This window comes from Capsicum annuum, chromosome 8 (assembly GCF_002878395.1).
Source record: "Capsicum annuum cultivar UCD-10X-F1 chromosome 8, UCD10Xv1.1, whole genome shotgun sequence".
In the NCBI taxonomy this organism is placed as follows: Eukaryota; Viridiplantae; Streptophyta; class Magnoliopsida; order Solanales; family Solanaceae; genus Capsicum; species Capsicum annuum.
In genome coordinates, this window is record NC_061118.1 from 163,014,297 (window position 1) to 163,065,142 (window position 50,846).

General features: G+C 35.5%; 4 protein-coding genes and 1 pseudogene across 5 annotated transcripts; 2 read left to right on the forward strand and 3 right to left on the reverse strand.

The window, feature by feature from the left end:
• Positions 1 to 3,034: 3,034 nt before the first annotated feature.
• LOC107879905 (HVA22-like protein c) lies at positions 3,035 to 6,247 on the forward strand. Its single transcript, XM_016726833.2, has 5 exons — positions 3,035 to 3,098; positions 4,059 to 4,085; positions 4,225 to 4,347; positions 4,820 to 5,060; positions 5,415 to 6,247. The coding sequence occupies exons 1-5, from the start codon at positions 3,067 to 3,069 to the stop codon at positions 5,721 to 5,723; spliced, it is 732 nt and encodes a 243-aa protein (XP_016582319.2). The 5' UTR covers positions 3,035 to 3,066; the 3' UTR covers positions 5,724 to 6,247.
• A 77-nt stretch (positions 6,248 to 6,324) lies between these two features.
• On the reverse strand, positions 6,325 to 13,157 carry LOC107840111 (methylmalonate-semialdehyde dehydrogenase [acylating], mitochondrial). The gene is made up of 19 exons (XM_016683845.2): positions 12,962 to 13,157; positions 12,753 to 12,850; positions 12,558 to 12,629; positions 12,305 to 12,466; positions 12,140 to 12,218; positions 11,899 to 12,053; positions 11,360 to 11,423; positions 10,413 to 10,492; positions 9,276 to 9,341; positions 8,644 to 8,694; positions 8,381 to 8,532; positions 8,192 to 8,282; positions 7,988 to 8,068; positions 7,429 to 7,506; positions 7,310 to 7,345; positions 7,179 to 7,222; positions 7,007 to 7,085; positions 6,583 to 6,673; positions 6,325 to 6,500 (listed from the first exon to the last, which is right to left on the reverse strand). The coding sequence occupies exons 1-19, from the start codon at positions 12,984 to 12,986 to the stop codon at positions 6,388 to 6,390; spliced, it is 1,617 nt and encodes a 538-aa protein (XP_016539331.2). The 5' UTR covers positions 12,987 to 13,157; the 3' UTR covers positions 6,325 to 6,387.
• Positions 13,158 to 14,174: 1,017 nt separating this feature from the next.
• On the reverse strand, positions 14,175 to 29,013 carry LOC107879455 (annotated as a pseudogene).
• Positions 29,014 to 36,442: 7,429 nt separating this feature from the next.
• LOC107840112 (psbP domain-containing protein 1, chloroplastic) lies at positions 36,443 to 39,846 on the forward strand. Of its 2 annotated transcripts, none has more exons than XM_016683846.2 (4): positions 36,443 to 36,673; positions 37,906 to 38,009; positions 38,401 to 38,832; positions 39,496 to 39,846. In XM_016683846.2, the coding sequence occupies exons 1-4, from the start codon at positions 36,565 to 36,567 to the stop codon at positions 39,715 to 39,717; spliced, it is 867 nt and encodes a 288-aa protein (XP_016539332.1). In that variant the 5' UTR covers positions 36,443 to 36,564; the 3' UTR covers positions 39,718 to 39,846. The 2 variants fall into 2 exon arrangements, with proteins under 2 accessions (XP_016539332.1, XP_016539333.1); XM_016683847.2 differs by lacking the exon at positions 36,443 to 36,673 and adding an exon at positions 37,069 to 37,219.
• A 646-nt stretch (positions 39,847 to 40,492) lies between these two features.
• LOC107879907 (protein FLOURY 1-like) lies at positions 40,493 to 42,053 on the reverse strand. Its single transcript, XM_016726834.2, has one exon. The coding sequence runs from the start codon at positions 41,746 to 41,748 to the stop codon at positions 40,810 to 40,812; it is 939 nt and encodes a 312-aa protein (XP_016582320.1). The 5' UTR covers positions 41,749 to 42,053; the 3' UTR covers positions 40,493 to 40,809.
• Positions 42,054 to 50,846: the final 8,793 nt, after the last annotated feature.

The following is a 50,846-nucleotide window of genomic DNA, read 5'->3' on the forward strand; positions in this document are numbered from 1 at the left end:
AATCAATTATTTCATCTAATAATTTTGATGTGCGGTGTACGATTAATGAATATACCATAATGCACAAAGATGGATTCTTCAAAGAAGTAGAGAATGTATGTTAGTTTTCCTAACATAAGGGGGAGATTATAAGCGCTATGAAATATGTCAGGAATTATCGCCAGATTCTCATCTAAAAGATAATTCAAGTCAAATGCCAAAAACATCTCATATTAAGCACAATTGCTCTTATTTTGTGTTCCTAAAGGACAGAGTCTATGCATGCGTGAAGCGTGGTAGACTAATTAGTTCCAAATGAAATAGTCCTTGAAAAATAAGGAGCAAATAGCTCTTGAAGATCCTACGACATAACACTTCATGAAACCTTATGAGAGGTTCATGTACCTGAAAATAATGAAGTGATGAGATCTCAAAATATTATGTTGCATTGTGAACCGATACGAAATGATATATCATCAATATATTTGACACAACATTGACGTAATATTATGAAAGACTGAATTCTACGTTTATTTAAGCATGCTGACGTAGAAACATTTATCAAGTGACATGAAAGGATGCATTTTGGTAAGCGTAAAACTTATTTGATTTGCAGTCCAGACACTTGAAGATGTTACTCATGAAATATTGAATATTGTCACTTGACAAAACTTATTTGAAAACTTTTAAGGATTCAAACTGCTTGAAGCATATAAAAGTTTCTGGGAAACTTATTTATAATTCTTATATTGTATAAGCTTATTGCTTGAACATCATTGAAACTCTTGGAGAGTTTTCAAAGCAATAGATTATTTGCTGAAATTTGAAATATATCGAATTGGATTACCATATCTTAGTGCAATTGATGCACTCATGTACCTTACAAATACTACAAGGCCTATAGCCTTTTCAGTCTATTTGTTAGCAAGGTATATTTCTGCTCCTACTATGAGATATCAAAATGGGATAAAACACAAGAGCTTGTTTTATTCTTAAGATTGCAGTTTCGATCTTATTAGTCATGCTGATGTTGGGTACTTATCTGACCCGCATAAAGCTCGGTCTCAAATAGGCTATGCGTTCATATGTGGTGGTACAGCCATATCTTGGAGATATACAAAGCAGTCTATCGTAGCCACTTCATCGAATCATGCTGAGATAATAGTTATTCATGAAGCAAGCCGAGAATATGTATGGTTGAGGTCCATGATACATCTCATTCGAGAAAAATGTGGTGTGAAATATGACAATCTACCCACAATTTCATACAGAGATAATTCAGCATACATAGCACATCTTAAGGGAGGATTCATAAATGGAGATAGAATGAAACACATTTTGCCAAAGCTTTTCTACATACATGAGCTACAAAAGAATGATGATATTAACGTGCAACAGATTCGTTCAATTGATAATGTGACTGATTTATTCACCAAATCTTCTCCAATTGCAACTTCCAAGAAGATGCTGCATAAGATCGAGATGCAAAGGTCAAGTATGTTCTCATTAGGGGGAGTTAATGCGCGCTGTACTCTTTTTTCCTTATGAGGTTTTGTCCCACTGGGTTTCCCTTGAAAGGTTTTTAACGAGGCAGCCGAAATGCGTATTATTAGAGATGTGTACTTTTTTTCCTTCACTAGATTTTTTTTCCTATTGGGTTTTTTCTAGTAAGGTTTTAACGAGACACATTATCTACCAATTAGACATTCAAGGGGAAGTGTTATAAATGTATTTACATTATAATGAATATCTATCAAGATCTACTTTGATATTTATTAGGATTTGAAGCATCTGTTTTTTACTCAGACTAGGAGTAAATTTTCCCTACAAAGAGGGGTTTTGTTCATTGTATTTTCAATCTTATGATCTCTCATCCCTCAAGAGAAGAAATAAGAATCACTCTCTCTATTCTCTCTACTCTTTTTCTTTATTCTTTCTTGTTTTATAATAATTTATACTTTATATCTATATCTATATCTACAATCTATAATCTATATCTATAGTCTATAATCTATATCTATAATATATTAAAAGTGTGAAGGGTTTTGTAAATGTTGTTTGGACTTTTTGTCCTTCATTAAAAGTCTTTACTTTAGATAAAATCGTCTTTTTACTATTTTTTTCCAATATTTATTAGAAGTCATCAAAATCAGTGACAATTAATACTTTTTTCATTAGTTTAATAATTCTAAATCAACTAAATTTGATTTTAAAAAGATTTAGAATATCTACAAATCTACATCTACATCTACAATATATTAAAAAGAATCAAAATAGCTAAAAAGAGTCTGCTTCCTTTATCATATATATGAGATAGTAGATCCATTAACCACAATATATATGTGCTTACAATAAAATATATGTTTTAAACTTTTTGCACTTCATTAAAAACCTTCTTAATAGATAAAATTGTCTAATTTTAAATAATTAAAAATTACACGTGCGAGGCATGTGCGGTTAAACTAGTAGTAGTAATAGCGGGAGGGGAAACTCTTTTGATAGAAGAAACGATTTGATCTCAATAAAAGAATAAAAGAAATTACTCTATCCGTTTCGTTTTAGTTGACTCCTTTCTAAAAATATTTGTTTCAATTTAATTGTCTTTTTGATGAAATCAAAAAAATTTTATTATGTTGTTCTAATAATACCCTTAATATTAAATGACTAAACAAAGTGTGTATGCTTAAATTTATATTTTTAAAGTATAATTAATAACGTTAATTTAATAAAATAAATTTCTAATAAATATTTTCTTATAAGGTGTGCCAAGTCAACTATTTTGAAATCGTGGGAGCAGTAGTTACTACTCCTCTATTCAATTCCATAGAATAGCCTTAAAAGTAAAAATAAGAGAAACCTCAGGGCTCACAGGAGAAAGAAATACTGGTATTTTTATTTTTCTAGGAGTAGATTAAATAAGAACATAGGATGGATAAATATTTTTACATTCCCAATTCCAGACCTTTGGTTTTCTGTACTAGTTTAAAAGTCGTATAAAGACCTGGCTGATCACATTAACTTCACAAGAGAGCTTAAGGAAAAAGAAAAAAAAAAAAAAAAAAACCTTTTTTTTTTTTTTTTACTCAAATGGACCTCCATAGCATGATTTTTCTTGCTTGGTAATTGATTCTTCTCTTTTTTTACACCCTCGTTTACTAGCTATTTGTATATTTTTAACTTTGTCTCTAGACTTCATCAGTCTCATTACAATAAGTTTTAACTTATTTACGGAACTTTGGATTAAAAAGGACAAATAAGTTGTCCAATTAAGTAGAGTCTCCAAGTTTTCTAAATTAGGTGGGAAGGACAAATTTTTTTTGAGTTTTTTTTTTTTAAGTTTTTTCGTTCGAATAATTTGTCGAAGTTGTTCAACAACTGCGCAAGTTGTTTAACAACTAGGCACAGTTGTCCTACAACTACACCTAGTTGTTGCGCAGTTGTTTAACAACTAGGCACAGTTGTCCTACAACTACACCTAGTTGTTGAACAACTAGGCGTAGTTGTTCGACAACTTAAAGAAGTTGTTCAACAATTGCACGAAGTTGTTCAGACAACTAACGTAGTTGTTCCACAACTATCTCAGTTGTTCAAGTGACTTAGTTTTTTTAGGAACAAGTTTGTGGGATCCACTTATTCCTTTTTTTTTAATTGGAAACTTGCACTAACGGACACGTATAAAATAACTTTTATAATATTAAATCACCTAAAAAATATTTAGAATCAATTTGTAGCCCAGAAATAAGGTAGATAATTTATTTTTTTTTGGTTTTTCATTCGGTGTCCGGTACCCGTATTGGAGCCCGACTAATCCGAATTTGCGCCGGATAGGGCCCCATTTGGGGGTAGCGCTCCCAACAGAGTTTTCTCCGTGTCCACGATCAAACTCTCGACCTCTGATTAAGGATGGAACAGCCCTATCCGTTGCGCCACAACTCATGTTGGTAAGCTAGATAATCTGCTAACGAGTTAAAAATACATTGGTAGTGCAAACTGTTTACATTTTGCTTGTTGTTTTGGCGGAATATATTCTTAGTCTGTACTTATTGTACTAATAAATTTTGTTCTACTGTTTCTTGCAGGCCTGTGATTGCTATCGCATACCCCATGTATTACTGCCAACCCTTCATTATTCCAAATTGTTTTTTTCTTTTTTCTTCTCGATATATATATATCCTACTAATTTAATTTTGCACAGACCAACAAAGAAATTAAACAGTTTTTTTTTTTTTCCTGGTGCTGTTACAGATACTTGACCGTACGTACAATTGAGACAGGCTTAATTTATGACATGAGAAAAGTTGCCACTTATTGGACAATCTTCTCATTCATTCATGTATTTGAGTATGTTTTCTACAAACTTCTTGAATGGTAAGTTGGTGTACTCTTTAGATGGTAACATAAGAAGAGCTTAGCTTCTTCTATATACCGATGATACTGTATATTTATGTCACTAAAATTGGTAACTGAAAGTACCTAGTCATATTGAGTTCATTTAGTAACTGAAATAACTATAAAATAAGACAAATAATCTTCTACACCAACTTCACTAATGGTACAAAAACCCCATTTACAATGTCAGGGGATACAAGTTAAATCCATATAACAAAGGGTAGAAGTATTTCAGATCTGTTTGGAAAGTTGATTTCGTAATTACACAACCTTGTAATGAATATGCTTTAGCTATAGTGCACTCATTTAAGTCACTGTTGTACTATTGGCGTGTATCAATTAATATTTCATGCATGCATGGCCCCCTTTTTACATTGCTTTTTACTTGGTTGGTCATAATATACTAATTCTGTTGCATAGAGTGATGTTGGTTATCTAATATATATTGCAGGGTACCTCTTTGGCCGTATTTAAGATTAGTTTTCATGTGTTGGTTGGTGATGCCACAGTTAAATGGGGCGTCTTATTTATACCAAAATCTTGTTTATCCGTATTGGCAATTCAAACTGCACCATGCTTTCACTCAGTTTTGTGCCACTTGTTCTGAGTGGTTTGAAAATCTAAACAAGGATTCATATTTTAAGCTTGAAGAGAATGGATCTGCAACTCTGGAAAATCTGATTGCAAGCAAGGTAAGTCAGCTGTTATTGTTGGAATTTAATTTAGACACTTCCAGTATCATATTTTAAATCATTTTCAGTGTATTGCTACCTTATTTTCTAACGCTCTTGTTCTCATTTTTATGAAGAGTTACCTGAAGTTATTGTTTACATTCTTTTTTTTTTTTATCGAAAAAAAATTTGTAAGGGCCACGATCTAATTTTCAATATGGTTTACATACAGCCTGAATGCAACGAGGGTGGCCAGATTAGGCAACTTAATTTTTTTTTCACATTTTCTAATATTATTCTATCCATATATCGTTCACGAATCAAGAAATAGTAATCTGCAAGTCTGGTGATTAACATGCTCCCATGATATTGCAGGTTGAGAACAAAACAAGTTCAGCTCTACAAGTTATTAGTAAACCAGCCATTCCGAAACTCCCAGATACTTCTTCTTCTTCTCTACCGTTACTCCACAATAGATGGACATGTGAAATATGTGAAGTGAGAGTCTCCTCTGAGCTGACACTACAATCCCATATTCGCGGAAAAAGGCACAGGGCGGAGGCTAAGCTATGGTGCGATTTCTGTAATTTGAGAGTCTCCGGTGAGATTGACATGATTGCACATCTCAAGGGGAAGAGGCACTTGGCAAAGCTTCAGGCTTTTGCTAGTGCTGGAGCTCTTTAGATTATTTTGTTTTTTTTTATCAAGTTACGAGGCATATCTATAATTTAGTATGGAGTAAAATTTTAGGCCATCAGTCTAATTAAACCTGCTGTAGGAGCAGGTTATTTCTGTATTTTACCATAGCAAAGTAAGTTTGCTATGAGAGTAGCCTATTGTAGTAGGTCAACTTCAGCTGATGGCATAAAGGTTTTACCTATTGTCATATGCCTTCTTAACTTGGTGGTAGAACAATATTCAGAGTCAGTTTATTGAACTTCATTTTACTTAATTCAGCCGTCTGTGGTTGACATTCTGTTTTCATTAGTCTTTGACCTGTCAGCTTAATGAACTGAAACGCTGTAGAGTAGCTACAGCTTTGCTGAAAGACGTTGAAATGGGTCGAATGCTACTAACTAGTTTTAGTGCTGGTCATCCCATTGAATGAGCGAAGGTGTTCAAGTTCAAACTCCAAAAGCTGCATTCGATTATTTACATGCCCCTAAAGCTTGTCCAGAAAATGAAAGTTTCTTGAGAATCTTTCTTGCGTTTATTATACCGATCCAATAAAACCGTGGGGGAAACAAAATTTGGTAACAGAAAGGAGCAAGATCGTAGCAGGCAATTTGTGAAAATGTTCTTTTATTGCACTGTTATGAGGGTACTCTGCAGGCATCAAATACATATTTTATGACTTCTGAGAAGTTGGCATTGCTAGAGAGACACCAGAGCCACCTGGCAAATCCTTCCATTGCTGTGTTACTGTCTTGATCTGCGTGTAGAATTGAACTCCAGCCTTGCCTACATTGTATCCCAAACAATAAAATGAGAACCCAGCACCATTCGTCCACTAAAGACTAGAACGAATATCAGTGTTCCTTACCATAGAAATTGAGGTCTCCAGCAAAGGATGCCTTGGATCCGGTAAAGGAGAAGAATGGCAACGGAACTGGAATCGGAACATTGATGCCAACCTTGTAGAGGAAGCAGAAACAAGAAGCAACAATTTTATCAGGAACAGGAACTCCAAACTATCAAGACAAATGTATTGTTTTATTGCTATTGGGAAATAGCTGAAATGGGATGTGATTTGTTTTTGTGATATTACTAACAGGTGACAGCAAATCACATACTTCTACAAGAGGCCATAAAACCATTTCAGATCTTACAATAAAAACTTCGACACGCATTTTCAGAAGACCACATACTAATGAATATTATCCATGAAGTCATTATTTTAAGTGAGGATTTAGCACCAAAGTTTTTTACTCCAAATGTTACCAAGTTCACGCAGCAAGACCTCATACCTGGCCTGCCTCGATCTCTGTTTGGAACTTCCTCGCTGCTACACCAGATGTAGTAAAAATTGCAGCACCATTACCATACCTGCAAAAGCAGGATGACATCGGCATAGGACATTAACACAATTGAGTTTGAGGGCGGTGAGGGAAAGAAAAAAGAACAGGGTACAGGGATTACTTATTCTGGTTAACAATGTTAATGGCCTCGTCCAAGCTGTTGGCCTGCAAGCATCAAAATGAAAATTCTAGTTTAGTATATCACTTGATAGGTATAGGTGAGGCTACATGGTGGAATGATTAACAACCAACCTGCATGCAAATAAGAACTGGGCCAAAGATCTCCTCCTGTAACAAAGCACATACTATATGTAGTTAATACACCATAATCTGAAATTCAAGAGGGAGATTGGAGAATGTAGGATGACTACCTTGTAACATTCCATATCAGGAGTAACACCACACAAGATTGTGGGACCAACAAAATTGCCTTTTTCATATCCCGGGACCTAGTAGGCATCAGGGTGAAACAAGTTAAGACTTACCAGCTCATTTTATAATGAAGAACAGTCAATGCAAGAGACGTGCTTTTATATAAGTAGCTATTTGATGTAAGAAATAATGCAATTAGTCCCTTGTTGATCATCTTTTGAGACATACTTATGATTCAATTACATCTTATGCAGGTAAATTCAAACTAGGGCGCTGAAACAAGATACATCTTATGCAGGTAAATTCAAACTAGGGCGCTGAAACAAGATCAATTTTGTCGAACGAAATATATCGTACTGAAATAGGATTGATTTTGCCAAACATTACTCTGTTAGGTTGGAAAGAAGCTCCCCTACTTCTCAAACATTTGTTTGAGTTCTTTTATCATTATCATCTCACTCTTTGCTAGCATCTATATAGAAAACATTTCACTGAAAAGATGTAAAAAGGACAATCTCATTGGAAATTTGGGTGCTACCAGAAACAGAAATTCAATACCACAATATCTCTTCCATCAAGCAATAATTTGGCTCCACTGTCAACACCGCTTTGAACCAATCGACATACTCGTTCTTTAGCCTGTGGTCTCAAAGAAAAGATAAAAATCAGAAAAATGTTGGCCCAGAATCTTATACATGGAAATTTGAAAGGAGCAGGAGTCATTGAGTTGCTTGTTTGTGAAATGTTGACCCATATACCCACCTGCTTGCTAATTACTGGACCAAGGTCTGCATAAGGTTCTGTTCCAGCACTGACCTTCAGGGCTTTTGCACGTTCCAACAGTTTTTCTTCCCTGCAAGATTAATGTACTGTCATCCATCAAAGATCTCAATAGTAAACTAAAAGATACAAATAAAGTGGCGTAGTAATGGGAAAGTTGAAATGTGTTACCAAGGTTTTGAGTCCCCAACAAAGACAACTGTGCTCAACGCCATGCATCTTTGTCCGGCTGCACCAAAACCAGCCGCCACTAAAGCATTTATCGTGGAGTCTATGTTTGCATCAGGCATGATGACACCATGGTTTTTGGCTCCCATATTGGACTGAAGGCATTTTCAGTTGGTTAGTCATGTTTTTAACCTTAATAATAACATTAAACATGTTTGCCACGTAGGCTAATACAGGTGAGAGGAGAGTTGGTAAATTGCACTAACCTGAACACGTTTTCCTTTAGCTGATGCTCTAGAATATATATGCATGCCAGCCTGAGGGGTAATAATAAAGCAATGAATGTTCAATGAACACATGGTAAACAAGATGATTCAAAATAGATTATAAATCAATTGACAACCGATTTTACTTGAAAAAGAAACCACACAGACTAGACTGTCTTAAAATGCCAAGATGGTTCTGCAATTAAAACTCTAAATTGCTAACAAATTCACTAGAAAGGTCCGGCAACATTCGCGACAACAAAAACACATTTCTCGGTAGAGACTAAACTAAAACCTCCAAAGCCAGATAGCATAAGTAGCTGCAGATCATTACTAGGAAAAGGTATTACAGAGACAAGATACGGTCAATCCAAAAAAAAAAAAAGCAAAACAGAAAAACAAAAAGAAGAAAAGGAAAGACCGACAAATAATTATAACAAACCAGTTATTGATCCATCACTAGACAACATCACCAACCCAAGTTACAGAAGTCGAAAGATAAAAACTTGCAAATTACATATATTTTTGGTTTTGAGAACATTTTACTACTTAATGTCCTTCATCTATAACTATGCATAGAGTATGCAACTGTTGTTTCTTTAAGTATGAAAGAAAATTAATGTAGTACTCACTGGATTTGAGCCGACAAATGATATGGCTCTGATATCATCATCATCACATATAGCATTAACAATATCCTGCAAGACAGAGGTATCATTGACATTCATCGATACACCATTTAGACCCAAATATATCTCAATTACTAATGCCAAAAAGGCTATATGGAGCAAAGTGTTGGTCAGTCAAGAACTCCCACATTCAAAAAATGAAGGTAGCGGAAATAAGAATGTTGCGTTGGATGTGTGGACTTACCAGAGGGGATAGAGTCAAGAATGAGACCGTCCGGGAGAAGGTGGGAGTGGCTTCGTTGGAGGATAAGGTTGAGATGGTTTGGGCATGTGATGAGGAGGGGCACGGATGCCCCAGTTCGTAGGTGTGAGAGGTTAGCGTTAGATGGCTTCAGGAGAAGGAGAGGTAGGCCGAAGAAGTACTGGAGGGAAGTGATTAGACATGATATGGAGCAGCTTCTGCTTACTTACTGAGGACATGACCCTAGATAGGAAGGTGTGGAGGTCGCGGATAAGGGTAGAAGGCTAGGCTGTGTGCGTGGATTTAGTAAGTAGTTAGAAGAGCTCAGGTTGAGTCGGGCTAGTAACCCTAGGATTGGGTCCAGAGATAGGAGCCCGATCAGGCGGGCTTGGGTCTCTTTTTCCTATTGCGCTTATTTATGTTATTTCTTATTGCTCTGAGTTCTATTTTTATTGTGTCTTATTCCTTTTCATGTTATCCATCCTGCTTCTTATTTAATTACGCTTTGGTCTACTTTTCTCTATCTTGAGCCAGGGGTCTATCGAAAACAGCCTCTCTACTTCTCTGGAGGTAGCGGTATGGACTGCGTACATTCTACCCTCCCCGGACCCCACTTGGTGGGAATACACTGGGTTTGTTGTTGTTGTTGTAATAATGCCAATAAGCTATGTTTTTAGAGAGTATGGATGGGGACAAGGCCCAGAAAAATGCCTTCCTGGGAAGCATCATTTTATTGCTTTATGTAATGAGATAAAATGGAAGTTCATTACATAACTCACACAATCCTTTGGTGTTGCTTAAAATATAGGATAAGAAGGCCAGATAGAATCCATACATTTATTGGACTAGAACAAAAGGGCAGAAAAACATATCACTACCAATTATAGGAAAAGACATACGTGGGTTCCATGAACAATATTTAGAACACCATCAGGTAAACCAGCCTCCATTGCCAACTCTGCCAACATCATGGAAGCCCCTGAAGACAAATGATGAAACAAATTAAGTCAAATTTAGAAGGCAGCATAATTGATGTTCCTTCTATCCTAATTTATGTGGCACACTTTCCTTTTTAGTCTATCCCAAAAGAAATGTCACCTTTCTATATTTAGAAACAATTTTACTTTTTAATTCTCATTTTACCCTAAATGAGACGATTTGTAGCACATAAATGTCTAACGCTTGTATTAGACCACAACTTTCAGAAGTATTCATTACTTTCTCAAACTCTGTACCCTGTCAAACGGTGCAACATAAATTGGGACTGACGGAGTTTAGACAGGTCTACGAGAAAAAGGAGATAACTCCAGTCAATTGGAGGGGGTAAGGTCTATACAAACTATATTTTTCAAAGTTACACTTTGCTTCAGATATAACTGCTACATGTAACCTCTGCCCCTAAATGTTGCCAGTGTTATCAAAGGAGCGCTTAAAGCGCGCTTAAGCCCTGAAGCGAGGCTCAAAACGTGTGGAGCGCTTCGCCTTGCTTTATGTGCGCTTCACTATCGTCATCAAGTTTCTAAGGCATACTTTTCCTTGCCAATGAGTCTCTTTTGAAGAGGCAACTCTAAGCAATTGATATTTCACTTCATCGTAATTTTTTTTCAATTTCTCTATTCATATATTTTTCATTCATGCTTAACTTATTAGTCTTGGACAAAACATAAATATTTGTATTTTTTTTTCTTGCCTTTGCGCCTTTTTTCATTGAAGCACACACTTTAATTTGCGCTCTGCGCTTTAAGCCCCAACAGACCTTGGAGGTTTTTTGTGCTTTTTGCTTTCGATAACACTGAATGTTGCAACATATTATGCTACAACAATTGATGAATACGAAAACAGTTACCTGGGTCCTTCTCTGAAGGCTTAAGAATGAAGGTGTTACCACAAGTAACTGCCACAGGAAACATCTGCACCAAATTCAGACATAAATTCATAAAGATGCTCATTTTTATCTGAAAGTTAAGTTTAACCCCCTTTCCCACATCCCTACCCCCCAAAAAAAACATGAAGATTGCCAGCAGAAAGGGAGAAGATAACATAAAAAAGTAGTTGATACGAAACAGCCCATAAATTTGGTCATCTGATGACTAACAATAGCTTCATACTAATCACACTACAAAAGCTTTCTTGATAACATAGTTGATACGAAACAGCCCATAAAGCTGGTCATCTGATGACTAACAATAGCTTCATACTAATCACATTACAAAGGTTTTCTTGATAACATAGTGTTGTTATGTGAAAATGAGTATGATTCCTCAAGGAAGGTAGAAGTCAAGACAACCAAGTTCAAAGAGAGACGAAACTGTAAAGAGATTTGAGAAATGCACTTAAAACGTGTGGAAATCACGAAATGAGAAAAGAAAATAGGAACATGCTTACCCATAAGGGAATCATTGCAGGGAAATTGAATGGACAAATCCCGGCACAAACACCCAGAGGTTCCCTTATGCTGTAGGTATCAATTCCATTTGATACATTAGCCACATACTCGCCCATCTGCAAAGTTGCCATTCCACAAGCATGCTCCACCACCTCTTCACAAAACAGAAAAACAGAAATTCAAGTTCATAGTCATCAAACAGAAAATATTTCCCTATGCCTACGTGAGTGAAGAACCAACCAAGACCGCGGAACACATCTCCTTGTGCATCTTTCACTGTTTTTCCTTGTTCAGTAGTCACGTTCAAGGCAAGCTTATCCTAGAATACAAACAGGATTAAGAAGTGAGCAGATATCACAAGCAAATAACTGCAGAAAGATGCACCAGAATTCGACAAAAACAAACCATGTTCTTTCTAATAAGCTCTTGGAATTTCAGCATGACGCGTTGTCTAGTGGTTATGGGTGTATTCCTCCATGACGGGAACGCTTCCTTAGCTGCTGTAACCGCAGATTTGAACTCCTCATTTGTTGTTAAAGGTATCTGAGAAACCACCTCTTGGTTTGCCTATGATCAAAACTCAAGCAAGTATAAACACTATGCACCCAAAGAAATTGCATTTCATGTAAAGATTGCAACTTTAACACCATTAACTTACTGGGTTTATAACATCAATGAATTCTGATGATTTTGAATCTACAAAACTGCCACCAACTAAATTTGGAACTCTCTGATTAAAAACAAATCAAGAAAGTTATTACCCCAAACTAAAACACTGTTTCGTCAATTGATAAAATCAAGACTAATTAATGGAAAAAAAAAAAGTTGAATAAAGTAAAACATGGGTACTGACTAGGGAAGTGCGATGCTTCCCTGAGGATTCAGCAGTAACAGAGAAGTGATGATTAGCCATAGCAAAAACCCCAGGAGTCAAACACCTCACTTTTCTCACTGCAACAAAAAGCACCCAAAACAATATTTATGGATTATTATCAATTTGTAAAACAAGATTGACATGAAAAATAATGAAAAGGGTATGCTATAAATTGGGGAAACGATCACCTCTATGAACTGAAAACTGCATCATTGTTCCAAGTATTTTGTTCAAGAATATGGTATACAAAATTCTATTATAATTTCTAAGTCTTTATTGATTCCAAAAGAGAAAGTGTTTTAGAGATTATCCAATTGATGATGAAGTATCGTCGTCAGTAATTCTATTTTCTCTCACTACATTAAACTATTATTAATGGAGTTTTTGGTAATAAATAATTTTGCTATTTTGGTAAGCTATCGAATTTGGATGATCAGCCACGTCACTTGTCATACTGTTGTCGGGTATATTTCGTTTTATATAGTAAAAAACTTGTTTTAAATGGAAAAAAGGTAAAATTACTCTAGTCTCAAATTCATCTAGATCACATTCACATTTTTACGTGTAAAAATTGAAAAATTGAGAGAAAAATAAAGGTGATGGATATATATATATATATATACATACCTCCTTTGAGATGATAATAAGAAGCAGAAGAACGAGAACCATGAATTGCAATTGAAGAAGTGAATGACAAAGCCATTTCTCAAAAATAAAATTTTAATTTGGAGATTTTACAAATAAAAGGGAGAATTTTTAGAAAATGATGGTGTAATTAAAGCCAAATATTATTTAAGACGTAACAAAAACAAAATATAGTTAAATGTGAAAGTTATAAAAATGTAGTAGTAATAATTTAGAGAGATTTAGGTGAATAAAATATTAATAGCATCAAAAAATATTGTCTAAATAAGTTTTACCACCCTTCTCTATCAACAATCACCAGCCACCACCACCACTCACCACTTTTGTACCATTATATTCACCATTACTATTGTCAACCACCACCAACCTCTATCATCACAACCACCACTGTTGCCAACTATTATTGTCCATTCCTACCGTACTATCACCTCCACCATCACTATCAACCACTACCGCCACAGCTGCCACCAATCCTACTGCTGACCGCCTCCGCCATTTAAGTTTCAGACTAATTATTAAAAAGATCTTCAAGCCAATTAAAGAGACATTATTTAAGTGTAGACTATAGTACTAATATGATAAATATCTTGTAAATGAGTTGGGTTATTTTGAGTCCAAATGTCTTGTAATGACAAACCTTTTAACACTGTATTGATGCTACATATTATGCTACTGTTTGCAGTCACTTCTAATCAACTTAATCTTCACATATGATCCTCATAACTTCTTGGACTAGAGAGAAGCCAGAAAAGTTCATCAAACAAGAAGGAACCAACAAAAAATTAGCCTTGCTGATCAATTTAAGGAAAACATATTGGAGAACCCTAAAATTATTCCTTCAGCAAACAAAACTATTAACTACTAATATTTACATTTTTCTAGTTCCAAATATAAATAACTGCTAGTCAAAAGTTCAATGTTCAATGAGATCCATTGATATTGGTATTATTGGGGATATATCATTACCACTTGGGATATCTCTTGAATGTTCTCCCAAAGATTCACCAATACAAGCCGGGAAATCCTTCGGGTCTAAAGCCAGATGGACTCCATCTCCATTTGAGAAATCCCTTGATTGTAACCCCAGAGAAGCTCCATCACCACTCTGATATTCAATAGATTGTAATCCCTGATATACTCCATCAGCACTTCTATAATCACCATCGCCACTCCGATAACTTAAAGCTTGCAGTCCCTGAGATAGTCCACCATTACTTTGGGGGTAGTTCGACGTCAGTGTTGGCAATCCTCCTTCACTACTGGGGAATTCCTTCCATTGCTGAGTCACCGTCTTTACTTGGGTGTAAAAGTGTACACCAGGTTTGCCTGCGTAGCCCACAACTCAAAATTTAGACAATTAAGATACAAGACAAACTCATAGATAATAGGAACAAAGGCATATGTTCCGAGCATGTTTACCATTAGCATTGAGATCCCCAGCAAAACACAACTCTGAGCCTGTGAGAGAGAAGAGGGGCAAAGGAGCAGGAACAGCAGTGTTTATGCAAACCTTAGTCCATTAATATGCGAAAAATTGTTAAAAGATTTTCCGACAAGTTTCCCAGTTTCTCCATTTATCATTATGATTTTTTTTTATATCGGCGATTTCTGGCTAATTTGTGGGCACCTTGACTATCCACTAAATACATGCAAGCTCCCACCAACAAATGTACCAGTCAACTCTGGCCTCTCATGGCTTTCACACTTCGGTGACCGCCATACCATAATCTTAGATGCCTCAGTTTCTCCATTTATATGACAAATAGTACAAATTAGTTGCACAAGCTAGAAATTATTTCAGGGTGTGTTTAAAATGATTGAAGTAACTATGTTTTAGACATCTACATCAAATTACCAAATATTCTAAATTTTATCTGTTCTACCACTGTTTCTATGACGTTCTCTAACTCGGTAACAAGATTCCTGATCTAATTGCCCGGTGAACCTCTTTTTTTCAATTTGTTTCTGTTGTATTATTTTTAAAAGAAAAAATATAGGGCAGCAAAAAGGGGTTAAAATAGCTCTCAATGTATTGAAATGACTTTCAATATTTTTCTTAAACATAGAAGGGCTTCAAATACCCAACTTACAATTAAAAATCAGCATAATTTTTGACAAAGGCAACATTTTGTGTATCAATCTTCAGCATCAAAGCTGGAATCCAAAATTTACATGACAGCCTAGATCCATGTGCAGGACCTGAGATATCTCAACAAACTAAAACAAACTAACAGAAATTTAAATTTCAAATTCATCCTAAATCTAGATAATTTATTAGACTACAAGGAACTGCAGTAACTAAATGCAAATCTCAACAATTTCTTAAAGTGTTATCAGATGACTACTTGATTTCTAAACAATTAGCTGTTCATGAAATTAATAATCTCATACAAAATCTCACTTTAATTGTTAGTCTTAGCTTTCTGTACCCGATCTCACATCATTGGGCCAATGACGTGCATATAAATTTAAAATTTCTCGTGCACATTGGCTTAAAATTAACCGCAGCCTACCTTATCTAAAGAATTTGCTGACTGCGTTGAAAGTTATCAAGGCAAATATGACTGTAACAAGGCATAGGGATGCTTTACTCATTCAAAGTTAATAGGCATTTCTCGCATTTTTATTTGTTAAATAAACTACCTTTTAAAATAACCAAGTAATTTCTCAAATGCCTCTGTACTTGTGTACAGTTTCCTTCTCATTAGATTAAATAGCAAAGGTAGTTTAAGCTGTGCTTTCCTTTTTCAAGAAAAAAAAAGGACCAACTGAAACCACCTTTGCTATTTAAAATAAAGCAAAATATTAGTTTTGTACAAAAATATAGTTTTGTATTATTCACCTTTTGAACATTTAGTGTTTATTTTAATCGGTTCTAAATTGAAAGCTTTAATTAGATTGTGGCACCTTAATTTATACAGTAATAATTTTATTAAAATAACTGAAAGATTCTGTATACCGAGAGTTCCCAGAAAGGTAGAGAAACAGATCCTCTACTATGAGGAAGAAAGATCCATCCATCTTTCTCCTCATTTGTCTTAAATCCGAAGCAAAGATTACAATCAAGTCATTAGTGTTTTCATAATCCCGAATTTTCCTCATTCATTCTCTTTCATAAAGACACAAAAACTCAATAAAATCTATCAAAATTATTCCACCTAGTTGTACTGCTATTGCCAGTATCTCAACTCCTAGGAAGTATTCCTTCGAACCATTTTGATTAATCAGGAAGTGTGAATTACAAGAAAAAAGTATAAAAGGGATGTCTACCTGCCTTGTTTCAATCTCAATCTGGAATTTCCTCGCAAGTGCCCCGGATCCCGTGAAGATACATGTCCCGTAGCAATATTATCTTCATAAAAGCTGTGCAAAAGGTAAGATCAAGATAAAATGAAAAATATCGCACAGATTTTACAAGGGGAAATACTTATTTTGGTTCACAAAGTTAATGGCCTCATCTATGCTATTAGCCTGCACTTAAAACGACCAAGAGGTGAGAGTTCCAGTGATATTTCACAAAACAATGCACCAAAAGAACACGGCTCCGGGACCTTAGAAACATAAGAAAAAACTGCATACAAAGAAGAACAGGACCTAGTATTTCCTCCTGCACACATAAGGAACAATAGCATTCAAGAATAAAGTTTTTCCATGCATGAATGAAAATACTCAAAAAAAACAACAAAAATAGATCAAAACTAGATACTGCCTAGGAACATTCAATGTCTTTGTTGATATCAGATAATATTGTGGGACCAATGAAGTTGCCCAACTCGTACTTGGCAACCTAGTTGTCATGATCCACAAATGTTTAAGAGAGAGGAAAGCAGCTTTGGCACCTTTAATTTGCAAAAATGAACTCCATATTAGACCACATTTCTTCTCCTCTGTCTAGGAGTTTCTCAAAAAAAAAAAGCAATCGTTGCCATGGAGACTGACATCCAAAAAATAATCTAATGTGGAAAGTCTGCAACACTACCTATTTTATCTTTTCTTGCAGAAAGATGGCCAAGGAATCAAACTAACATGTCTGGTCAATCAGGAAAAAACGCAAACAAGACTCTTATAGATTTTGCCAATTTTAAGAAGTTAATTTGGAGACATGAAACGTGACCTCAATTAAAGAAATAAGATTATGAAATTTGATAGCTATTCTTTTTTTTTTTTTTTTTTTGAATATTTGATACCTTCTATTCTTCTTTAGGCCTTACAAGTAGAGACAAGAAACATGACTCTGTTTGACTTCCTATTGCAATCAGTTCTATTTGTTATGCCTTCAGAAGAACTATTGCAACTAAGAGCATATACATTATAACTCACAAGGTAGCCCTATCAGGACAATCCAGTATACTATACATCTATTACAATACCAGCCGTCACACATTCGTCAAGTTCAATGGATTCATTCGACAAGTCTTTCAAGTTCAATATTTTTCAATCAGCTCAGGTCTCTTTTCACCCGCATTCCTTTTTTTTTTTTATGGAAGGGTGGGAAGTTATCTCCATCAAACAACTTCCAAACCTTCTAAAACGAAAAACACAAAATAGAAAGAAGTGAAATTACCGCAATCTGTCTCCCATCAAGAACTAGTTTGGCTCCACTGTCAATGACTGCTTGGGTTAGCTTGGATATCTGTTCCTTGATCTATGGATGCCACACCAAATAATCAGATAAATGAATCCAGGGAGGAGTAAAAGTAGCTATAGCATTCATCAAAGAACTGAAGTTACTTGACACAAAGCAATAGCTACTTGGTAAGTTTGCAGTACAAACTCAAGATATTAAGATATTTCAGTACCAGCTGCAAATTTCCTACTGGAGTAGAAATTAGGGTCTCGTATGCACCTGTTTGCTGATTACTGGTCCGAGGTCTGCCCCAGGTTCTGTTCCTGCATTTACTTTTGAGTACCTTTGCACGTTCTACTAGTTTATCTTCCCTGTCAGAAATAATTAAGACACTCGCATATAAATACAGCTAACACGAACTAATCAAATAACTGAGAAGCCACAGCAAAATGAAATCAGTCTTGCATAGCATCAGCCTCTGAGGTATGATTGGAGCAGTCAAAACTATAAGAACAACTTGAACTTGAAAAGGATATACAAGTCCATCACTAAAATGTACAAAAATGCACTATCCATCACCTTGTCTTGAACCTTAACTAAAAAATTTACTGAACTTAGTTTTTTATTTGCATTTATAGTCAGAAAAGGAAAGTGGTACGCCCTATAATCCAACTCCTCAAACTATAAGCAATGAACTTCCAGTAGCACAACTACAGAGTAACTTTTTCCACTAAGGCTTAGGTAGATGAGAAGAAATCACTAAGCATTTTATTGTCTACATTGGGATTTGAACCATACAGTCAGTCACCTTCATGTAATTATCAGGGAAGAATATAATATACAGTCACCTTCAGTAAACTGGAAAATTCTTGCCTCAGCAACAAATAAGAGACAAACTGGAATTTAAGAAAAAAAGCAGGTGGGTTGATCAGATGTAATACTGGAGAATTAAGATGAGTACCATGAATCTGAGCCTCCGACAAAGACCACATTGTTAATTGTTGCACACCATTGCCCTGCTGCACCAAAACCAGCAGCAAATAGAGAATTCAAAGTAGCTTCAACATTTGCATCAGGCATGACAACTGCATAATTCTTGGCTCCCATATTGGCCTGTGGAGAAAAGTTAAAACAGTGAGTTTGCAACAATTAGACAATGTTGCATGGACTCAATTACCAGTATGTTTGAATATGGGTATGTGCAAGTATCATGTATGCACAGTTTTTAACTTTTTTTTACATTTTCTGAATATCCAATACATTTTAAAGATCGACACACAAAAAGCAGCTACTTCGAGAAATAAACTCTCCTCTTTCAAAACTTTGTAAGCCAAATCAAGAGTTCTCAGCAGTACTCCCTGTGCTCACAGATACTTCTAGAGAAAACCTGGAGTGATCTGATCGTGCTGAACAACGTAAGTTAGTATAAGGTGAAGAGACAAGACATACAGCACTTCCATTACTACATTGGACGGACATGAAACCGGTGAGATCCTTCAGAGAAGTCGCTACCTGCCAGGCCCTATTCTTAGAAGGGATACAGGCCTAGTGTGTGGACTTGTTCAGGCAGATGGTGACTACGTGTGGATATTATTTTGACTTTTGTGCATAACAGATACGTCTAGTATGAAATTGGAATTGAGAAACAAACTCAATGTTCTGATCATGTTGTTGTCGAAGATGGAAGCTTCTGTTACAAATTCTGAATTTGTTGGGGACGGAGATAGAAGTTTGATTCCATAACCTAACACCACCAGAAAGTTAAAGGGGATGATGAAAGAGATGGAAGGAGAAAAGAAGTCGTGGAAGACTGATCTTTCCATAATTTTTTGATTTTGTGGAGGGAAAAACACAGCAGAACTCTTGAACGAATAGAGTGTCCATTATTGAGGTCAAGGGTTTTCTTTTATTTCCTTTATACTTTTGGTGTAAGATGAAACTTGTGTAGTGAGTTGGTTAGACTTTTGGGGAGGCTTGACGCATATGCTAACATCCCACAAACAGAGGAAGCTTGCGCATTGGAAACACTTACTGCAAAGATCACTCCATCTGTAGTGGAAAAAAAAATCTTCTGGGTCATCAAATTAAAGAAAAAAATCAGCATAACTCCCCACACCCACGATACACCTATTCACATGGTACATCAAGACAAATGAAGGATCCATGGAGCAATAATAACAAGCAAGAGTATCTAAATTTACCTTAGCACATTTACTTTTGTTTGCAAATGGTCTGCCACGCATATACAGTTGAGCCTTGAATTGCGACAATAAAGAATATGTTAGGGACATGATAAAAAAGATGCAAATCATTAAATAAGTGAAATGCAATCAAGAGGGGAAGGGTATGAAGGCTGTAGAGTTTCACAATAAATAAAAGCATATAGCTGGAATCATACCACTTACCACTATAAGTAAAATACTGTCTCTCAAGCAACAGGGAGGATTGGAAAACCAAACACATCACTTGATTTTCGCTAGTTGCTCACCATACCTTCTTACCATACTTGGTGTTGCAGTCCCTTTTTATTTTATTTTTTCCGTTCTTTCATTATTACAGGATACTGACTATTTAACAGTGCAAATCACCCTTGAAATAAGATCCTGCAAGTTGTCATTTTCTTTTGTTTTGCTTCCAGTTGGGGATGGGAGGAGTATCACAGTATGCAGGAACGAATCTGTAGCCTAATGGTTGGTTACCTTTAATGACTCAATTTCTTCTAGAGAATTTATTAGTTACTCCCTTCCAAACTTTCTCAGCTTGTCCTCTTTTTGTTTTAGATAAGTTAATTAAGTTGGTAAGTTATTTCTGCTTCACTCTATCAAAAGATAGTCATTATACTAAAGGCAGAATTAGAGTGACCAAAAGGGTCAGAAATCCAAAGAATGAAACACTGCATCTATACATCTAGAGGAATGCTTTAACCCTGAAGAGTATACAAAAAGAAAATGCAACAAGTTTCAGAACATTAAAGGTGAGTGGTTACACAAGGGCAAACTTACAGCATCGAACCAACAAAAGACACAACTTCAATATCGTCATCATCAGAGATGGCATCGACAATGTTCTGCATCAACAAAGTATCATGTTAGTCAAAAACATGGTGACAAGAATAAATTCCATAATGAGAGAAGGTGGGGAACATTTTTATATGAGGACAATCGCAGCTTCAAATTATAGAGAACTGGTTGATCAGCAAATCAAACAATTCAACGCATGCAAGTAAAGATCGAGAACCAGTCCAAATAACAATCAGATATGTGTATTGACCTGAAATTAAGGAAGTTAATGAGCAAAATGGTGTGTGTGAATCGTCTAAAAAGAGATCTTACATAGGTGCCATGAATAATACTTAGGACACCATTAGGCAAACTGGCTTCCATTACTAACTCTGTTAGTATCATGCAAGCTCCTGAAAGAAAAGAAGGTAAATTCATAAGTATTCAATACATTAATCAGAACCTTCTCTGAGGTATATTATCCAGATATGCAGAAAGAGGAGCAATTAAACAATTCTATAGATAATACAAGCATGGATGAAATATTAGACCCTCCTTCCCAAAAAATTAAATACTTTTTTTTTGAGGATGGTAATAGTTGATCTATATATTCACAGGTGTACTACATCAAAAGCATGTACTCCCCCTTCAAAAATATTACAGACTACATATCTTGCCCCTTTCCACATCTAGCCTTTTACAAGTACTCTAAAACATCAAAAATATCTACTGCTTGGGCTAATACATTCTGTTTACACCAAAAATAATACAAGGAATTAAGGAAAGGCAATTCATTTTAAACATGTGGAGTCCACTTTGCTGAAGTAAGATGTTGTCATTAATATAAAGGGAAGGCAACTGGAAAAGGCCTAGTTACAAAAGCATAAGCCAGAAGGCTTTTGAAGCAAAAAACATGTTAGCATCCATTACGAAAAAGCTATACTAGTACCATGGTCCATGGAGCTAAGTTCTAACAAAGTCCAAAAATGACATACAGCTAAGTGCTAACAAAGTCCAAAAATGACATACTAGTACCATGGTCCATGGAGCTAAGTGCTAACAAAGTCCAAAAATGACATACTTTACACTTCTTCTATTTGAAAAGTTAGTCCTCTTTACTTAACTATTACACCATATGATCCATTTAACATGCCGCCTTTTCTCGTTTGTTTGTTCCAAGAGAAAGGGCACATTCTCATATTTTGTAAACAATTTTACTTTGAAATTTCATTTTACCCTTTAGTACATGCTTTTACAGGCTTACAGCCACAGAAATATCATAGTGTGTTTATCACAAGTTCGGTAAGTCTTTCTTTCGTTCTTAAATTTCGTGTCTAGTTAAACATCGCCATTAGCTAAAAATTCTCAGTTTTTCCATCAGTTCAAAATTTAATATTGTATTAGTAAAGGGGTAAACTACATGTGTATTCCACTCCCTCCCTCATGTGTTCAAAGCTTGACTTTTGAGTCACGATCGTCCAATTTGGAGGTATCTATGTTAACTGATAAATATTTTGAAAATAAAACTGAAGAAGTTAACAATATGAGAATTTTGCACCTAAGGGTGTGGCCTAGTGGTTCAATGCAGTTGGGATGAGCATCATGAGGTCTCGGGTTCAATTCCCAGTAGAGACAAACACTAGGTGTTTTCTTCCCATCTGTTCTAGCCTTGGTGGACAGAGTTACCTGGTACCTGTTACTGGTGGGAGGTGGCAGGTATCCCGTGGATTTAGTCAAGGTGCGCGCAAGCTGGCTCGAACACCACGGTTATAAAAAAAAAAAAAACAATATGAGAATTTTCAGCTGCTCTGGTTCACAATATTTTTCAATATATAGATTCTGGAAACATAGCTAAACTATAATATTTTTAAAGTGACATAGTGCAACATAAAATGGGGCATAAAGTAAAATAATTATCAAGAATGCAATATAAGTAATCAATGTATCTTCAAATTCCCTTAACGTTAATATGTTGCCTAGTGCAGTGAGATCAAATACATTGGATATGGGCATAGACACCATGAGCAATTTCAAATTTTGAGTTATGGTTGTATCCTATAATGGTTTTCCAAATATCATATTTCTGAATTTGATACACGTAAAGAAGAATTTATTTGTAATGTACGTGACCAGTACAGTTGGTTCTGAAAATTTCCATTAGCTTATGCCTTATGGCGTACTAGTCATTACAACATCCATATAGCTTCATTTTATGGATGAGAAGAAAACTACTGGCTCATTTTATGCAGTTAAATAACCATACTAGTCTCTTCTGAAAAGAATATAAGCGACAAGAAAATAGTTACAGGTGGTAACTTATGCAATATAACCATAATAAAGCCATAACGCAATCAATGGAGATGAACGCAGATTTCTTGTAAGTATTACAGTAAAACTAACCTCCTCCACAGCTATTCTCTCTTAAATTTTCATCTAAAACAACCAATTACCTGGAGCTTCTCAGCTGGCTTTAGAATGAATGTATTGCCACATGAAATCGCAGCTGGGAAGATCTGTAAAGAACACACCATCAAAATCATCACTTAGTTAACAATATTGTCTTACCACTTGCCAAACGGCCCAAACCTTGAGAGTTAAGAGAGAAGAAACAAATTAAGTGGTTTAAAAATTGTGCAGTTAACCTAAACATCTTTTAGACTTCTCTAAGGGCTAATTGATGGTAAACAACCACGCTTCCCAACATCTTCAATAATCAAACCCAAAGGATCATCCAAGAGACGTTAGTAGATCTCGAGGAAAAGACATTGGAGTATGTGAGGCTTACCCACAATGGTATCACGGCAGAGAAGTGGACGAGCATATTCCTGCACAAACTCCAAGAGGCTCTCCGATACTAAAAGTATTGATGCCATTTGACATGTTTGAAACAAACTCCTTGTCTGAAGCAGTACCTCACCACGAGCACACTCCAGTATCTCTGGAAAAGAAAATCCACACCACTTTAACTTGCAACAGACAGATGCGTGTAAGACACTAGCTGTCACAGATTAGCTAGGTAAAAATAATAAATAGCTTGTACACTGTTAGAATATGAATAGAAATAGCATAAAGAATTCTACTTGGAAAGAGATTGTAATGTAGGTCCTATTAGGAATAGGATTGGAATGTAATGTCTATAAATAGAGTCTCAATGTAATAATTTAGAGACAACAATTTCAATGATATTTTCTCCATTAATTCTCACGTGGTATCAGAGCCAGGTTCGTGAGGAAAATATCTTTCCGACGTCACTGCCCGGTGATAGAAGCTGTTGTCCTAACAAATATATTTTACAACGGTGTATTTCAAAACAAACCAACACCACCATCATGATCGGAATTTCTGGGCGAGTAAACACTAGTCAGACTCGCCGACAATAGGCCTCTCACGCGCCGCTGGCAGAAAAATTCCGGCGAGCACGTCAGCCCATACGTCGGCGCGTGCAATATTTTTCGGCGACTTTTCCGGCAGTTTCTTTTTTCCAGTAGCCTCGCTTCTTCATTCCGAGGCTACTCATATGATTATTTTCTGATTCCGAGCAACTCCCGGACATCAGACCTTATGTCCGACGAGTTTTCTTTTCCCAAGCCAAATTCCGACAGTATTTCTTTTTCATGATTAATCTGAATCTTATTGAGGAAGTCAGAAACTCAGATGTCACAGTTTATGAAGAATCGACGAGAGAAAGGTCGATTTGGAAAATCTCGACCTAGGTATAGTTATTGTAAAAGGTTTAGATCAAGCAATTGCTGAGAGAATTAAAATTTGGAGAAACTGGTAAGATGGAACTTGTATGTGATAATCAGATAACCCTTCATATTGCATCTAATCCAGTGTTCCATGAGAGGACCAAGCACATAGAGATTGATTGTCACTTAATCAGAAAAAAGACACTCTCGAGAGATATTGTTACAAAATTTGTAAAGTCAAGTGATCAACTTGCAGATATCTTCACCAAGTCCCTCACCAGTCCTCGTATTAATTACATTTGTAACAAGCTTGGTACATATGACTTGTATGCACCAGTTGAGGGGGAGTGTTAGAATATGAATAGGAATAGCATACAGAATTCTACTTGGAAAGGGATTGTAATGTAGTGTAGGAATAGGATTGGAATGTAGTGTCTATAAATAGGGCCTCATGTAATAATTTAGAGACAACAATTTCAATAATATTTTCTCCATTAATTCTCACATACACCACAAGGATTTCAAGGCTATCCTCTCAATTTGGGCAGCCGATGAAACTTGTACAAAATATTAGCTTACTACGCAACAAAATAAGCAATTCATGTTTGCTAAAGACTCATTGAACAACTTCCTCACAAGAAAGGTAAAAGGACGCTTTCTGATGTGTGATTTTCAAAATGTTTCTTTATGATAAGAAAAGATTTACTACTTAATCATACAGATATCACGAATTCAAATTTCAAAGGAACGGAGAAGAGCAAGTCTCACATCAACATGAAAAACAACAAGGTACTCACCCGGACCACGTTGCACTTCGTTGTAAGCATCCTTCAAAGTCTTACCCTCCTCAGTAGCTATGGCGAAAGCAAGCTTATCCAAGATGATAATTGTGATCACTTCTATAAGAAAACACCAATATGTTTACATATAAGAATGACTGAAATCCCAAGATACCAACAATATCTCTCTGGATAAGTTCTTGAAGTTTGAACATGATCCTCTGACGGGTTGTAACTGGTGTGTGCCGCCACAATGGGAAAGCTCTTTTAGCTGCAAACACAGCAGCTTTAAACTCTTCACCCGTACTCAAAGGAACTTGTGAAACCACTTGTTGTGTTGCCTATCACTAGATTTCAGTCATAAAAAGCTAGCTAAAAGTATTTCACCAAGAAAATTGTACTCCATATTTGAACAGCTGAATTTACAGGGTTTACTACATCAATTGATGTAGATGATTGTGAGTCGACAAATCTACCACCAATAAGATTAGGGTTCCTCTGCAATAAAAGTTTGGTCAAAAACATTCATTAGACTAAAAGATCGGAACTCTCATGCCTGCATTCAAGAGATAAAAGAGAATGATTATACACCAATTTTTGCTCCCAACAAAACAAAAAGAATTTAGGATAAGGAAGGATACTTACAAGTGTAAGGCAAAAGCCCTATAAACTAAAGGAAAATTATCTTTTTCCCTAATATAGAGAGTGATATTAGCTCATACTATCCTTTTATCAAAGGAGAAATCATTTGTTGCATCAGGAGCAGTATCCTGTAGTACTAAACAGCCTTCACGTTAAGGATGAACAAGCAAACTGGAAGTCCTGACTTCTATAGAGTTTAACAGAGTTAGAAAAAGAAAAAGGTCATAAGGAGGATGCAACCCAGCCATGGAGAAATTTATGCAAAAGTCGAAATCAATATGATCTTTGTCACATTCATAAATGTAAGCCGAGGAGAAAGAATCCGAAAAGAACACAGACTGCATCTTAAAGTGCTAGTAAAATGAATTTGGAAATATCAGAGACATGTGAAGATACTTTCACATATGCTTAGTGAGTTTGTCTAAATGTACTGGATATTAAGAAGGACCCAGTAACAATTGACCTTCACTACAAAATCCTTACAAAAATCTTTTAAAATCCACAGCTTCCGTCTCTGAAAACAATAACTAATATAGATCTCCAGTAATTCAACCAGAAACAATTTTTCTCAGAATTCAGCATGACAAAAAGCTGAAAATGAAAAAGCACATTCAGATATTAGAAAGATAGAGAAACAAGCAGACACAGCAAAACATATGAAGAGTTTTTGTCGCAAATCTATTGACACAATCAAGATAGAAGCAGAGAGACCAAGCTCTAGGAACAAATATTCACGTTTATGTTCCTCCTTAATCAATCCTCGAAACAACTTGTTACACATTTCTTCTGACTTCACACACAAGTGCATTTGCATTTTGGAACTGCTTAAAAGAAAGCTATTACTTTAGAACTAATGGGAGTACTTTAAGTAGGCTAAGTGACCAGAAACCAAAGATAATCATTTCCCTATCAAGGGAAATGCATTAGAAAGCATCTAACAAAAACAAGCGACTTGCACCCAAGGGTGTGGCCTAATGGTTCAATGAAGTTGGGTTGCGCACCATGAGGTCTCAAGTTCAATTCTCAATAGGACAAACACTAGTTGATTTCTTTCCATCTGTTCTAGCCTTGGTGGATAGAGCTACCTGGTACCTGTTGCTGGTGGGAGATGGCAAGTATCCGTGGAACTAGTCGAGGTGCGCGTAAGCTGGCCCAGACACCAAGGTTATCAAAAAATAAAAAAAAGTGACTAGAGATCACTTTACTCTTAACTACCGTCCCTTGGTTAATAGAAAGTTGGAAGTTACAAAATTTTCTTCTTGAGGGGATATACTTATTAGCTTAAAAGTTATAAATTTCGTCAAAACAGAACATCTCGAATAAGAAGAGGAAAAGAAAAGGAAAATAAGAGAAAGAGAAAGCAGTTACTTTGGAATATGGTTGATTAGATTCAATTCAAGTAACCTTGCCAAAGGATAGCGTCTCCTCCAAGACTCAGCAGTAATTACAGGCTGACTTTTCCCTTCTAAAGATGTACAAGGCCTCAATGTTTTGAATCTCCTCACTAAGCAACAGTAGACGATAATTCAGTATGAGAACAGACAAATCAAGTCAAAATATACTAGTAGCCACATCAGATTCAACTGAAGAAGTAGAAGTTTCTTAAAACAACCTGCTGAAATTTACATACCCATAGAGCTCGAGCAAACAGGCAATAAACACTTTTGCCATTAGTAATTTTTATGCATCAAGAGCAGTCCCATCCAATGGATACAAAATGATAGTGGTACTATCACGTAGAATTCACATCGAACCACTTAATGTGTGCAAAGAGTGACTAATGGTATCCAAGTTAGCACATCCTAATAAAGTTGATACTCAAACAAACAATCAACTCATTGATCCAGGAATTCTTGCATGCTTGTGGTACTAATGAGATACACATTCCACCTATGAACAAGAAAGTTCATTCCTCTCTTAATTTTCTTCTTTTTGATAGGTAGAGATCATATGTCTTTATGACTATGCTTATTCTAGTCGACAAGTTAATCTTTTTTAGTTTACAAGTTAAAAGATTCATAAGATGTATAACAAACTCATTTTTTCCAGGAAGAAAACAAGAAATCACATGTGAATTTTGTGTTATTGAACTAGTAAACTAAAGTCTGACATAGAATACTCATCAAGAACTAATAAGAATGAGTTTCACATCTGTAAAATAAAGATTGAGCCAATTTAACTGTAAAAAGGGAATACAGGGACGTGATGTGACAAAATTTGAACATCAATAAAATTAAGGATCTAACAGGGATCTAATACCAATAGCGTGCCATATTTATGCCTGGAACAATTTAAGATTTCAATCTGCAGACTCAGTTGGTTAAAGCTCATTCCCAACAAAAATCATCTCCCCGTCTTACGGCAGCTACAAGGTGGGTTTTCGATCATAATATCATATGGTAGGCACCCAAACGCACATGGTTAACCAAAAACTCAAGGTATTTCCTATCTACCATTCATTTTTGCATAAAAGAAGCTGACAGTGCAGTTGAAAAGTTACAAGAGATGGAGGATGGTGTAAGAAATTAGATGAAATCACAATTGTCTACACTGACAAGAAAAGAGAATTAGATAACAAGTATTTTCATGCAAATGCAGCTCCCCATCTTAATACAGCTATACGAAGGCGTGCAAAATAAAACATAAGGATTTAACAAGAAATACAGATTACCTACCTATAATCACCTCAAATCAAAAAACACTTCCGAATAATAAGAATTAACTATAGAACTAGATTATAAGAGAGAAACAAAATAAGCACTAAACGATCAGGATGCTAAAGAAGGCTCAACCATTAACATTCCCATGTCGTAGCTTAGCTTTAATGTTGTAGACATGCTTTGGTGTGGACAAAAGATCTGGATTGGTCTGCCTCAGCCTCTTCAAAATCTGACGTGGCTTTAAACCAGAATCAGTCATTTCTTTAATTAACATTACCTCATTCTCTGAGAAGTGTCGAGCAGAGGGATGCTCCGAGATGTCCTTTAAGGCTTCATGATGTGTGATCCATTTTTCACCGTAACAACCCACAAGCCATCCTCCTTCTTACCCACAAGCTCAAAGGACAATTGTTAGTCGAGATTCCATCTTCCTTTTTCGAGAATGTCCACTAGATGTTTCATCGACAGGTTTACGCCTATTCCAGTAAACACCTCCTCTGTCACAGCCAAGTACTACCACTTTGTCTTTCTTAGACTGTTTGATTGTAACAACATATCCCTGGGATATTGCAAACTCCCCTACATGTTGATGAGTTCTCCACGATCAATAAAACTCCCTGGTGGAGGTGGTAACATCTGTGGGTTTTCATTTTACTCTAAGTATTTTCCATGATTGACAAGTATCAGTAAAAGATCTGCATAGACGATAAAAAAGATACAGTAAGTAACACCATCAACCTAATAATATTGACCAAAAACATTTTTTATAAGGCAAAGAATATGGACTGAAAACTCCAACAGGTAAATGTCACAGCTACATAAATAATGAAAGCAAAGTTTATCAAATTGTTTAGCACAGTATCGCCACTCAAGCAACCTTCCAGATAAGCAGTAAAGGGGATTTCAAGAAGAAAAACACAAAATACCCATTTCCGATGATCATATCAGAAACAAATATCCAGTAGTTAATTAGAGGGGGAAACAGTAGAGCACAACCAAACTTTGAAGACAACACACATCAAGAAAATGTTGAAGCATTTTTTTCTGAGATGGAAAAAGAAAATGTTGAAGCATTTAACTGTGATGTACTCCTAGGTCTCAGAATATGGTTCAGAAATATGGTAGAAAAGAAAAAGACGTCATACAGGACAATTTACGACTGACAATATAAGGCTCTCATTTTTTCCCTTTCTTTCAGATCCATTTCTAATACTAAATAATTTCCTTACAAAGAAATATGTTTTTCCCTAAACTTAGAGGATTTGTAAATCTAACACGTATCTGTATGTAGATATACGAGTCTCTAATCAAATTAAAAAAGCTCCAAACAAATGTTGGACCCAAAATTAAGTATAAATATAACAATTAAGCCTCAACCCAACTAGTAGATATAGCAAACCTAATCTGCATCGAATTTGAGAGCTTGTGTGTCTTTTAAGACAGCCTTTTTCTATCAGATTTTAGATCTAGCTCATCTCGTTCTATAAAAGTTAATCATTACATTGTCACATCTATGGCTGCAAACCGAGCTCTATGGATGACATGGTCAAATTATCTCAGGTGACCTTCTCTCATTGATCCTCTACGTGCCATTTGACACTCAGTCAAACATGCTTATTTCTAACCTTGTCCAATAATTTATAACATTACATCCATCTTAGCTTCATCTTCTAGATATCTTAATACACTTAGAATGAGTACAACAGATAGAAAAGTGGAAGAGTGCAACCGAAAAAAGGGCAGCCCGGTGCACTAAAGCTACCGCTATGCGCGGTGTCCGAGGAAGGACCCCACCACAAGGGCGTATCGTACGCAGCCTTACCTTGCATTTCTACCAGAGGCTGTTTCCAAGGCTTGAACCCATGACCTCACATGGCACCACAAGAGTGCGACCGAAATGATCTTTTTTTTATGATAAGGTAACGATCTTCATCTACCGTTTTTCCTAGAAAAGAATGCAAGGGCCATGAGTATTTGACACTATCTTGGTGCAAATTAGTAAAATTCCTATTGATAAATCAAAAAAAAAAAAAAAAAAAAAAAACATTTTGACCATCGCCTATTTTAGAGATACAACTACATGATTTTGTATTTATCCCCAAAGTTCAGATGAAAACATGCCTTATCATTCTACACCAGCGAGTATTATTTCCGTGCAAATCCTCATAACCATAGATTCTTGTGGCAGAAATGACCCTGCACCTTTTTGAAGGAATCTTCAAATGCAAATTGCCATTTGCTTTTTCTTACAAATCAAATTAGCAACTATAAGGCAGTTGTCATAATTGGCCATATGCACCCATTGACTACAGTAATTGCGACTAGACCATAAAGCATCCCACTAGAGCTAATGGGAACTAGATTAAAGTAATTGCAACTAGATCAGTCCCTATTTGTATCAATTGCCCCTCCTTCAGGTTCACTTAAATACAATAGATAGGATCAAATAGCAGAACAAAGTGTGGGCTGCACAACACCTCTAGTTGTAACCTAAACTACTTAATCTTAACAAAAATTAATTAAGCAATGCAAATTCCTTAATCTAATCTCACACACTTAACTCCATCTTGAGAAAATCAAACCAAAACAACTAACAGGGAATGGATTCATCAAAAAATAGATGAACTAAAACGATGCAGGAATATGTACACATTCAACCTGTAGAGTTGGAGTTGGCAATATTCTATACCAAGCAATGCAAATTCCTTAATCTAATCTCACACACTTAACTCCATCTTGAGAAAATCAAACCAAAACAACTAACAGGGAATGGATTCATCAAAAAATAGATGAACTAAAACGATGCAGGAATATGTACACATTCAACCTGTAGAGTTGGAGTTGGCAATATTCTATATCATTGTTGAAGAGAAAAATTCATATCAATGTCTAGTGAACAGAGCTGTTACTGGCAAGGGCAATGAAATATGGATGCGGTTAGGGTTTCCGATCCCAGTACACAAGTGCGGTGCCGGTGGCGTATCAGTTGAGTTTGTACTTTGTGCAGTAATTTTTTGACCCCAAAACTAATAAAAAGAGCAGAAAAGGTTTTGCATATATAGTAAATTGTGAAAACGCAAGACGATAAGTTACCTTCAGTGCCCAGTGACCCAATTGACAATGGAAACTCTGAAATTTCAGCGTAAAATGACAGCAGTTTTTTGACCAATTAACTGGTTTAAAGAATATATACATACATACATACATACATGCAGAAAGAAAGAAAGAACCTTAATTCAACCAAAAGGTTTCTTCTTCAATATTGGCTCGATTCTTTTACAGAAGAGAAGGGCTACTTTCCCTCCATTTTAGTCACAGCAAGCTTTTCTTTTTCTCCCAACAAGAATCAAGACATCGCCAAAGCTTTTCTTTAACGTCTTATTTCTACAGTGGTCTTATTATATTCCTATCATCCTATGTAGTTTGATTACACGTTTGGTGTCTATTTTATTGTTAGGTGTGATAAATGTATGTTCATTTTATTTATTAAAAATAAAAATTTCTTCTTGCTTTATCTATTCTGAAAACCAACAAAAACTAATAATTTATTTTAATTAATATAACTTTTATTAATGCTCCTCTAATTCAAATAAGTGAATTTTATCTCAGTTCATACCTATTCAAAAAAAAAAAAATAGAACAAAAATTATAATTTACTTTTAAATAGTATCAAACTAAGATGTCTTGGTGTATGCTTTTTTCGGATGATGTAGTTTTGATTGATGAGTTGCGACAAGGTGTTAATGATAAGCTAGAGGTTTGGCAACAAGCCCTGAAGTCTAAAGGTTTTCGGTTGAGTAGGACTAAAACGGAGTACTTAGAGTGCAAGTTTAGTGACTCGAGGCAAGAGGAGGAGGTGGTAGTGAAGTTGGATTCACAGGCGGTTTGCAAGAGGGATAGTTTTAAGTATTTTGGGTCTACAATTCAGGGAATTGAGAGATAGATGAGGATGTCTCTCACTGTATTGGGGCAGGTTTGATGAAATGGAGGCTCGCTTCGGGAATTTTATGCGATAAGAAGGTGCCCCCAAGCTCAAAGGCAGATTTTATAGAGTTATAGTCCGACCGGCTATGTTATATTGAGCGGAGTGTTGACCGATTAAGAATTCTCATATCCAAAAGTTGAAGGTGGTGAAAATGAAAATATTGCGTTAGATGTGTGGTTTTACAAGGACTGACAGGATTAGGAATGAGAGTATTCAGGAGAATGAGAAAAGATGGTTTGGCCATGTGATGAGGAGAGGCATAAATACCTCGATTCGTAGGTGTGAGAGGTTGGCCTTGGACGATTTCAAGCGGGGTAGGGGTAAATCGAAGAAATACTGAAAGGAAGTGATTAAATGTGACATGGAACAATTACAGCAGAATGAGGACATGATCCAAGATAGGAAGGTATGGGGGGAAAACATTAGGATAGAGGGCTAAGGTGTGTGGTTGAGTCGTCGGCAGTAGGTAGCAGGGCTTTGGTGTCCTTGTTTGGCAGTGCTCAATATTTTTTGTGGATATCATACCTATGTTATTTTATCATGTTCCATGCATTTGATATTTTTTCTATATATACTGTCCCTTTTCTTGAGTTGGGGTCTATCGGAAACAGCCTCTCTACTTCTTTAAAGGTAGTGATATGGATTGCGTACACTCTATCCTCCCCAGACCCCACGATGTGAAATATACTGGGTGTTGTTGTTGTAAATAGTATCAAACTACTCTTGAATACAATAAAATAAAGTAAGTCAATTAAATCTATTTAACTCATCCCCAATGAAAAAATAATTCACTTAATTTGGACATTAAAAAATAACTAAAAAATTCACTTATTTTGAACTGGAGAAAGTATTATTTAACTACATAAAGTATTACTAACTAAATTTACAACAACAACAACAACAAACCCAGTGTATTCCCACTTTGTGGGGTCTGGGGGGGGTAAGATGTACGCAGTCCATACCTCTACCTCTGATGAAGTAGAAAGGCTGTTTCCGAAAGACCCCCGGCTCAAGTTACGAGATATCAAACAAACACATAGTACAGCACAGAAGCAGATGACATAACATAGATACTGCCGCCATAAGGAATATAAAACAGAGTAAAGCAGGAATGCAGGAATATAAAGCAGAGGAAAGCACACCGATTCGTAACAAACATAGAACACGGAACACGGAACAGAACATTGAATACGGAATCATACCAGGAATACACCCCCACCAATTACCTCCCTACATTAGCGACCCGAACAGGCCCTAATCCTCTGCCGTAATTCGCGTCTTCCAGACCTTCCTATCTAGGGTCATGTCCTCGGTAAGCTGTAACTGTTCCATGTCCCGCCTAATCACCTCACCCCAGTACTTCTTCGGTCTACCCCTACCCCGTCTAAAACCATCCAACGCTAGCCTCTCACACCTACGGACCGGGGCATCCATGCCCCTCCTCTTCACGTGTCCGAACCATCTCAATCGTGCTTCCCGCATCTTACACTCCACTGAAGTCACCCCAACCTTCTCCCGGATAGTCTCATTCCGAGCTCTATCCCTTCGGGTCAGTCCACACATCCAGCGCAACATCCGCATTTCTGCCACCTTCATTCTTTGGGTGTGGGAGTTCTTAACTGGCCAACACTCCGCTCCATACAGCAAGGCCGGACGGACTACCACCCTATAGAATTTACCTTTAAGCTTGGGCGGCACCTTCTTATCACACAGCACCCCCGATGCAAGTTTCCACTTCATCCATCCCGCCCCGATACGGTGCGAGACATCCTCGTCAATCTCACCGTTACTCTGGATCACGGACCCGAGGTACTTGAACTTATCCCTTTTCTTTACCTCCTGCGCTTCTAGCCTCACCACTACCTCATTCTCTCGCCTTACGTCATTAAACTTACATTCCACATACTCTGTCTTGGTTCTGCTCACCCTGAACCCTTTAGACTCCAGAGTTTGCCTCCACAGCTCTAATTTGTCGTTCACACCCCCTCGCGTCTCATCTATCAGGACTACATCGTCTGCAAAAAGCATACACCACGGCACCTCCCCTTGGATACGCCGCGTTAACACATCCATTACTAGCGCAAACAAAAAGGGACTAAGAGTAGATCCCTGATGCAATCCTGTCAGGACAGTGAAATGCTCTGAGTCTCCTCCCGCCGTCCTCACCTGGGTTTTCGCTCCCTCATACATATCCTTAATTACTCTGCTATATGCCTGCGGTACTCCACTCACCTCCAAGCATCTCCAAAGCACCTCCCTGGGGACTTTGTCGTACGCCTTTTCTAGGTCGATGAACACCATGTGCAAATCCTTCTTCCTTTCCCTATATTGCTCCACCAACCGCCGTACCAGGTGAATTGCCTCCGTCGTCGAGCGGCCGGGCATAAATCCGAACTGATTTTCCGAGATAGACACTATCCGTCTCAGCCTCACCTCGACCACTCTCTCCCAGATCTTCATAGAGTGACTCAGTAACTTAATCCCCCTATAGTTATTGCAACACTGAATGTCCCCCTTATTCTTATAGAGGGGGATCATGGTACTCCACCTCCACGCCTCGGGCATCTTTGCTGTCCTGAAAATTTCATTGAACAATGCAGTCAACCACCTTACACCAGCCTCTCCAACGAACTTCCAAAACTCCACCGGTATCTCATCCGGCCCCGTCGCCCTACCCCTTCGCATCCTGCGGACTGCCTGTCTAACCTCGTCTACCTTAAAACGTCTACAATAGCTAAAATCCCGACACTCCCCTGAGTGCTCCAGTTCCCCTAACACAATAGCTCTGTCCCCCTCGTCATTCAAGAGCCTATGAAAGTACGACTGCCATCTCTTCTTTATGTGGCCGTCCTCCACCAACACTCTACCGTCCTCCCCCTTAATGCACCGCACCTGATCGAGGTCACGACCCTTCCTCTCCCTAGCCTTAGCGAGTCGGAACAACTTTTTCTCCCCTCCTTTCCCCTGTAACCCTGCATACAAGCTCTCAAAAGCAGCCGTCTTAGCTGCCGTGACCGCTGACTTCGCCTCCTTCCTTGCTAGCTTGTACTCTTTCCTGTTTACCCGCTTCTCCTCTTCGTCCTTACTTTCCACCAACTTAGCATACGACTCTTTCTTGGTCTCCACTTTCTTCCCCACCTCTTCATTCCACCACCAATCCCCCCGATGATGTCCGGCCCGGCCCCTAGAAACACCCAACACCTCCCTTGCATTTTCCCTGATGCACGCTGCCGCCCTGTCCCACATATTATCCACGTCCCCCCTACACTCCCACATAAATTTTACTAATTTCCTCTAGATTAATTAGAAATTTCAGATTTAAGCATGAGAATGAAAATATTCGATTGAAAGTGCCTCCACGAAAATAAGTTCTAGGCATTGAATTTAAATACTTCATCCGTTTAAAAAAGAATGATTAAATTTGATTTAATACTAAATTTAAGAAAAGTCCTAAATTAAAATTATATTGGATATACTAAAATATCCTTTTAAATCTTATGATCTTAAACATGCAACGTGAAAAATTAAAATTAAATATCATAAAAAAGAAAAAAAAATCATTTTTTAAAAACAAATTTAAAAGAAAAATATGAGTAATATTCTTTATGATCCAGAGGTAGATTTATTTTTTTTAATGAGGATAGCTTGTGATTTTTTTATTTTTTAAAAAAAGACAGTAAAATTGGTTGCGAAATACGAGTGTGTATAAAAGGGTGTCAAAATGTGGAGTTTGGATTGGGCAGCATTGTGATTATCTTCCACAGCCTCACAGTCTCACTCTTACACCTAAAACCTGTATCTCGCAACTTCCACTTTTCTTCCACCATGACAATTCTTGAGACTTGTACCTTGTACAGTGTTGGTTTTGGCATTCCATCCCTTTCTTCTGCTCGCCCCAAGTTTTGTTCTCAGAGCCATGCCGCCATACCTGCAGGTACTAAAACTTCCTGATTTGAACTCTCATGTTTTGTTCTATTGCGTTCCCATCTCTAATTTCCATGTCCATTAACCTATTAAGGCCGGAGCTCACTCCAAATTCATAATATTAACTGTGTTTATTCATGGAAATTTGAGAGGCTACATTTGTGGTATAGGATCCTTATAGGTTGTCATTTTTACTTCTTTAATAACTACTTTGATTGCTGCACTTGAGCTCAGCGTCTTTCAGAAACAACCTCTCTACCTCCACGAGGCAGCGGTGTAAAACCTAAAGTTATACAAAACTTGCATATAGCGCTCTCCTCTTTCTTTCTTTCTTTCTTTTTTTTTTTCTGGTAAATGTCATTTTATCTAATTATGAAAAGAAATCTCTTATTGTAGTGTGATGACAACTTAGTTTTGTCTTTGATATGAGCTGATAAGCTTCTTAAAGCATTAGAAGCAGAAGAAATCAGTAACACGACAGTCTCATCGCGCGTAATTCTTTTGTGGCTGGCACTTCTGTTTAGACTTCCAAATCGATTGTGCTTCATCTCAACAGGTTCCTCTCTGCTTACTGCAATACCTGATTATGAAGACGTAAAAACTGACTCCTACGATGCCTACTAGAGTTGATTTTCTTAAATGCTGGAAAATACACGATTATTTTGATTCCGAAGTTGCTGAGTTCTTTATGAAGGCAAAGTAGCTTAAGTTTTAATACTTGTTATTTGTTAATGTAAACCAACTAGTAGCTTATAGTTTTTGCATCTGACCTTGAAATTCGAATTCAATTGACTGTGTTGGAAGTTTTGGATAACGAGCACTGCTGCTAATATTTGGTGTCTAGATTCTAGAATTCTCTGGAGAATTAGTCTGTAATCTAATTACTAAAGAACATTTTTGCGAGCTTCCAATACTAGAAAGCTGGGATTGGCATTTCTTCCTTCCCTATTTCTCTAGGCTCTGTGATTAACCGGATATTTACTTAGTTTGAGGTATTGCCCACAACCCTCAAGGTCCAAGCTTTACATCTCCTATTGATACTAATATATGTGATAGGGCTGTGTTTGCTGATTGGGATTGGCTTCTGTTAAGGATCTTTCCGTTAGAGATTTTTTTAGCCCCTAATCCACGACTTCTTGATGTCCATTATTAGTTGCAACTTTGCTTTTGGTTCTTGGATGTACGCATTAAAATCAAATATCTTTTCATAAAACTTCTTCTCATATTGTCTAACAATTCTAGGGGAACCATTGGCCAAATCTGTTCCAATGGCAAGAAAGTTCTCGGAGCAGCATTCTTTGAAGAAGGGAGATATGGAGAAAGAAGGAAATTCAGCTGTTTTCGAGGTTTCCTCCCATGTTTCCTTTTCGTTTTTGATCTTCAGCTATTGATATACAATATTATGATTAGAACTAACAGTGGATTACATTTTGCAGCTGTCAATTTAAAGTAATCACGTGTCTAGTGTAAAAGCTATCTTAATATTTCCTTTACTGATTTAAACAAAATGTAATAAGTGGACTAAAAATTGTATGTGTTTGAAGCATATTCTTACTGTTTTGCTGGTTGGTTCAGTTTTTCTACCTGCAGAGTACATGGATGATCTTGTTTACACAAATCATGAGCACTATGTGCTCCATAGTTTGTAACTATACATTTTCTGATAGACCATTGGTTATTTTCTTAAATAAATAATTATTGCACTGTTTCTCACTAGATTTTCGGATATATAATCAGAAAAAAGATTTTGCAGTACCAAGGAGAAAGGCTATGACCCTGATATTCTCCAGTTTTGTGCTCTCAAATTATGAATTACCCAAAGTTGCTTATGCTCAACCTGTTGAGTTCAGGGAATATATTGATACCTTTGACGGCTATTCGTTTCTGTATCCTCGAAACTGGATTCAAGTGCGTGGTGCTGGTGCTGACATATTTTTCAGGGATCCTCTTGTTTTAGATGAAAATCTTTCAGTGGAGATATCATCTCCTTCATCCTCTAAGTACAAAAGTGTAGAAGATTTGGGTCCACCAGAAGAAGCTGGAAAGGGAGTCCTTAGACAATATTTGACTGAATTTATGTCCACTAGACTTGGTGTCAGACGCGAATCAAGTGTTCTTTCTACTTCATCAAGGGTAGCTGATGATGGCAAGTTGTATTATGATGTTGAGGTAAACTATTTGCATTTTGCTAGTTATGAATGGTCTAGGGATCTTTTGATTTTCTTAGTAGATAATGATGTTCGTACTTTGTTAGCGTGTTCCACGATGGTGGAGGATATGAGTTGTTTTCTTATCTGGTTTTGGGTGATCCTCACCTGATGAGACAGTTTTAGGTTGGCTGTTGAGTTAGACGCAAGGTCTGTTACTTTTTCATGGTATCAAAGCCAGACTCATCCTTGCTCTTAGTTTACCCAATGTTGGATCCCATATTGTGTAGTTCATGTTCAGCCTTTGACATGGGAAGATAGGTTGAGGTGAATGAGTTGTTGTCTTTCTATATGGCCTTAGGCAAATTCTGGCTTAGGGAGGTCAACTTTTTGAACAACAACAACATACCCAGTATATTCCCACCAAGTGAGGTCTGGGGAGGGTAAGTGTACGCAGTCCATACCACCACCTCAAAAGTGAGATAGAGAGGTTGTTTCTAATAGATCCCCCCGGCTCAAAATAAAGCAATCTAAGATAAGATAAGGAATAGTAATAGAACAACATACAATATATGTCCTGTCCACGCCTGTTCATGGGAGAATAGCTCCAGCTAGAGCTTCATTGTCTTAGTTGATATGTACTGCATTTCTTCTTGATTCTTATATCAGTATTTGTCACGAGTAGGTGAATATCAAGTCTTACGCAAACAATAACGAACTAGCTGTGATGCCACAAGATCGAGTTGCTCGTCTGGAATGGGACAGGCGATACCTTTCAGTCCTCGGAGTGGAAAACAACTGTTTATATGAATTAAGAATACAAACACCTGAAAAGGTATTTGCCCAAGAGGAAAGTGACATTCGTGCAATTATGGACTCCTTCAGAGTAAACAAAACTGCAGCTTGATGGTTAACCTTTATTCAAGATTCAAATTGATAACATGGGAACATTGACGCCTATTTAACTGTTGTTTTTTCTTAAGCTTATACTATTCTTTTTTCTCCAAATTGTTATTCCATTGCTTTTTCTTGTGTATTGTCTATTGCTTTTTTGTAGCTTATGTCATCTGATGTTCACTTTTTCCTCTCTACCTTAGAGTAAATTCTGTGGGACACTTGGTATTTCGTTGTATAAAAAGGGGAGGAATATTATTAATGCTCTAATAAGTGGAAACGAATTGGTGGAACACCACTTAAGTTTGATGAAACGTCAATATCTTTTTACCAAATCTCTTGGTTGGTTGAAGAAGCATACCTTCCGTAAAAGATCAAATTGCCAGAATTACAATTTAGGAACATAAAGAGAAAAGGAAATATGCCAAACAATGAAGGGAGAATCTGTCTTCTGATGTGAAAGAATCTAAGATCATTTTTGGTGTTCCAAACGTTTCATCAGAAGGGGGCTCTTTTCCTTGCAGAAATACTCATTAATGGGGTATCTTGTGAAATATCATATATATATATATATATCCTCACCCTTTTATGGAATGTATTCACACTAAGTTTTGAATTTTGATACAAGATAATACAAAATGCTTTATAAAAATGAGTCTCAGAGCATGCAACATTGCAAGAGAATAGAAGACAACAAGCTGATAAACAGACACATTCCAAAATGAGCAATCTAGATATACTTGCCAGAAACAGTGAAATCTTGTAAACATTATTCATGTAACACTTGTGCAAAAGATGACAGTCTATTTCTTGATAAGAATTGAGTTGCTATATTAATACTACCATTATATTTACAAGTAAAAATTGAACATAATTCCACTACACAAGGAGGAGGACCTGGTTTCTGTCACTCTACCTTACTGTTCAAGGACAAAATTAGTTGCTAGAGATTCAAGTAAAACAAATGACAATGGACCATTTCTTGATGTTGGTTATAGCTGGACAAGTTGATGCACTCTCTCAATGCCAAACAGTTCCTGGTCTGCAATGAAGGGAGGCAAATCTACAGTGTTTTAGTCTTTTCCCAAGTAATAAAAAACTCTTACTACTCTGGTGACATATCCATGTCAAGAGAGCTAAACAGTGTATAGTGAAAAGCATCATCAAGATTAGTGTTGAGAGAAGTATAATTCTCCTCAACAGCTACTACTTCTTGTGAGTGGTCCCCTTCATTGTCCTTTTTCCCAAAAGGCTTCAACTTTTTAGTACTAGATGATTTCATCATTTGGTCTTCCAAGATAGTCCTCCTCCTCTCTGATTCATGCTGAAGTACAAGCCATTGTAATGATTGAATCACTTCTTGGTCATGTAATTGCTTCTCCTCAGCCAACCTTTTATATTGATTTGCTTCCATTTCAACTAAACTCTTGTCATTCTGTAACCTCAATATCATCCCCATTGTTTCCTCAGCTGCTGTAGCTGCTGCCATTCTCTCCTTTTCAAGTTCCAAGCAAGCAGCATTTGCTCTACGCCTTTCCATCTTTATCATCTTTCTCAGTGACAAAACATCAAACACTTTGTCTTCATCACCATTACACCCTTCTTCATACTCCTCCTTTTCACCATCCAATTCCAATAAACCACCATTTTTTTCCTCTTCCAAGTTCGAATTCATCCACAACCCAGTCTCACAAGACTTCATCTTTTCACTACATTTCCCATCAAAGTCATTTTTGGAGCAACACCCATTTCTCAACTCACTTGCTTTCCCACAAAAATCACAAAGAAAACGATTCCAACCCTTACAATACCAACTAAACTGCAAAACCCTCAATCCCAAACCAAACAACAACAACAACCCCAAAACTTTGTACACTTGTCCAAACCACCCAAACACCAAAAACCCAAATCCCAAATCAGCATTCAAACTCAAATGCTTCAGGGATTCAACACAATCCATGAAAACAAAATCCAGAAACCTCTTGTTGAATTCAAAAACTGAACACAAAATGAACAAGAAATATACAAGACGAATAATCTGCATGTGGGTCTCAATGTTTTTATATGGCACTGTTCCAAAATACAGAAATTTAAGCACAAACAACTAAAAATTAATAATACTTCTTTTTTAGTTTCTAGATATGGGTTTTTGTTACTGAAAAAAAAAACAATATTTTTTAAAAGTGAATTTGAGTATCAAAAGAAGAAGAAGATAGGATAGTGGAGAGTATTGGGAAGGGAGAGCTTAAAAGAAAAAGGCTCAGAGATCGAGGACAAGGCAACCCATCACTCATTTTTATACACTAAGCAACGGACTGAAAAAGGATTGCTTAATGCCGAATGATACGGACACGATGCTACGTTTTAGTTGGACTTTCCTGTAATTTCATACATTTTTTATATTGTTTATTTTACCTTCTTGTTAAATGAGTACTTTCTCCGTTTCAAAAATAATGAACTAATTTGACTTGATACGGAATTTAAAAAATAAATTTTTTTTGAATATTGCAATCTTAAATTAATGATATGTCAAATGTATCAAAATGTCCTTCAATCTTGTGGTTTTAAATATACTATATAAAAAATTAAAATTAAAAAGTTGTTAAAAAGAAAAATGGATCATTCTTTTTTAAATATACTAAAAAAAATAGATCATTCTTTTTTAAACGGAGAAAGTATTATTTATTTTTCAACATTTTTTATTAAGAGTAATATAGTAAAATTCATTATATACTATATTGTTTCTCAAAAGTTATTCGAAGTTAAATATGGATAAATAAATAAGAATGGAGGAGTATACCATGTGGGGTAAAATGTGATTAAGTATGATTAATCCTATGTTGTTAGAATTAGAGCCCGTTTGGATTTGTTGTAACAAAACTGTTTATTTGAGAAATACTTTTATAAAATGATTTTTTAGAAAAGTACTATTAAAAAAAACAGTTTATATTTGGCAAATTCATTTAAACAGTGTTCTTGATAATCAAATTGTGTTTGGATAATTTTTTTCAAAAAGTATTTTTTTTGAGACAAATGATCAAAAAGGACATCTATCAATATACTTTTATTACTAAAATTAATTTATAGAGAAAAATTATTTTAAATACCTATTATAATATTATCTTTTTTAATATATTTTCATGGTGTCAAAATTTACTACGAATAAGCACTCATCATATTCATATATATATACACACTATATTTTAACAAATATGTCACTTTTTATTAATTATTTATTTAAAATTAAATATTCAAGAAAAAATGTATATGTGATGTCAAAATACAATCTTATAACGTGATCCATCTATCATTTGTTATCATTAATAATGGTAAAATAATTTATATATTTTTTAGAGCCCATTTGGAATTGCTGTTACAAAACTGCTTATTTAAGAAACACTTTTATAAAATAGCTTTTCAAAAAAGTGCTTTTGAAAAAGTAATTTGCGTTTGGTAAATTCATTTGAAAAGTACTTTTGATAAACAGATTGTGTTTGGATAATCTTTTTCAAGAAGTATTTTTTTGAGACAAATGATCAAAATGGACATGTATCAATAGACTTTCACTACTAAAACTAATTTATAGAGAAAATTTATTTTAAATATCTATTATAATATTTTTAATTAAAAAGCACGTACTCTAAAATTTTCAATCAATATTTATATAAATAGATAGATTAAAAATATTAATAATGACATATTACTTAAATAATTTAAATATCACTTTAAAATATCAAACAAAAATAAATATAAAAATTATTTCATTAATTAATTATTATTTATGAAAAATTTGACGACAAAAATAATTAGTCCTTCATACATCACAAAATTCTCAATGATTTCATCACTAATTTTACTATGCAATATCTCCATACTGGTAGAAGATCTATCTTGTATTTCTGAAGGTATACCAAAAGTCTCATCTCCTTCTTCATATATGCAAACTACATGATAACAAATACGTCACTTTTCATAAATTATTTATTTAAAATTAAATATTCTAGAAACATTTACAAGTGTTGCTAAAATATTATTTATTCTTATAACATGATTCATCTGTCATTTGTTATTATTAATTAAAAAAAGTTATACATTCTTCGGATCATCGTCAATGTTTTTTTAAAATTTATTTAAAGAAAATGAGTGAAAATAAAATAATAATATATAAATCATAAATAAAATAAAGAATTATGATGTAAATATGAAGTATAAAATATTAAAATCAAACTTTAATCATATTGATAAGATATGTTACATATATATATATATATGTGTGTGTGTGTGTGTGTGTGTGTGTGATAGGGATATTTTTGTCATAAAAAATTAATTTTCTGCTTCTGCTTCTTCTTCTGCTTATTTTGAGAAGCAAAAATTTTCTGTTTTTTCCCAGAAGCAGAAAAATTGTTTTTGCTTATTTTTAAAAGCATTTTTGTAAGTTTACCAAACACCTTTCTTAAAAGTATTTTTTCTCAAAATAAGTACTTATTTTGAGAAATAAACAATCTCAAACATGCTAGTAATCTAGATTGTCCATTGCTATTTGCATTAGTTTTTTTTTTCCTGTATTAATGATCATGTTAGAGTTATTTTTTAGATCATCAAAATATTCATTTAAATCCATTTCATTTATTTTTGTTAGTATCCGTTGCATTAGCTATTTTTCCTTTTTTTTCTTTTGGGGAAATTGATGGATAAGAAGAAGAAGAAGAATTAAGGATTGTTATAAAACAAGAAAGAATAAAGAAGAATAGTAGAGAGAGTGGAGAGAGTAATTGTTATTTCTTCTCTTGAGGGATGATTTACAATGAAGAAAGCTCTTCTATTTATAGGGAGAATTTACCCTAGTTTCACACTAAAAGACAAATACATCAAATTCTGATAGACATCAAATAGATCTTTGATAGACATTCACTATAATTAATATATATCATAACACTACCCCCTGAATGTCTAACAATATGCGTATAGGCTGCCTCATTAAAAACCTTTCAAGAAAAATCTAGTGGGACAAAACCTTGTAAGGGAAAAAGAGTACAGCGCGTATTAGCTCCCCCTAATAAGAACATCCTTGAACCTTTGCATTCCGATCCTGTGCACCATCTTCTTGAAAGTTGCAGTTAGGAGAGACTTGGTGAATAAATCAGCCACATTGTCACTTGAACGAATCTGTTGTATGTCAATATCACCATTCTTTTGGAGCTCATGTGTATAGAAGAGCTTTGGCGAAATGTGCTTCATTCTATCTTCTTTTATGAATCCACCTTTCAGTTGTGCTATGCATGCTGCATTATCTTCATATAAAATTGTGGGTACTTTGTCACATTTCAAGCCACATTTTTCTTGAATGATATGTATTGTGGACCTCAACCACACACACTCTCGGCTTGCGTCATAAATAGCTATAATCTCAGCGTGATTCGATAAAGTGGCTATGATAGACTGCTTTGTTGATCTCCAAGATATGACAGTACCCCCACATATGAATGCATAGCCTGTTTGAGATCGAGCTTTATACGGGTCGAATAAGTATCCAGCATCAGCATAACAAACAAGATCGAAATTGCAATCTTTAGAATAAAATAAGCCTATATCGATAGTCCCCTTTAGATACCGTAATATGTGTTTGATCTCATTTCAATGTCTCCTAGTAGGAGTAGAACTATACCTTGCTAACACATTTACTGGAAAGACAATATCAGGACTTGTAGTATTTGCAAGATACATTAGTGCACCAATTGCACTAAGATATAGTATTTCAGGACCAAAGAGTTCCTTATTCTTTTTTCTTGAGGTCGAAATGGATCCTTATTCACATCAAGTGATCGAACAACCATCGAAGTACTTAATGGATGTGCTCTATCCATATAGAATCGTTTTAACTCCTTTTCTGTGTAGGCAGATTAATGGACAAATATACCATTTGTCAAATGCTCATTTTGCAAACCAAGACATAACTTTGTCTTTCCGAGATCTTTCATCTCAAACTCTTTCTTTAGGTAATCAATTGCCTTTTAAAGCTCTATTGGCATTCCAATAAGGTTTATGTCATCGACATAGACAACAAGTATAACAAACTCCGGCGTTATTTTCTTTATGAAAACACATTGGCAAATTTCATCATTCGTATAACCTTCTTTAGATAAATATTCACTGAGACGGTTATACTACATGCGTCCAGATTGCTTCAAACCATACAATGATCTTTGCAATCTAATGGAATACATTTCCTGAGGCTTTGAACTATATGCTTTCAGCATTTTAAATCCTTCAGAAATTTTCATGTATATCTCATTATCAAGTGATCCATATAGATAAGTTGTTACCACATCCATCAAATGCATTTCAAGTCTCTCATGGATAGTGAAACTAATAAGATAACGCAATGTTATTGCATTCATAACTGGTGAATATGTCTCATTATAATCGACACCAGGCCGTTGTGAAAATCCTTGTGCAACAAGGCGTGCTTTATATCTTTGTATTTTATTTTTTTAATTTCTTTTTCGCACAAAGACCCATTTATAGCCAACAAGCTTAACACCATTAGGTGTTTGAGCTATGGGTACAAAAACTTCACGTTTGGCGAGCGAATTCAATTTAGATTGAATTGCTTTTTGCCATTTTGGCCAGTCATTTCTTTGTCGACATTCTATGACAGATCGAGGTTCAAGATCCTCGCTATCTTGCATGATTTTCGTTGCAACATTATATGCAAAGACATGATCCACTACTATTTCAGATCGATTTAGATTAGTTTCAACATCACTTGAATTTATGGATAGCTCTTCATTTTCTTGAGTCTCAGGTTCATTGATTCCTTCAGGAATATCAACATTACTCAAATCTTGAACTTTTGTATGTGGATCTTTCGAAGTATCATCTTGACCATTTGTTTTTTCTTTTCTAGGATTTCGATCCTTAGAACCTAATGGTCTGCCACGCTTCAAGCGTGCTTTAGATTCATTAGCTATGACACTAGTGGATGGTCCTTTAGGGACATCAATTCGAATTGGGACATTCTCTGCAGGAATATGTGATTTAGTGATACTTTTCAAATCTGTAAATATGTCCGGCATTTGATATGCAATTCACTGCAGATGAATAATTTTTTGTACTTCTTGCTCACAAATAGAAGCACATAGATCAAGATGAGATAGTGATGAATTTTTTCACAAAATTTTTCTTTTGATGTCACTATTTTCTCCCCCTAATTTTGGGAAAAGTATCTCATCAAACCGACAATCTGCAAATCGAGCAGTGAACATAGCTCTTGTTAATGGTTCAAGATAGCGAATAATGGAGGGTGATTCAAACCCAACATAAATTCCTAACCTTCTTTGGGGGCCCATCTTGGTGCGGTTTGGTGGTGCTATCGGCACATAAACACCGCCCCTAAAAATTCTCAGATGAGATATATTAGGCTCTTGACCCAGAACCAATTACAACAGAGAAAATTTATGATAATTTATTGGTCTAAGACGAATAAGTGTTGCAACATACAAAATTGCATGACCCCAAATAGAAGTGGGCAACTTAGTTTCATTAGTAATGGTCTTGCTATCAACTGCAGACGTTTAATTAATGACTCAGCAAGACCATTTTGAGTGTGAACATGGGGTACAGGATGTTCCACTCTTATCCCAATCGATAAGCAATAGTCATTAAATGCTTGGGATGAAAATTCTACAGCATTATCAAGGCGAATAGACTTGATTTGATTATCAGGAAATTGTGCCCGTAATAATATTATTTGTACCAATAATTTTGCAAATGTCAAATTGCGAGATGACAAAAGGCACACATGAGACCATCTAGAAGAAGCATCTATTAGGACCATGTAGTATCTAAACGACCCACTTGGTGGGTGAATTGGTCCACAAATGTCCCCATGTATGTTTTCCAAGAACGCGGGGGACTCAATTCCAACTTTTGTTGGCGATGGTCTCACAATCAACTTGCCTTGATAACAAGCATTACATGAAAATTCACCATTCGAAAGAACCTTCAAGTTCTTTAATGGATGCCCATCTGAATTTTCTATTATTCGTCTCATCATTATTGATCCTGGATGTCCAGACGATCATGCCAAAGTACGAAAGTATTGGAATCAGTAAACTTCCGATTTACTATGGAATGTGCCTCAATTGTACAAATCTTTGTCCAATGCAGGCCAGAAGATAAAGCAGAGAACTTTTCAACAACACACGTCTGCCCAGAGACATTCTTGGTGATACCAAGATATTCAAGATTCATCTCATCAAATGTCTTGATATGATAACCATTTTCACGGTATCTTTAAAACTCATCAAGTTTCTCCGAGACTTGAGAGAGAAAATAACATTATTTATGATGAGTTTAGTTCCCTTGGGCAAGATTATAATCGCTTTTCCAAAGCCTTCAATCAAATCAGCACTACCAGAAATTGTAGTAACATTAATCTTGTCCATGTTTAGATGAGAAAAATATTTCTTGTCTTTGAATATCCTATGTGTAGTGCCAGAATCAATCAAACAAATATTTTCTTGAAAATTATCCATATCTTTAAATAAAATAATATGCACCAAATAAAATATATATTAAATCTTTGTACAAAGTGAAAACTTATAATATAAAAAAATTATTAATCACACTTTAACTAAGTAATTAAAAAGAAATATATCCAATTAGTACGAGATGCAATTGTAATCGTATTACGAAATGAGAATATAAAAATATTATTATATTACATAATCATATGAGAATATTATTATATTAAAGAATGCTAATATAAAGGATACATTACAGAATGCAATCTTAATCATATTGTTTGCACAACATTATAAAGAATGATAATTTTGCATTGTAATGAATGTAAAGCAAGCACTCCACGTATTATTTTCATGCGAAAAGTAAACCTCTGTACTATCGTCTTTTTTTTTAATAAATAATGATAAAATTAAAATTCAAGTCAATCAATAATAAACTACAATAATATAATTGAACTAATCAATATTAATAAAAAACTAATACTCATGCAAACAACTACTTTTACATGATTCTTTATTCAACTATTATCAATAAAAATAAAACAAAATTAAAAATCATTCATTCTATCATGTTTACGGAACCATCACTAATCAAGTGATCAATCTTTCCTTCATGGTGCTCGAAATGTCTGCTACATCCAAACATGTGATGTCAACATTATTTTCAGAGAGAAAGTTAGCCTCGGGATTTCTCTCTTTCTTCTTTAGTGATGCTTGATAAAGATCAACCAAGTGCTTGAGAGCACGACAATCACGTGAATAATGTCCTTTTCCGCCACATAAAAAACAAGTAACTGCTTCACGTTTCTCATCTTTTCTCTTTTTGTTTGATGAATTATTAACACCCAAAACAGGGTTTTTTTCTTGGTCATCAAGACCACGACCACGACCAAGTCCACGACTAGGGCCGCGACCTTTTTCATGCCTAGCATGATGAGCGTGCACATCATTCACCTCAGGGAATGATACAGATCTAGTTGGTCAGTTCTCGTGATTTTTCATCAACAAATCATTATTTTGTTCAGCCACGAGAAGATGAGAACTCAGTTCAGTATACTTCTTGAAACCGTTTTCTCGATATTATTGTTGTAAGAGCACATTCGAGGCATGAAAAATGGATAGCGTCTTTTCCATCATATCATTATCATTGACCATCTCTCCACAAAGTTTCAATTGAGAAGAAATTCTGAACATGGTAGAATTGTATTCATGAACAGACTTGTAGTCTTGAAATCTTAGAAGCATCCACTCATATCGTGCTTTCGGGAGGATGACCATCTTTAAGTGGTCAAACCTTTCTTTTAGGCTATTCCACAATACGAGTAGATTCTTAGTAGTAAGGTACTCAATTTTCAGAACTTAATCAAGATGACGACGCAAGAAAATCATAGTCTTAGCATGATTTTGAATAGATGTTGCATTTTTATTCTTTATGGCGTCTCCAAGACCCATAACATCTAGGTGGATTTTAGCATCCAACACCCATGAAATATAGTTCTTGGCCGAACTTTGAAGGGCACTGAACCACACTTCGTAAGATTGTTAGCCATATGGAAAAAAGGAAGAAATAAAAAAAATAATACCTTAGCCTTAGCCTTCAAATTTGAGACAGTAGACTCTCGTGCTGATAACGTGTTATAAAACAAGAAAGAATAAAGAAGAATAGTAGAGAGAATAGAGAGAGAGTAATTGTTATTTCTTCTCTTGAGGGATGATTTATAATGAAGGAAGCCTTTCTATTTATAGGAGGAATTTGCCCTAGTTTCACACTAAAAGACAAATACATCAAATCCTGATAGACATCAAATAGATCTTGATAGACATTCACTATAATTGATATATATCATAATAAGGATCATGTTGAGACTTGGTTAAGTATATCTATACTAGTGAATTTGTCCACGTTTCGAACGGTTATAGTAGATTTCTATCAAAATCATACGTTATTATTTTGAACCAAAATAATTATAAAACTACAATAATCAGAGATTCATATAAAATACAAAATAAAGAGAAATCATATAGAGAACATGCAAAACAAAAAGATGCAACATCATTCTTACGAACTTAATCATTAAAAACATGAAAATATAATAAGCACCGAAAACATAACAATAAAAATGGTAAATGCATTTTTATAATAAATTAACATTTGAATTTAGTAGATTTTCTTTCAAAAATAATAATAATGAAAGAGTTACTGCTTGAATTCCAATCGCAGAAACAATAGAACATATTTTAATTATCCATCATAAAGAACAAATTAACATAAGAAAGTAAACGGAACATGTATAAAAAACAAATTAATAGAAAAGATGAGGAGAAACATTATTCACGAAATTTATGATAAATTAATATTCCTCAAGAATCAAGCTTAATTCTACAAATAAAAACTGAATGGGCTATTAGAATCAAACATTCAAAATTAGAAGAAGGGTCTAATATTCATAATTAGTATTTGATCTATATGAGAATATTTTTCTTCAGTTTATAAAACATCATCACTAAGAAAAAATTTAAACAATAAAAAAATAAACATGTATTTAAAATTTTATGATGCATTCTTACAAACTTTCAGCTACTAACACACACAAGAAAAATAAAGTATATTTGTTTA

Coding starts and splice junctions, on each gene's coding strand:
- LOC107840111 (XM_016683845.2), bottom strand. CDS start 12,986: ATGATGCAGTTTTCAGTTCATAGAG. Junction 10,493..11,359: donor GCCTTCAGAGAAGGACCCAG/GTAACTGTTTTC, acceptor ATTTGTCTTCAG/GGGCTTCCATGATGTTGGCA. Junction 7,346..7,428: donor CTGATATGGAATGTTACAAG/GTAGTCATCCTA, acceptor GCTTTGTTACAG/GAGGAGATCTTTGGCCCAGT.
- LOC107840112 (XM_016683846.2), top strand. CDS start 36,565: ATGACAATTCTTGAGACTTGTACCTTGTACAGTGTTGGTTTTGGCATT. Junction 36,674..37,905: donor CCATGCCGCCATACCTGCAG/GTACTAAAACTT, acceptor TAACAATTCTAG/GGGAACCATTGGCCAAATCT. Junction 38,833..39,495: donor AGTTGTATTATGATGTTGAG/GTAAACTATTTG, acceptor TGTCACGAGTAG/GTGAATATCAAGTCTTACGC.
- LOC107879905 (XM_016726833.2), top strand. CDS start 3,067: ATGGACCTCCATAGCATGATTTTTCTTGCTTG. Junction 4,086..4,224: donor ATTGCTATCGCATACCCCAT/GTATTACTGCCA, acceptor GTGCTGTTACAG/ATACTTGACCGTACGTACAA. Junction 4,348..4,819: donor TTCTACAAACTTCTTGAATG/GTAAGTTGGTGT, acceptor TATATATTGCAG/GGTACCTCTTTGGCCGTATT.
- LOC107879907 (XM_016726834.2), bottom strand. CDS start 41,748: ATGCAGATTATTCGTCTTGTATATTTCTTGTTCATTTTGTGTTCAGTT.